Source organism: Falco biarmicus, chromosome 9 (assembly GCF_023638135.1).
Source record: "Falco biarmicus isolate bFalBia1 chromosome 9, bFalBia1.pri, whole genome shotgun sequence".
NCBI lineage: Eukaryota > Metazoa > Chordata > Aves > Falconiformes > Falconidae > Falco > Falco biarmicus.
The window spans coordinates 3,323,873-3,394,981 of NC_079296.1; the positions used below are offsets into that span (position 1 = coordinate 3,323,873).

The 71,109-nt window shown below is 46.5% G+C and overlaps 1 long non-coding RNA gene across 2 annotated transcripts; it reads right to left on the reverse strand.

The window, feature by feature from the left end:
- Positions 1 to 1,902: 1,902 nt before the first annotated feature.
- LOC130155516 (uncharacterized) lies at positions 1,903 to 54,389 on the reverse strand. Of its 2 annotated transcripts, none has more exons than XR_008824102.1 (3): positions 54,105 to 54,389; positions 9,637 to 9,756; positions 1,903 to 3,382 (listed from the first exon to the last, which is right to left on the reverse strand). It is a non-coding gene; the product is annotated as an uncharacterized LOC130155516 (long non-coding RNA). The 2 variants fall into 2 exon arrangements; XR_008824101.1 differs by lacking the exon at positions 1,903 to 3,382 and adding an exon at positions 6,914 to 8,475.
- Between the last annotated feature and the right edge of the window lie 16,720 nt (positions 54,390 to 71,109).

Here is a 71,109-nt window from a genome sequence, read left to right on the forward strand (position 1 = left end):
GACTAATCTTGGTGAGCCTGTTGCTTCACAGAGTCTGTTCAGCAGATGAAATCTCACCAAAGCACTGTGTGGAGTTTACACTGAGCCAGGTGAGTCTTGCAGACTCTCCTGCTCACCTGGCTCAGAGAGACTCAGACCACTCTCCCCACTGTTGTCTTAATAATTAAGAAGTTGTTCTTGCCAGATTAAGGGCACATCTTTCTTTACAGAGCAGCCGGCTCTGTTTACCCCTAATTGCACTCTAGGTAAGAGGTTAAGAGGAGAAAGGATCTTATTATCTGGGTAAGCTGAAAAAAAAATCCCCAACCAGGAGGGCCAGTGCAGCTGTTCCTGCTTCTCCAAGGGCAGGACTCTGCCTCTGGAACCTCCCCAGAGCCCCATCCCTACCCTGGAGAATTAATTATCTGCTCCTTGTGCCTGGGCAGAGAGTGGAGAGAGATGATTCCTTTGTGTTATGAGAGGAATTGTGAGACAGACGAATTAGGTCTCGCTCAGTGTTCAAAGTCAATTACAGCGCAGCCTGGAACAGCTCAGGTCTGCACAACACACCATACCTGGTATACAGAGTCCTGCGTATGTCTACGCACACAGAGCTGTGTTGAAGCAAGGAAGGATTTCTCCTGCAAGGGCCTGAGACTACTCAGACAAATCCTATTGATCAGCTGAGGTCTACAGAATAAAACCCCCGTGACATTAGCCATGCTCTGCAGTCCAGGGGACCAGCAATGTTACTACGAATGCCTGAAGTGCCGGCTGCTGTGAGCCCTGTGGTGAAGGTACTGGTTTGACAACACCGAACAATGACAGACAATGTAAAGTAGGCGGCAGTGTCTTAGCTCTCTGTAGCTCTATCCTAACCAAAAAGGAGCAAAAAGGCTAGCATGCAATAAATGAATCCTGCAGCCTGGCAACTAGGACAAGGTGGAGCTGTGAGTGCACAGCACAGGGATTACGTGGGGCAGCTGCCAGGGCACCCAACTGGGATTGCAGCAGGACTCAGTAAATCAGAATTGAATGAAAGACGCATAGAGGACTTCATACAAACCGTCAGAACAATTGACCTACCTGGCAGAAAGAGGTTTTAAGCACAGAGTATCAGAAAAAGCAGGTTCAGGAATGTTGAATTTTTCCAATTGTATTTAATCTGAAATGAACAGCACAAGACACCCATCTCTCAATAGTAATTTCTATCAAAGGAATGTGGAGCCCATTTGGGACAGCATGTTGTCTGGGTTCATTTCCATTCAGATGTACTCGCATTTCCCATGCAGCTCAGAAAACATGCTTATCTTTTCCAGGTAGGGATGCTTCTTGACATAGCTAAGAGATGCTGGAATACACTCTGTGTGAAGCACAGTGAATTCACGGCAGGAATTGCTTTCCCATCTCCTGAGCACACCAGTCAGCTCTGAAGCGATTTCTTCTTCTCTGTTAACAATGTAAAGCTTTGGCAGATTACCCAACTTAAAAAGTAATTTAAACTGCACTTATAAAATATTTCATGAAACATTTCTAAAAACATTGCCACTTTCACTCCCCAGCCATGACAGTAGCAGTTGAAAGAAGGATAGTGCAGTGAAACCGCTCTCTTAAACTCAGATCTCTTGAAATTTCTGCTACTTCAAGCTGCTATTTCTATTCTGTATTCACTTAAAAGGTGTGGAAAATAGGCATATTCTATATCAGATTTTGTTGTTTTAAAACTGGTGGAAGTAAATACTTTGATCTAATCACATGTAAATTATGTGTCACTGTTAAAATATGGGACTGCATGTAAATCTCAGATACAAAAGAAGTCATCACCGTCTCCATGTAGAATGAAAAGAAATGTAGAATATTAAAATCAGGAGGTTCAACTTTATTAGCATAACAGCTTCAGTTTATATTCATGTGCACCAAAAATGCATTCACAGCAAAATAACTCAGAAAGAAGAAAAGCCCTGATTCAGCACAGTAATTTAACTCATATTTAGCCTAAGCATATGCTTAAGTCCAGCTGGGCTTAAGTCCAGATGGAGAAAAGTCCTCTAATAGTCAAGATAAAGTCAATAAAAGTTGAACAAATGATTGCAGGCTGACCAAAAAATCCAGAATAGTTTTTATCTGAGTTCAGTCTTTGTTTCAATTCAAGTGTGTTCTGTTGTTACAAATCTCTTTGTCCGGGCCTAAGCCAAGTCCTCTGAGGCTAACAAATTCATAATAAGTACTATCCTTGAAGAATGGGGGGCAAAAGCTTCCAGACTGCATCAATCTTCCATTGACAGCAAAAGAAGTGGATGGAGCAGCTACAGGTAACAGCAGCAGAAGCCAAGTGGGGCATACTGGTGTATACAGAGAGCCGAACAGGACACTGTTCGTCCTCCATTTTGTGTGAAAAAATGCAACAGGCCATGAATTCCCACCTGCTCCCTTCTCCCTCCTGAGCTGAGCAGCAGTCCAGAGCTTCAAGGTATTCCCTCCCCGTCCTCCCAGCTGGGGGTAGGCTGTCATTGCTGAAAGGTCTCCAGCTCTCCCATACAAAGGCAGGCCTGGTGTCAGGGCTAGAGAAAGGACTTAAACCGCGGGTGGCAGAGAGCTGTTTTCCTCCCCTACCTGCTCTAGGGGAAGCGCTCGCTTTGCAGGAGGTGATTTTCAGTGACAAGACACTGATGCAGAGGTGGTTGTGGCCACTGCATGCAGAGATCCCTGACCTGGCAGGCTGTTGTGACTCCCTCTGAGAATTGGCAGTGCCTTGTCAGGCTGCTCTCAGATTTCCCAGCTCAGTGATCAGTGACAGCACTGTTACAGACCATCATGGCAATGAAGCCATGGCTCAACCGCATAAGGGGGGAGAAGCGAGAGAGGGCTTCGCTCTCTGCCCGTCCGTCAGCGCTTGTGTGAGTGTCTGAGTCCGCATCCAGTTCAGGCATCAGCCCGAGAAAACAGAGAAGGGTTTTGTGACTTGCCTTGGTGAAAGTGTCACACGTTAGCTGCAGCAAAGAATACAAAGCAGTACTGCTAGGCTTGGGGAAGACATGAGTATGTTAAAAGCAAAATAAGATCAACATAATAGGGAATGGTTTTCAGCCACTATTAAGTGGAAGAAACCCATGCTACCCTTCAAACAATAGCACCTGGCACCCGAACAGAAAAGCAAGGCATCTCAGCTCACACACATGCAAGAGGCTAACAGATGCTAACTGATGCTAACAGACTCTCAGACTTGCTTGAGAGGGTATTCCAGGGCTGCTGGGCTGCAGTGGGCAACAATGGGAGAAGACTGAGGAACTCTGCAGTACCACCGCTCAGACTGACCCTCAGCTGCTCATAAGCAGAACTGCTTGTTAAGACCATGAGCTTTTCAGGGCAACAGCAAAATTCTTACTCAATATGTATATGACACCTAGAGAAGGAAAAGTACATTGTCAGTGAAGCCAAAGTTGTTAGCATAAATACTGCAATGAAAAAAACTTTTTCTCAAATTGAGGAAGAAACACCTGATTAATCTGGACAATGGGCTGTGCCTCCTGTGGGTACAGGCATCAGCAGCAGGGTAAAACATTTTGTCCTGTTCCAAAAGGCTTGATGCCCTAAAAGCTCTAAACCCCCTAAAAACTCTCTGGTGACATGAATTCAACCGTTTCCCAACAATCTTCTTTTCCAGAGCAACAGTGAGACACCCTCTTTCAAGGCAATGCAAAGCGTCACTGGCCCCATGCACACAGGAGGAGATCACTGCTTTCTCTCTCTGCACATTAGGTGACTTCACTCTGTTTGCTGTGAGCTTTTGCAAAAGGTTCCTTTCATCAGCTGCCTTTGAGGTTCTTTGAAAAATGGAAATAATTAGGCATGTGTATTTTCATTGGCACAGAGAGGCTGAAGCCTGATCTGAAAGGCTTTGCCTTTGCAAGAAAATAATAGGTCCAATTAAATGTACTTTATTCTCTGAAGTTCAAACGCCATAGCTTTGGGGGCAAAAATTACGTGCAGAACAGGGATATAGGTATATATAGGACTGGGGTTAAAGATAATCTGGGTTTACAAAACAACAATGCTGATGATTAATAGAGAAGCAAAGGGTGAAAGTGTGACACTCCTGTCCAGAGGGACAACAAAAAAGCCCTGTGTCCACTGGCACTTAGTCCACTGAGAACTGAGTGACTCCATTTGCATGCGTAATCATACACCAGCCTGCTAAAATGATGGATGTAGCTGTGATAAAAACACACTGGCCCTGAAGGGAGCTGGCTCAGACCCCTAATTATCACTCATGATTCCTTGTTCAGTTAATACTTGCAAGAAGTTTCTAAACTTTCAAAGGAATATAAATCTTATCAAAGTATTTCTAATTGCACGTAAATGACAGGTACAGTGTCATTTAGCTTGGGCTGCAGGGAAGGGGCAGCAGAGTTCTCCAGAACCAGTGCAAAGGTCTAGTACTGCATTCAAAACTCAGAGAGAAATCAAACCCTCATATAAATTTTAACTGAAAGCAAAATTGCAGTTAAAAACCAGAGAGGATGCTCTAAAAATAATTAAAATCATGTGAGACAAATCAACATGCTCCTCTGCTTATGGGTCTTGGCTCTCTGGGGGCTAACGCCTGTCTTTGCTGCCTGCAATGGCTTGCTTTCTGTATGCTTGGACAAAAGACACTTTATTACAGTAATTTATCACCCCATAAAAGTGGCTTTCTTGTATTGCTGAATAATTCTGAAAGAAATATGTTTTAAAAATTAAAAATGCAGTCAGTGTATGCACACTCAGGTCTGCTGGGAGACATTTCTGCAACTACTGTAACTGCCTGGGTAGTTTTAATACCTCTACCTTCTATTATTTAAAGTATGATGATATTTTTTTTCCTTCTCTGAGCTTTGTCAGCTATAAATAAAAGATAAGGGTTGAATTGTACAGGGTATCTGTAAGCACTTCCATTATTGATACTTAATGCTACTTGGAGGGGGTGGTAAGACCATGGTGCTTCTCATTTGCACCTAAACCCTGAGGCCCAGCTGAGAAAAGCAGAAGGTGAATGTTTGAGAGGTCATTTTTTCTGTGCATGCTTCCATTTTTTGTCCTCCATGTGGCACCTTTCAGCATGAAAATGAGACCTATCCACAGATATTTAATGAAACATTAAACAAAGATGCTTGGTGTGGCTGTGAAAACTGTTTGATGGGACCCAGGATTAACAGGAAAGGATTCCTAGGATAATCTCGGGACTCAGAAGATTCTCAGACAAGGTGTAGAACTGTGTCCGTGATTGTGAAACAACAAAAACTTGTTTTGCACTTTATTATCCCAGAGGGTCCTTTGTCTGCTGAACTGGAGCTGCTTTCTCCCCAGCTCTGGAACAAAAGGAGCTCCTTTTCTTGGCACTCTTGACTTTTAAAGTGTTGCCCTTGTTTTTAGCGCCACATCAGTCAGTTGTTCCTCAAAAGCAGTAAATTGCAGAATAAGGGAAAAAAAAAAACATGCTAAGATGGGATCAGTAAGAAATATACTTATCAGACTTGTCCCAAAGCAGAAGGGTTGTTTGACCTGGGATCAGTCTGAAGGAAAAGGAATGTGTTAGTAAGGCTACTGTTAAGGCAGACCTGTAATATGGTTTTACAGGTTCCAGGGTCCTTGTTCCTCACTCTGCTGTCTCCACCAGCTCAGCATCCTTAGGCACTGGACTGAAGCAGGACATTTGCCCCAGGGTGAGTGTCCCTACAAATCTTTTATTTATAGCTCACTCATGTCCTTGTTCCTCAGGAAAGTGGCGCCAAAGCAAACCACATGTACATCTTTTTGTCTGCTGCTGTAGCTGTATCAAGAAATTTTTTGCTGTTAAAACAGATAGGCTTTTCAAAAGGGTGAGGACTACCTACTCTATAGGAAGTGTCATCCCTACAGTCTCTTGGATTTGCAAAGTAGCAGGAATTGGGTTGGAACAAACACATGAAAGTAATCCTAAGGGATAAACGGGCATGAATCCTGCCCTCTGTGTCATTTCTCCAATGCTTTTAAAGATCATGTGGCAAATTCTAGCCCATGGAGCCAGGCGAGTGAGTGCAGTGCCAAAGTTGGAGAATAACTGGGTAAGTGGAGTCACTGTCAGACTCAGCCATCCGTGTGTCCACAGGCTCATACAGGGAGACGGGAACCATTCAAAGCGATGCTTCCCTGGGAGTTTTCATAAGAGCTAATGACCGCCTTCGGTTTTATTGTGGCCCAGTGAGATCACAGAGTAACCGGATTGCTAATCAGCCCCGATAACACACCAGCATTTGCCTGATGAGTCAATAAGTACATTGAGCTGAGTTTCCCCTTCATATTCTCTGTCTTCCATATTGCCTCAGAACTGGTAATGACTGTATCAGATATCCTTTACCAGCCGTACACTAATTACAGATCTTCAACCAGTCCTGATGGTTCTTCAAACCACAAGATGACAAAATTAGATCATTACTCACATCACCCTCTTTGCAGACAATTATCAGAGGGATGCAACAGTATCTCTCCCCATTTCATTTTCTAAGAAGTGACTTCAAGACCCAGAGAGTGAGATAGTGAGTCATGCTCAGAGGTTTCTTCACCAGCTTTTATTTAATCAAAGTTAACAATAAGAAAAGCTGCTCTCTGTGCATAGATACCTAAAAACTGTACTCACATGGTAGCACTGCAAGAACAGCCACACAAACCTCAGGCTCTGCGTAAATTCAAATCACTGGTCTACATTTTAAAAGCAAAGGGGTTGCCAGGCAAATCATAGGCACCACTGAAAGCAGAAGGGTGGGAGCCTGCATCCAACCATGAGCATAAGGGAGAGTCCCTAAGTTATCTCACTGACAGATGGACTCCTTCTGTATCGCACATCCTTGAACTGCCATTTCAGTTGGAAATACGCAGCAAGCAGTCACACAGACACTGGGCAGGGCGCTTAGAGGATTGGTGCTGTAGAAATGCCTAGACAGACACTCACTTGTTGAGCTAGCAAGTTTTGGTACAGGTACAGAGCTACACTGAATCAGACCAGAGGCTCATCTAGCCAGTGTCCTGTCTCCATCAGTGCCCAAGGCAGATGCCTAGGGCACAGTTTAAAGTTAGGCCGCTGTTCAGGCTGACCCAGTTTAGCTTTTCATTTATGAAGTCATCTGGGGAAAGACACACCAGGCTGAGCTGGGCATTTCCCACATAAGCGTGGCAGCATTCCAGATTTCCTAAAATGCCACAAAACCCACAGCCCCACTGCTTACACTGCCCTTGCAGTCAGCTGTGTGAGCTCCTGCTAAGCACAGTTATCTTTCCGGGCACTCCCAGCCAGACTTGCAATACCACAGATATTTTGCAGAGCTGCCCTGATTATGCTTCATGTTATGGTACCAGTTCTACGCAGCTTAAAAGGCATTAATAAATAATTAATTGAAGCTGTTGGCTTGCTATATATATATAAGCAGCATGTGTCCAAAATGGTTACCAGCACATCAGTGGAAGTTACCATAGATAATGATAAGCTACAATTAAAAACAATCTATTGCTCTGCTGGACTGTGTAACCGTATGTAATAAAAGACTAATCACTTATTAAAACAGCTACAAATATTTCATTAACCTTTATGCATTATTTCTAATGGGGCTTGTCTACTCTGCAGTCACTGCAGCGACTAAGTGACAGAAGTACTGGGCAGGATTTAAGCAGCCCTGTTCTGGCTCTGCGGGCAATGCAGCTGCTGTGACTAACAGTATTGTTAGTGCTTAGCCCCGAGTATTTACCCAGCCTTTTGGGCTGGGTTTCTGGCCCATGCTGAGTTCTGCGCTGTTGCAGCACTACAGTTAGCAGCACACAAAGAACAGGTTTAAAGCTGAAACTGGAGCTGCAGCTCCTGTGAGAGCACATTGAGAAATGACTCTTCACCATGGAGCCCTGCATGACACATCTCTGGCAGAGTCAGGCTGCTCCCTGTGAAGCGCCGATTCCCAGCACTGGCATCCCAAACTGGATCCCCCTGGCTGACTTCCTGCATGCTGCAAAGACATTTTGCCTACACACAGTGGACATTCCCCATAATTCTCTAGTGACCAGTTGAACTCTTGCCACCTGGTTTCCTTCCCATAATAGAAATCAGATGGGTCTGTTTTCTGGAAAGAAGCTCTCCAGAGAGCTCTGGATGTCTCTGCTCACCTTCATTTTGTGTGAGCATCACCTGTGCTGGGAACACCCATGTTGTATTGTGCCATTTGCACCTGGGGAGCTCATTCCATTTATTGTGTTCATGTTCTGTTATCAGTTGGATCTGGATTTACACAGACATACGGAAACTCAGGCAAAATCTTTCCTCTGAGCACACACTATTAACTCTGCTGATTACTCCCAGCAGTACTTACCACTGGATAAGAGAGGCTTTCAGAACTGAAGTACTTCAAGGACTGTGTTTCCTTCACAGAAGCTTGTCTGCTTCTTCAACACCCTGCTATTTGAAGCTCTCTCTGCCCATGGCAGCCTATCACAAGCCTGCAGAAATTAAATCAACTCAAAAATGGTGTGCGCAACTGAAAAATGGTTTTCAGGAATGCTTTTTAAGCGTGTAAAATAACTCCATGGCTTGTTGAAAGCCATCAAGGAGTATGCTTGAGGAACAGTGTTTGGAGACAGCAGAAAATAGCTCTTCATTCCAAAGGACAGTAAAGTATCTCTAGTTCTCTTTCATTCCTATGCAAATGTTGTCCTTTAATGTGGCTGGTCTTCGAGTGATAAAGGGCGTACCTTCCCCATCAGATGAAACTATGGTCTCTTTTCTGTGTTCCTTATCATGCTTTCTCTATGCAGGAAAGAGTCTAAATTCTTCCTTAACCTCTCAGATTCTGCTGTGTTGAAGCCCCAGTATTACATCCTATTTGGCTTCCCAGCCCTACCAGCTCTCAGACAGAATCATCTGAGACATTGCCTGGGCTGCAGCCCTCCTTTATTCTCATGTTTGTGGGACCTATTCACACATAAGGGACCTCCATTTTGCTTGATCTGAAAGATATGTGACATGTGGAAACAACATACTTTGAAACATTCATGCAGCAGTTCCATAACCTCTGCCAGAGTTCACAAGTTGCACGTAGACAGATTCCCTAAATCACTACACTGAAATACACTGTTCTCCAGCAAAGCCACTTCTGTGCCTAGATGTAGTTTCTGCCTGTTGGTATCTTTTGCTTTTGAAGGTTGGAATTTGTCTGATATATCAAGGCTAGGGGAGGAAGCAGTATTTTGCTGACAAAGGTTTGAAACTCCCGTCAGTTTTCACCTGTGACTTTCAAACCAAACAAAGCTCTAGTATTGCTAGATGTCACAACAACAATGTAAAGTGTCGCTTAAGTGCATGTTTCCCCACTGTTTCCCCAAAGCACCAAACAGCCAGGTCTAAGCAGAGGGTTTGGGAACCTCTCAGTGAACCTGGGATAAGTTTTCAGCTTGTAAAGTAAGTCGATAAGTTTCTTTTTACACAAATCTACCTTAGGTGATACGTAATTTATTAAGAACACGTGCACCTTGTTTCCACTGGGGTATGAGTGTGCTGGAGCTTGTATGGCAGAGGAATCCTTCCCTGATCCTCTAATACTAGGCACATATTCAAAAGCACCAATCACAGAAGCACAAAGTTTGAGCAGCAGCATGACTCACCACAAAAGATAAAATATCAGCCTCCCAGGAACGGGTCCAGGAGCACAGGGACTGCTGTAACTGATGAGCTGAGTGGTCTGTCTGCTCCAGGGTCCTGCCTCCCACACTTGCCAGCAGCAGCTGTTAGAGAGAAAAGTGCAAAATGCACTGCCCGCAGTGCAAGTTCCTCTCTGCTCCCCACCCCCGCCCCCCGCAGCAGGACAGCAATTTGTGCTCTGAAGCAGCAAGGTTTAGCTATCCAGCCCAGAATGATGTGATGTGGTGTTTATAAACTCATTATTACATGTGAGTAATGAGACAATCCAGAGATCCCAAATATATTTTTTGCCCTGTTAAGTTTTTGACCCAGACAATAATTTTGCTGAATTGAAAGTACAATTTGTATGAAAAAGACTCTCTTTTTCTGTTAATCTTCGTATTCCTGCTTTGCCGTACACGGTCTCTCTGCAAGACTTGTCACAGTAGTGGAGATTGCCCTAGTGCATTACAAATGGTGGAAGGTTAAGAACGATGTGGCAGGTTCTGAAAAATTCTAAAGAATCTCAGGCAATGATTCTTTAAAGTTTTTCTTTGGCATATGTCTCCTTTAGCATTGAAAAAGGGGTTATCTACTGTGGACATTATATACAGGGTGGGGAGCACAAGGAAATTTATGAACTGTTTTCTGGAGAGCAAGCGCCTTTCAGTTATGGTATGTACAAACTTAACATCTTATGCTCGATTTGACAAGAAAGAAGAGTTTCACTAAATTGTCCTTGCATTTGCTCCATCCCCCTTGCTGCTTTCAAATGCAGAAAGCATTCATCTCCTTTTCAAAGATCCAAAGAAGACAAGTCTCAGAAGAGAGCATTCCTGCCCAGGGTTGGATCCAGAGTTTCTGCACTTGACTCTGTTAATAATGGGTGTCCCTGAACTCACTGTTTACAGGATGAATGAAACATTTTTCACCTTTTGTTTGCCTCTGTTCTTGGCGCCTCTGCAAACTATGAAAAGCTGAAAAATCTGGAGCTTGCCAAGAACTGTTAATATGAAAACTTAATCTTTCCTCTCTGGTCTGGCAGTCACAGGTGTCAAACAACATCTAATATCTGATCTTGGGCAACACCTGAGCTTCTTCATACAAAATGGCGCAGAGCTGGGGCTCTACATACACGTCATACAGGTCCATTTCTTCTTGTGTTATGTCAGGAGCAGCCAGGCACTGCAGCACAGCTTGGTCTACTGCCTGTTCCCTCTTCCAGAAGCACCATTTTTTAAAAATAAAATCCTTGGCTGTCTTAATCCTTCCAGTCCATTTTCCAGTTCATTTCACCCACTGAAGTAATCATGGTTACTTCTAATGTGTCTCAAAGTATCTGAAATAGCTTTTGTGATTTCCTACTGCTGGCTTTGGAAGCAAGCGAGCAGGGAAGTTGCCCAGGGCTCAAGGTCTTAGGCAGGGCCTGTTAAGCTAATACAGGTAGTAGTTGAAGCCTCACTGATATAAGTGTAAAGGAGTCGTCCATCCCTTGGCCTCTGCTTGAGTCTAACAGCCATTCTACATGCTGCTTTCACTCCTACATAGTTTGTCCTGTGTGCAAAGTGGTCTCTCTTGGCAGTGCAATTTTCTTCCTAATGTTAAATCTTTTGGGTCTCTTCAGCCAAAGCTGAGTGCAGTTTCCCACAGAGCGGGACACCGTACTGTGTATGTTAAGCCTGATAGCAGGCCCAGTTTTCAGAAGTGCTGAGCACTCACAACTTCTGTTGCGGTCAGGAGGTGCTTCGTGTTCCCTGAAACCACAAGCTCTGCAAGTCCAGCTCTCCATGTCCCCATTCCTCAGTACTGAAGTCAAACCCACTGTCTTCCCAAGTACTCCAGTACTCTCAGCTGATGTAAATTAGCTATATTCCACGGAAGGCAGCTGGACCACACAGACTCGCATTGGCACTCTGATCCCACCTTTGCCAAGGACACTGCGGGTTTGTTTACACGGGTAGCCACTGCCTGGCCCATATTAGTGCTTCAAATATATAAAATATTGCATGCAAGTTGAGACGGGATTGCTTGAATGGGATAGGGAGTATCAGGAAGCCAGGCTGGGCAAGCAATTGCGTGATGTGCACGCCTTGTCCCATACCCTGCAACACACCACCAGTCAGTTCACTTCATATTCCTGTTCAACCACCCGAACGGTCTGTCAGTGGTAACGAGCAGAGTGGGGCCGAACAGACCAGCCTTGACAGACTGTAACAGGAGCTGTGGACCCAGCTGCATGTGCTGTAAAACTCTCCTTGACACCACCACAGTCTGCTCTCTTGGAGCCCTGGAATGGTTTCAGCATTTCTCAGACAGTATCATATCAAATTACTGAAAGTATTTTCAAAGGGGTATTTGCTTCCCTAAATTTTGTTTGCGTTAATAAAAACTGACAGAGTTGGAGAGAAAGCAAAGCACATGTGTTCCTGGAAAGAAAAAAAAAAAAAAAAGCCAGTCAACAAAAATGTGACCAACTGGAGAACAGTGCAATCAGGATGGCTTTGAAACATCTGCAGCCAGAGAGTGAGGGAAGAGCACAGGGAAAGAAGGAGCAAGAAGGGGAGAAGACAGCTCTCCGCAAACCTCAGGCTACCTTCAATGTCCTCCACTCACTGCCTTCTCTTACAGATGCTTATTTACATGTGGTTCAGCCAGGTAAGGCCAGAGCTGAATAGACACCTGGTGCACTTCCAGCAGCAGCATTCTCTTCCTTATGAACAGATATGGTCTCCTGTCTAGGAGGAAGAATAAGTCTCCAAGGCTGACATTCTAATAACTTTTAGCAGTGCTAAATAAAAGTTGGTGGCAAGAGGAGGACTATTTTATTTACTTCTAAGTGCCAGAAAACAATTTTTCGTTTCTTTCTCAGGTCAGTCATGTGTTTGTAGCTTAGAGCTAATTAAAATGCTAAATTACCTCCAGCAACTGCAGAGAAAAATCATAAGTTAATTACCTGTGAGAAAAACTTTTAAGTTTCTTAGTTCATTTTGAGATAAACAAATGAAACCCCCAAGATTTGTTGCTTTGGTGGGTTTTCATAACAGGAAATGGTACTACCACATTTCTGTCTGTAGGAACTTCCTCTGGTTCCCCTCTTGGCACTAAGGGAACTTTAGGAAGCTGCCTGAAACAGGCAAAAAACCTTTGCCGTGGCAGGAAGCCAGTTCCCTTCACTTTCTGTCTCCTGCTGAAGTTATTGGGAACCACTGAAAGGCTGCCTGGCACTTGGCTGAAACAGGAAAGTAAAGGTCTGTGTCCTGCAGTTCTGTGCTCTTAACTTAGACACACAAGGGAATTAAAAGAGGAAAAGTAATGTCCTGATTTCCTATGCTAAGCCCTGCTTGCCTTGTGTGAAACAGACAATCTTACTCCAGGACAGTCTGATCCTAGACTGAACCCATCCACACACAGAACAGGTACTGCTCTCTGCATTCATGGGCAGCCTTTTTGCAAACTAACATTAAAAGGCAGACAACACCTGTAGCAACAAAATGAAAGCTGCACTCGTCGGAAAACCTGGCCTTTGGCAGCACACATAAGGTCACATTAAAGTGTCCACATCCCAGCCCTGAACACCCCTGCCTGAAGTTCCAGGCACTCCTGTTACCATCCCGCCAATGGTCTGCGAACGTGGCTCAGCTGCAGGCGTGGAGCAGGGGCTGCTGCATACTGTTTCCCCCATCTTTTAAGCAGCCCATTGCTTACTGCTGCTGAAATGCTGCCTGCGAGTCATCGTACTGCCTCTTATATAGAGAGTTTATAATGCACTATAACTACACTGTACAGGGTCAGAGCTGCTTAAGCACCTGTAATGGGACCTACAAGCAAAGAGTAGGCAAGGATAACACTCTAGATCCCGTGCTCATTGTGCCTGGAGGGGCAGGACCTGGACAACCCCCTGCTGAGACTGTGCCACTCCAAGGAGCTTGCTGTGTGGCAGAGCAATAGAGAGGTCCCTGAATGGTCACTATTAGCAACTGTGAAATACGTATCTCACCCAGACACACCGTTAAAATACATCTTTCTAATTTGGAAAAGCAGATTTTGCCATCCTCCCCCACCCTTTCAAGCTCAGAAATGTTAACAAATGCTACAGTTCAGAGGTATGAACAAGCCTGTCCTAATAATGTGTCTCTCTAGATTCTTGTCATGCTGCCCTGGTGATATTCAGCGTGATAATGAAGGCAGCAGGGAAGGAAGAACAGAGAAAATAGCAAACAACCTGGGAATAATGTGGAGTTGCCATGAAGAGTCACAGATTTGCTTACTGGAATTTAGAGCAGTTTGATTTTTTCACTGATGTCCTGCTTGTTGTAGCAGAAACCAGTACGTAGCAGCAGAACCACTCAATGGGGCTCAACACTGCACGGGCAGCTCAGGTACAAATGAGAAGATTTGTCCTGGGCACTTTGTCAGCTCAAAGATGCTCTTAGCCTACAAGATCCAGATGGAATGAGAGGGTACAAACAGCACCAGGGCTGACATCACCTCACAGCCTCGAGAAGTTCTTACTTGGGCTTATCTTAGCACTGAAAATGCAAGAATGACCTCTCCTTTCCAACCATCCCTGGCCAGCGCCTGGGCTGCCAGTCACAGAAGAGAGCAAGGGTCAAGAGAGCAGGGTGACAAAATAGCTCCCCAGTTTGCTGCAGGACCTCAGGAGGTTACTGCAGTTGGGAGTGAAAGGTGGGAAAGTGAGAGGGGATGGAGCAAAAGAGAGAGGGAGGATCTGCTTGTAGTGGAAGGTGCAGAGATAAAGGAAAAGCCAGGAACTTTCCATCCATCCATATTGGCCTTGCCCTTCATTCTCTCACACCTGCTGCCACATGTGCTCATTCAGCACCCCCAGCACCCGCAGCAGGCTCCCGGCATGACCCCCTGAAAACCCAGCCCTATGATCTTTCCTTTGCTCTTCAGCAAACATACTGTGTGGATTTGTACTGAACAATTCATAGCTGCCATAAAACACATGTGCATGTCATATAACAAGCTATGAAGTGAGGCACATGGAAAAGGCATGTGGTTCCAAACCTGCAGCCAGGGGTACAGGATCCCTAGATATCAGGTGCCCCAGGACAAAGTCGAACTTCAGGAAAGAATCTGGAGGAAAGACCTGAGAAAGGAAGACTGGGTGCTGCCCATTTTGGAAGCAAGTAAAAGATTATTTGCCAGGATAATTAAGAGGGAGTGTAAGATTCAGGAGAGCTGCCTGAGCTGCGCTTTTTTGTGTCCTGTCATAAAACAAAGTGATGGGGTAGGTCAGAGTCTGGTACTGTGGTTTGCGCCTGAGAAGTTCTGAGTAGATTCCTTTTACACCCGGACTGCAGGGAGTAGGGAATATAAGGAGCAGAACAGCAGATACTGCTGCTATTAAACCTACTGGGTTTAATACCCTCTTCAACCTTAGGATGCTGTGACACAAACAGAAGTGGGACGAGCAAGAGATTCAGACTTCTCTGTTCCTCCAAAACTTCAATGCACTGGAATGAAGTTAGCTTTTTATTTTCTGCTGATTTAGCTGATAAACTTTCATGATATGCTCCATCAGGTCAAGGTGGCAAAACTTTATTTTTTAACTGGGCTCAGAGAAGTAAGGTCCTTTTGGTAGTTTCTGTAGAACTCTAGATATAAATTTATTGATTTGTGAGATGATTTTTTTCATCTTGGCATTTGTTTTTAATCTTTCTTAATAGACACAAGGTTTAATTCACTGTAACTAAAGGTACTGGGATTTTAGTGAGTTTTCTGTCAGTTCCCATAACTCATTTTGATGGGAACCCATTGGATTTTAATGGAAACCTATTAGGTGAACATATTGTGATCATTAATGAACTTGATGTGCAATTATACGGGGAACCACCTAAAGGTAATTAAAACCTATCAAGACCACTAGGGAATAAAGAGAAAGGAAGTTAGTCTTGTTTAAGACAATTAGTGTAGACAGTGATCTGAGAACAAAATAAATGATCCCTGATGGAGAAAAGCTGTGTAGGTGGCTACCCTGGAAGATATAGGCCATGCAAACAAGGGCTTCTTTAGAAAATCAACAATTATGGTAGTCTTGTTTTTTTCTATTTTAAGTGGTGCTTTGACAGGGAAGTTCAGCCTTTTCCTTCCTATCACTTAATTCTTCGACATTTTGCTAATCCTCTGGTTTTCTGGGTCTGGGACAGAAGAGCACAGAATGTCCTTCTGACACCTCTGTGCTTGTAGATCCAGGCAGAGGGAAGCAAAGGAGTGTTAATCCCTGTTGTTTTGAAAGGATCTGCTGGATGACATTATGCCTGGATTATGCACACAGACAATTTTCACTCTGTGTTCAGGGTAGCTGGAGAGGTTGCATACGGCTAACAGCACAGAAATGGCAATACCCCAAAGGATGAAGTCTAGGCGTGGCAGAGAGCAGAGCTGTGTTCCACCCTTAGCCAGGGACTCAAATGATACGTAAATTTTCCTTTAGTCTAGTACTGTTCTGCCCTACTGAAATGTTGCTTGGCACCAGGGGCTTATCCTCCTAACCATGAAAGGCCAGCATCTCAAAAAGCAAGCAAGCTGCAGTCTCAGAGTGCCCCCAAATCACCAATATATTCCTCAAAATCACAAGAAATCCTATTGCTTGTTGACCACTAGACAATTAAAAGGTCCCGCGCTCCACTGTTGTTGATCTGCTCACGCCTTTGGTGCAGAAAGGGAATGTAGCATAGTTAGCTGGCGGGTGATGTCCACCAAATGTCATTCCTGAACACATTTGCCTTAGTCCCTATTCACCAGCGTCAACAGCAAGGCTTCTTCCCCATCCACTGGCAAAGGCTTTCGCCAAGATTTTAGAATTCAACAATGAAACAGGCCTGCAACTAAAACATTTATCTGGCAGTTTTCCCTCTTTAAGTCAAAGTGTTATGTTGGCACACTGCACTGTGGGTGGCGATTTGCCAGAGAAAAGCATGTGTTGGAAAACCTTGCTCAATATTATAGCAATCTCGTGCTCGCAAGCCTCGTACAACTCAAGGAGGAGACTGCCAGCAGGGCTCACAGCCGTCCTCCCCTCTTCCCAGGGCAGGCATGGAGCAAAGCTCGACAGTTGCCCAGAGCAATCGAAAAATGAGGTGTTGCTGGACGCAGCCTAGCATGTTACATGTTGGGTTGGGGAGGAATCGGAAAGGTGGGGGGGTTGTACAATGACTGCCATTAATATGTGTCAGCTGGTCAGCAGAAGAAAGGTTTGGGGAGGATAGCATAGAGAGACATTGTTTTATATTTTTGAAACAGTTCCCTGCAGGTCCTTAAGTTTCTTTGCGACCAGCCCAAATGTTGGACAGCTCTGGTGGGCTTTTTATATGGGGCAGATAATCCTCCCTGAAGCAGAAGGAAAGACTACAGGGACTTGCCTGTAGTACAGAAAAACATATTGAGGAGGCAGCGGTAACTTAATATGCAAGAGAGGCCTGGATTCAGAAGTCAGTTGCATCATTCATTTAGCAACACTCAAGCCGTGCAGCAAGAGCTGGGCCGCCAAGTGAGTGCACTGGGCATTGTGCTCCTGCCAAGTTACGTCTTAGGGGAGCCAAGGAATGAGCCAAGATGAAAACAAGAGGATGAAATGGAGTACTACAGAGCCAAATGAAATCAGGACTCTCTTTCCCCTGTGCTCAGCTGACCAGGTACCTGCCCAGTGAATGGGACTGGGAGAACACAGACTGTGGACAGCTCTGACCACCCTTCTTTCCCTGTGCCGTGTGCTGATACGGCTGAGGTGCAGTTGGCAGGGCAGAGCCTGTTGCCCCAGCTGAGCTCAGTGCCGGTGGAGCTGTTCCTCCTGCATACACAGCCAAGGACTTCAACTAAAATGTCCCTCGGACCATCCAGTTGAAGTTCAGCCTTTTGGGGCACTTCTAAGCGAGAGGTCTTTGAGACGCACAAGTCTGCTGCTGAAAGAAGGGCTCTAACTCAGCTGTAACTTCTGAGGCTGGTGCTGGGGGTCACTGGGTGAGGCGAGGGCCCCTGCTTTTTTGGACAGGATGGTCCAAGCAAGCCCTCTTGCTATTGAGCTGGAGGTGTCTCCAGAAACCTTCCAGTCAGAGCACAAGCAGGACAGTACAAAAAACATACCTTCTGTTCTAAAATAGCTATCTACAAAATTGTTATCAGAAATGATAGCTAAGTTAGACATCAAAAAAGCCATGAAACAGGTTAGCATCCCGTCTGCTTTTTCACCATTATGAACACCAAGAGCTCAAGGTCTTCAGACATATCCTTATCCTGCTGTCCCATTTCACTTCCCTCCTGCTCCCTACCCCATTCCTGCAACAGCCTCCAGGCCAGATGTTCAGCAAGTGAGTGGCAGAGTGGCTCCGTGAATCCTACCAGACAATGGTAAACTGCACCTCCTCTGTGTAATCCTATTTTTCTCCCTCAACTGTAGTGAGGTACAAAGAATCTTTTTCACATCAATCTTTTTAATATAAAGTTCTGCAATATCTTCAGGGTTTGTTTGAGACCCTGGTTGCTGTTGAGCTGGGGAAAGAGTTACTGCTGTAATCACTAGAAGTCACAGCCCTGCTTGAAAAGTGCAGCTTCATCTTTTAATTCCTTAGTTTGGATTGTGATTTCTCATTACACTTCAAAAATTAAAGCAACATGCATTCACCCCTCTCCTACGTTCATGTAGCTGCAACACTAGAAGTTGCTTTGAATCACCTGGATACAGAAGATATGGGACAGATGGGAATGGTTCTTGGTGCAGTCTCACAAATAGAGATGCAGCATTACAAATGTTTTAGCTAAGCCAAGCTCCTGGTAGTGGTATAGCTACAGGAAGCGAACAGTCCAACCCGCTACAGCTATCACAAAGTGTGGTTAGAGCAAAAGCAATTTCATTTCTATTTAATGAGGTTTCCAAGTAAAGACATTCTGGGTTTTCTAGGATCTTCATCTTGCTCTATTTAAAACTACCAGCAGGGCAGATGTCACACAGGAAATAACACCGCTGGGCAGCTAACGATCCTGCAACAGCAGAGCTATTGCTCTCCTGAGTTGCACAGAGCAAATACTGGAATCTAGCACACCTCAGTGGAAGTCAGTAGAAGAGCCCCCTTGTCAGGGCTCCCATGCCTGGTGCACTTACTCCTCCAGCTAGCAGGCAGAGCATGAACCTTTCAGATCGAGAGATATTAGAAGGGAACCACCCTGGAAGAAAGGGTCAGAAATAAAACAGCAGTGCAGCAGGTACTCAAAATGGCTGTGTAACCAGAGGTACACCTCACTTCCTCTGGTAAAACAAAAAAGAAAAAGAAAAAAAAATGGAGTGTAGAGCAGGAGGGGAAAAACACGTGGCTGTGATTAATACCTCAACCTTTTATTAATATGCCTTTATAATTCTATCTGTTCCACTTCACTGGTGTCAGGAGCTGCTGTGCTTTCATATGTCTCCCAATGCATAATTTGTTTTTGAAAAAAATATGAAGATAATACATTAACATTATGCACATGCCAGTAATGCAAGCCATCCTTCAAAATGCTCCCCTCCTGACAGAACTGCATGCAACGTACACGCCTGAAAACCTCCTTAGGATTCCTAGCCTGCTTCCTATTTACCCTCCATTTGAACTGAAGCAGGAGACGGGAAAAAATTCCTTTTCTTTTCTGAAGTTTCTTGCCTTTTGTCTCTGTGGTGTGGCTGGCCTTGCCCCTGTTGCAGCTGAGATTCTTTTGCTGCATGTTCCAGTTGGGATCCTTGGCCTTTGGAAGAAAATAGCAGCTCCGCCAGCAGCAGGTTCTCAGTTCACAAATACTTCCATGGGGGACACTACTCCATTCTCCTTTCCTCTTTCCCCATACTACCAGCAAAAGCTTCAATTACCTTTTCTTACCACTCTTGCAAGCCATTTAACCCTCTTCTTACTCCTGGGCAAGCTCAGTAACTAATTTACATTGCTTTGTGCCTGTAGTCTCTTCAGATACCTGAAGTGCCACAGATCAGAAGGGCAGACACAGAGCAATATATTTGAGGTAGGAGATAGGATCTGGAGTGTTTTTACCTTTTTGCTTTTGTTTCATATGTCTCCCTCCAGCCCAGCTGCTACTGATGGAGGCCGTGAGAAGGACTTGAAAATGCCCGCTGAAGTGAGTGGATATTATGGGATCTGGGCTGTAATTTTGTATTAATTGTTCCAGTCTAACATATCTGAACATTAGTATTGTCCTTGGATAGATTTCTGTGATATTTGGTCTTTGCATTCACTAAATTAATAGACCATTTCAAACCTGTCACAGTGACCCTAGGCTGTCACAGACTCTTCCCTCACAGTGGGTATCAAACCCACTATTTCTGCCTGTCTACAGTCACCTAGACTAGTCCCACACCGAGTCCCTGCTTTCCCAAGACACACAACTTTCCTGCACCAATATAATACACGAATCGTACCTGTATATCACATTAGCACTGTGATAGCCTATTTTCATCCCAATCCTTACGCTTACTCCTGGCTCTAAATTGTTCTTTATAAAGAGGTCTGCAGGGACCTTGTTATTTTTATTGCTGTAATAAGGCAGCTCTACAGGAGAGAAGGAAAGTGTTTAGAAAGATAGTAAAGGCCCAGAGGCTGTCTGAATGTCAGGGAAGGCCTGTTGCAGAGGCCAAGCAACTTGGACTCTTGCCTTGGCAAGCACTAATTGCAAAATGTATACCAGGCAATAAAATACAAAGGGTGAAGCTATCCAGCTCAAGGATGAACCTGCACCAGGATCCCTGGCCAAGAAAGGAGGTAGAGCAGAGGTATTACACCTCCTCAGAGGGTGCTTTGGGGTGGTGCTCCTCATTTTGTGCTCAGGGAACAGGCACCTTCAGCAGCAATGACCTGAACCCTAGGGAGATGCTCAGTAAGGGCAAATTACTAACAGCACATGTATGTATTTCAAGTAATTCAAAGCACAGGCTCATCAGGCAGGTAACAGGTGATGAATGGTGCTACCCAAGTCGTGTGCTCAACATGCCCGAGTGCTCTGCGGTCCTGTGAGAGGATGTGTGGAGCCAGCGCTGGCAGCTGCCTGGAGCACCTCCCCTCCCTGTGCCAGGGGCCCTCCCAGGGACCTTTTGGGGCATTTCTAAGAGTTTGCACATCTGTCAGGATGATTCCCCTGCCGCTTGTATGTGACAGATTCATTGTAGCTTTTCCCATGCAAATCCTATCAGAACTGTGCTGTCATGCTTCTTTGTGAGTGAAAGAGTTTGATAGAAAGATTCTGAAAAGAACACAACACACAGGCCTTGCTCTGCACCTGCCGCTTTGGGTGATGTGAAATCTCTATCACCATTACCTGCAGGTTGAGGAGTTTGTTGTGGCAGATATGTTCCCAGGATGAGGATTGACTGGCTAAATCTGTTGATGGTCAAGCAAACAATGATGCATCATCAGATTTGTCTCTCAGGACTTCAACAGAACAGGTTTTCAAAAAAGATAGATAGATCGATAGACAGATAAGTGTCCTGGTGGACCTAGAGGAGATGAAGTAGCACACTGACAGGTGAGAAGTGCCTGCCAGTAAAAGGAATCAGTGCACTGGCTGAAATAGCTATCGATCCCGTGAGTGCTATTGTCTAATCTGAAATCAAGTCCTCCAACACGCATGACAGAAGATCACAGCCTGGATTTAATTTCCAAATCATGCAGTAATAATACAGAGAGAGATAATGTTAAAGGTAGAGCAAGTGTAAGAGACTTCCAGGGTTACAGTTGAAGCAAAAACAAACATTAAATAAATTGGGTGACAAGAGCTGTGCCCATCCTCACTGCAGCCACTCTCGCTGAGCAGAGATGCTCAGAATGCTTTTGACCGAATGTCAAAAATCAGAAAATGCTGTTTCATCAAGAACAGAAGTGCTCCCTGGGAACATGGGCAGTTCAACAAAGCTTGAAATAGGAATATTTCTGAACAATTTGTTCCTACATTCTGAAGTCTATATCGCTATATACTTTATTGTTATATATCATCTCTGACACTTCAAAATTATTGCACAGAAATGCCTCAGTATTAGAGAAAGGTAATGTTTTGATAATGCTGTTTTGCAGGTTTGTTCCCAACTGAAATATTTCAGATGTTTTGTCCAATGTAGCATTTCAACATTTTGGTTTTTATCATAATTTAGGACAAAAATACTCCAAATTCTGAAATATCAGAATTTCTTGGGGGAACAATATTTTGTTTTCCAAAAAGCCTTATTGCTGAGAAACTAAAAAGTTAGTGTCTTGGGAGGTGATTCACTGCTGCAGCAGCATCTCAGATGTGAGAGTACACTATACTAATAGATGAGGCTGTTGTATGATGCTAATATGGAAACTAGAGCTCCAGCAAGCCGTTCATCTCCCTGGTGAACAACTGAGCTCAGTAGCTCACAACTGTTTGCTTTATATGCTCCCTTCTTGTTGCCATGAGTCCAGGCACACATATTCAGTTCCCTCAGCATTCTTGCAAGACTTAATACTCATTCCAGGTTCCCTCTTGGCACAGAAAATTTGCTGGCTTGATCCAAAAGTGAAAGCAGCTTTTCTTGTCTCAATCCCATTGCTTTCAGCACAGTGGCAACTCATTTTTCTGAGTGTGCTGGGATTGAAAGAATGAGCTCTCCACTACATACCTGTGCAAACCACAAAGGCTTGGCCTGGAAGATTTGCTGTGAGAGCCATTCTGCCACCATTATCTCAGAGTTCCTTTAAAGATCTTACAAGGCAGTGATTGATCTGCCCATTGCAGTGGGTTTGACTAACATTTCATTACCTATCCCCACTGAAAATGTTGTTTGATTTAGGTTCAAAGAGCTCATTATGTAGGGCTTTTTTTTTTTTTCCTCAGGAAAAAAAAGTGGAATGCAGAATAAGAAAATATCAAATACTGAACTAATTACAATTTTCCAGGTTTGGTTGGTGTATGAGTGTATCTGAGATTTTGCTCATTACCAGTTGTATAATATAATTTCTACTGCACAGTAATTAGTACCCAAAAAATAACCTAAGGAATTTACACAAGCCTAGTTGGAGGACAAGAAATAAATCACTGAGGAGTAGGTCTAGGGAAAATCCCCAGTGAGGACATTTCACTATTGATGTAAAACACTCAGAGGATTAACTTTCAAAACAGACATTTTGGGAGAAGCTCAGAAACATCTCAAGGAGAGCCTCTGTGCCATATTCAGACAGTTAAACTCCATCTCATTGCACAAGCTAAGTGCTTTTATCTAGTTGATGTCAGCAGATCTCCAAACAGGACCCAGCTCAGGCTTGGGAATCATGCTTTCTGTTGACTTGGCAGAAGCACTGAAGTGATACTCAGCCCATCTGAACACAGCTGCCTTTCATCGCACTACTTTGTTTCCAAGACTCCCCTTCTTTTGACAATTCATTCCAAACACCTGAAGCTGACCTGAAGAGAAATTTCACTTAAGCACTAGCAGATATCTCTTCCTTCTACCACCATGGTATTCATCCTGAGACAATGGAAAATGTCATCAATCCTTTGAAGTCAAGAGAGCTATGATAGACCAGATGACAGATCGGCTCCCTCACAGTCAACCAGGCTCCCTTAGGTTATGTATAGCCATGTGAATTACCTTCCCAGCTGTGCAGTGTGACTGAGAAATAATCATCTCACTCTTAAAAGGCTTCATCTTGGCCAGTGGTGTTCACCACTGCCGGGACAGGACATACTGAAAAGCTGCTGCTTCAATTTTGAGGCAGATGGGTTTTACTACATATGTGGGTTTGGTGAATGTGGTTTGTTCTCCAAGTCAGTTGAGCTATTCTGAACTTTGGCCTGGATCTGAAAGGAACAGCTCTCTGCATATCCCTTCTAAACCAGTTCATTCATTCCTACTTTCTGCCCTTTTTCATTCAGATACTTTTTCCCTTTGAAACATGTCCAGTTGTTCTACCCCCAACCAAAAGAGAAAATAAAATTTACGATGTACATAAGCGTACTCTCTGTGAGGCTCTTCCAGCAGCTCAGCAAGAAATAAAGCCTACTGGGATGTATTAAAACCAATGACCATCCCAGACTGTTTAAAAAGAAGTTAAGATACCAGTAACCAAATACGTTGCCGTAAAATGTATTGCTCTGTCTGTCTGGGTCTGTGTTTGCCATCATATCAAAGCCTAGCAGTGATCCCCAATTTGCCTGTATTGGAATTCTTCATTATTCACCACTCCTCCCAAATCTGATGTGATCTGCAAACTAGGAAATCTTGCTTTCTATGTCCTCAGCCAAGTCTTTCATACACTGTAACTATCAGAAAGACCAGGATCTGCCAGTGCAGTCTCCTACAGTACACGCTCCTTTATTAACTTGTCTTTCATCTTGAAAGGCTTCTATTTATGCCTCCTTTCCCCACTCTGCTCCTGTCCTCTGGCCAATTTTCAATCAGTGAGCCAATTCTTCCCCTTTCCAACTCCCCACCTTTAGACATTAACCTCCGACGTGGGACCCTGTCAAACACTGTCTGAAGATCCAAGCCTCTCCTGACTGCTGCTTAGCCTCTTGTCTATGCCGACAGGAGTGTATGTTCTAAAAAAAGAAATTTCCAAAAGTTAGCGAGGCAGAAAAGGTCCTTTCCGGAAACCATACTGGCTATCTTTGGTCAAGCTGTGCGTTTCTCAACAGGCCACCTTTCATCTATTAAAACATTTTCTAAGACTTGTCTTCACCTGAAGAGAAACGAACTTCCCTGCAAGACCCTGGTGCACATCTAGGTCGTTCCTTAAATAATGGTGGGAGGCTGTCCGCCTTCCACCTTTGAGGAATCTCCTGCAAAACACTTCAGCTCTGTGAAGTGCCTGTGAAAACCTTTCCAATTTAGACCCACAGTTCCTTTAACCTCTTTAATAAGAGAGCCATAGAGTAGGGGGTTTGGTACCAACCATCCACTTCACACCCTCCAGCTCCCTGAAAGCTTCGTTTCCTGTGCTCTCTTTTCCTTTGAGGAATAAAGTCTGGTTTCCACCTTTCTACTTACAACTTTGGTCCAGACAGCTCCTCTCTGACTCAGGTGTATTCTCTCTGCCAGTAGCCAAGCCTGGTGTTTCTACTTGCCTCATCTCTACTCCACAACAAATAGGTTAAAACAAAATTAGCTTCCATCTTTCCAGCTGGTCCTTTTCTTCCTGCTGACACGCAGACTCTGCCAGCTTGTTCTCACCCTGCTCAGTTCCAATGCCAAAATGTCCCCAATTACCAAAGAATCCCATATATCCTGCTCTGTGTGTGATCACTCCTACACCATTATCTTGCCGCTCAATTCATAGCCTCTGCCTAGAAGCAGCAGTAAACCTGTCTCAATGTGCCACTTTACATCCACATTGAGTCTCCTTGGTCTCCAGAGGAGTGTCTCAGTTCACAGTCACCTTTCTGCTATGCCATTTATAGAGATATGTGTGTGCTTTCTTCCTTGCATGCCAGATGAGGAGATGAATATCCTATGTTGCTTACATAGCCACAGAAACAGGCATTTTCCCAGGCCACTATGTTTTGCATGATTAGAAAGAGCTGACTTAAACATATTCAAGTGATTGCATGGGCTAGTTACAGTACATTGTGTGGAGTGGCTGCAATTTTTATCCTCTGTATATTCACATTGCCCTGGACAAAGGTGTTATGTGAAATGGAAAGGAGCAAGATCAAAACTTGTTTGGGGCAGAAGTAGTTCTTGAGTTTGAGTAATTGTTGGGGCTTGGTGGGGAGGGAGGAAAAGATCAGCCCTAAATAATTTGTGTCCAGTTCAAAGACTGAATTTCTCACAGGCTTCCCAGTTCATCCAAAATGTACTGATGTACAGGGAGAAGTAAAAATTATTCTGCTCTGTCTGCCCTACTTCAATGTCCTTCGCACTAGGCAAGGCAAGCCAGCTCTTTGCTTCAGCTTGAGCTGTTTCATTGTCCAGGTTTTAGGTCATCCAAGGCAGTGACAGTCCCTCACCAGAAACCCTTCCAATCTCCTGAATAAATACTGGAAACACAGCAATTCTTCTGGCAGCTGGTGGAGCAGAGGACTGAGAACTAAGCTGATAGCTCTTCATGGCATTGTCCCAGACAGACATACCGGCTGACAGAGCTCTATGCTGCAGACTACTGCGAGCAGTACTGATGTCAAGAGGAAACAGCTGCTCCTTTGGGTTTTCCTGAATTTCTCTGAGTCCAAAGGCTCCCCAGCCCCAGCCGCAGCCACCTGGCCAGGCATGGCCTATGGGAAGGTTCATTCTGTATGCGAAGAAAGTAGGTGAGGCCTCTCACAGGTGCTTGCGTGGCTGCCTCTTACGGCCTTGCTGAGATCTTAACACAGCAGTACAGCAAAAGTGGCAGGTAACACCAGAAAGGCGCCTGGCATGGCCCAGCACTGCGCTGGTGCTGCAGCCAGTGACGCAGCCAGGGACAGGACAACACACCTCGCCTGGTCAGCTGTCCCGGCTCTAAGGTCATTGCCACTTCCAGCTCCAAGCCCTTACTGCAGCAAACTCTCTGCTTGTCCTCTGGACTACACTTCGCTCCCCCTCCACCCCAAAGATAGCCAAGGTCACATTTGCTGAGTTACAGGCTCCAAAGAAGCTTTGTTTGTTTCAGACAAGCCAGGGGGAGCAGACAAGAGAAAGTCAGTCAGTGTTATCACAACTAATGCAGCTCATTAGAATTGTTTTAAACTCTGAAAGCAAATGAATATCTAATGAGATTTCCCCCCAGGTGTAATTAGCAATAAGCTTTACATTGCTCTAAAAATACCCTCCAATTTTTTGAAAAACTAAATGCAGATAACTGGAAGCTCTAGTTACACTTAATGAACTGAACAAAGCACATTGAAAACTAAGAATATTTTAATTGTGTTTATTTAGCCTTCAGCAAAGGATCCAAGACATTTTCATAATCATCAAATTAATTTCAAAATGCTTCTTTGTAAGTTGTCCAGCTAGCAATGTCGATGTTGATCATATCCAGTGGACTATTTCCTGATCGGACAGTCAACTTACTAAACAATCTGTTATTCAAGAAATTGAAGCCATCTTTTCACCAAGCTTTCCCTCCCCTTTCTGCCTCCCATGGGCTGTTTATTGTATAAAAAGAGTTTATCAGCTCAAGAAGAAACACTGCAGTTCTGGTTAGTGAAAATAATTATGATTAGATATCTTCTTTCTCTATATTTGTCCCAAAAAGAATGGTCAGGAAAATACTAATTTTCTTTAAAATTGTCAAGAATTACTAAAAGCAGGTATTGCCTTTCACATTCACTTCAAATTGGTAAGTTGACTTTGTATCACTGAGCACCCCAAATGGCCAATTTATTTTGGCAAATATCAGCCAGAGCTGTCTAAAACACTGACCTTTGAAAGAAAAGAGGCTACAGCTTGGTACATGTATCATCTTTCCCTGTGAGTGTTTAGGACTTGATCCTGGTTTTGATTAAATCAACAAAACATCAGCAAGACAACTGCCTCACAGTTTCTCTGCTTCTGGTGATTGCTGCCATGTTTTTGAGATGTAGCATGAGGTGGCCCCTATTGTGAGTGCCACTATCATTTGGATACCTCCAATGTGCCTTTGTCCATGGGTGATGCTAACATATAATACAAAAAAAAAATCACAGGACAGGAAATAGGGCAACCAGTCCACGCTGCACAGAGCGATGGGGCCCAGTCCTGCAGCCTTTCCCACACGCTGCTCCGAGGGAACATCTCAGCGCAGTGTCCACGGATGGATGCATGTCCTGTGGGTGATGGGAGCTGCACAGCTTCCTGCTTTACCTTCATCAGCTGGGAAGGGCAGTTTGGGAGCACCACATGTCAGTTAACAATCCAAAATCAAGCTGTTAACTGTTTTGTCATATGGATGGATCCTTGCCTCTCAGCCAGGCTGGGGGCGCTTCCTGGGCCTGCTTGCTAGGGCCATCCTGACACAGAGCCTTTCTACGCCACTGTGCCATTGCAAGTCAGAAAAGCAAATGCAGAGTAAGAGCAGGGGTGCCTGTCGCCTTCCCAAACATTCATACTGCTGTGAGATATTTTTTTTTAATTCAATACTGATCACTAGAAGGCGGAGCAAGCAGAGTAATGAAAACAGAGCTTGAGTCAAAGAAACGAATTCATAGAATAGGAGCTGTGATGAGACCTTTCCTGTGAATTGTCAGTGTCATTCCACTAGAAAATTCAAAGTCTAAACAATAACTCAGTCCCTTAGACTCCCCCACACTTCCGTCACAGGTAACGGAGCTGCTGCTTCTCCACAGACAGCGTGTTCACAGCTTCATCCACACATCCCTGAATAAGCATGAAAGAGCAGGACACAAGAAGGGACCATGGCAACTCTCCCTCCTGCTTCTGCTGATCATCCTCCATGAGTAGCCCCTGGAGCCCAGGCTTGGCCCAGAGCACAGCCTTGCTGCACTGCTTCACACAGCCCAGGTAGTCAAATCCCATTGATGTCCTTTGTGTCTCCATGCCTAGCTTGCCAGCTTCCTCTGAAGCATTGCAAAGGAGAGTTAATTAATTCTGATCAGTTCTAATAGTCTTCTAGGTCACAAATTGGTGATTCAGCTTCATTAATTTGATTTCTAACATTTCATCCTTTGCACTCTGCCCGATTAGCTTCTTGAAATTTAGTTTCAGTAAATGGGATGAGCAAGGCAGAAACTTCCAAAGAGATTTTCCTCATTGGCATTTGGAGGACAAGCCACAGCACAGAACTCCTGGATTGGCAGCCAGGGTGAGGTCACCTCAATTCTGCAAACTTCTTGGTGACAGGGATAGTGTGGCCAGGCTGCAGTCTGAGTCACTGTGCAAAGGAAGCATTGATTTTCCTTTCACTCAGACAGGCCTGTATCAAGAAAAGCACCAGAGCAAATTGCAGTAGAGTATGACTAGCACAGGAGGAAAATCAGGCCATAGAAGATCTGAAAATAACAAAGAATTAATTTTTCTGGTAGTATTTTTAAATAAAAGCTGACATTGATTTGTAGGCATATGTAAGCAGAGATTATATATACTGAAAAGTTCTCTATTCTTTCAGGCATCTATACATGCAACATCAGGGAAACAAAGCAAATCATGTCAGCTGCACTCTAGGGGAGTGAGAATACTGCAAGTCACCAAATGCTGTTCCTTTGTCTTATGTGATTTTTAGACAGGCCATTGCTATAAGACCCCCTGAAAAGTGAACATTTCAGGTGGAGGAAATGAATATATTATTCTGTATTTGAGACCTGGGTGGGGTTTAAAAACAAAAAGACATTTTTCAAAGTGACCCAAGGATCATTATGGCTACATTTCTAGTTTTCAGATGAGAAGTCTGTAACATGACATGTTCATATTTGTCTCTCTGTGGTAAGAGTCTTTATTGTATTCCACTGTGCAGCATCCTTTTTTCCAATGGGAGACCAAAACCACTTCTTCCTTAGTAGGACCTAGTCCTTCTTCCCAATGAGTAAAAGCTTCAGTATACTTACACATGCCTGCAAGTCAATGCTGTACTCACAAAAATCATTATATCAGCTGGGGAGGGAAGAGGGCAGGAACAGTATCAGTCAAAAAGCAGCATTTAATTCTGTGATGCTGAAAGTTTCACGAGAAGGTCAGAGAAAGACATGAAAATGTTCTGTGATCCCTGGTGGTCCAGGCAGAAAATTGTACCTTTTGTCTCCATACAGATGACTGAGAAACATCTTCTTCTAGCTGAATTAACCCCAGAGTTCATTGTGAATCTCAGCCCAAGCCATGGCTTTTCAGCCAGGTTTGAATCAGCAAGGTGCATGTGGTTTTGCCACAAAACCACAAGACAATATAAGTTTGGGGATATTCCATCAAACCTAAGCCAAAGCTTATCACAGCAGAGAAATGTGAAAGCAGGCTGGTCCCACCTGGCTTGTGGGTTTCACTGCAAACACATCACAGAGCTTGAGCTGCGAAAGGAAACAGATTTCTGAGGCCAAAGGAAATCTTGGGGTAAAAATATTTTCTAGAAAATTAGTTGAAACATGCAGATGTACAGCCAGAGCAGCGCAACCTGAGAGAGAAAACAAACCCACAGCTGTGGCTGGAAAATAAACCTGCTCTGTCGGCAGCACAGCTTTTCACATCACAGGAGCCAATGAAAAAGTGCTCGAGTGTTCTCACTGCTCAGACATGTGCAACCTGGACCCTTTGCTGGGCTTATTGTTCCCTTGCAAAAGGCCCATTTATAGCAAGCCCAGCAAGCCTGAGAGGGGAAGGAGGACAATGGCAATCTCTCCCATTCAGCAGCAGAGGCCTAGGAAATATTTGCTACTCCAGGAGAGCAGCAGAGGAGCCTTTTCAAAGCTGCCTTTGCTGGGAGCTGAGTGACAGCTGAATCACAGTGCTGCTTTCCAAGAGCCAGACCTCAGTAGCACTGCCAAGAGTGGCCCGTTGTATTCAGAGCCCCGACACAGCTGCAGTTACTGGGAGGTCCTGCCATTGTCCTCCCCCAGCAGAAAGATGTTTCTGTCCCCCCTTTATAGACCTCCATCGCTGCCCAGTACAGGCAGGCTGAATGAAAATGTCAGCAACAAGCACCGAGCAGATGTGAAGGGACCATGCTCTCTGACCTGGATTCACCCATCACGTGGGCTAATGCTGCTAGATGGAGAATAGCTTTATAAGACAACTTCAGGGGGATGGGATGCTGCCATTTGAAACAGCGTGAATGTGGGGCACAGATATGACTAACTCAGGAACTGTGCTTCAAGGGAGGCTGAGAGAAATTCTTCCAGGGAGACATCCAGGAACAGATCAGCACTGTAAGAGTTCAACAGGATTTGTACACTCAGGAGTATGCTGAAAACTCTCCCCATCTAATCCCACTCTTAATTTCCACATAGTGCACATTGGTGCACAATTAATACCCCACTTTTGAACAGTGGCTGTAGGCTTAAGTCCAAGCTTTTGCAGTAACAAAACCAATAAAAAGTAGAAGTTTTAGAAAGCATTAATAATGTAATGTTTCCAGAAAGTAAACAGTATGTGGTATCATTCTGTCTGTGGTATCATTGTCTCTGCAGAATAATAACATGAATTTTATTCAAAACAAACAAAAAAAAGAGTGAAAACAACTAGTGTAGTTTCACAGTCCTAAGTAAATAAGATGCAGGAAAAAATAAAACTGAGTAAGAGAAAAATACCACACATGTTCAGAATAAATTTTAAGCACATTTTGTCCCCACTATGTTTGTGACACTTCCTCAGTGGATGCTAGAACTGCAATTCATCAGCCCAGCGCTCACATAGAGATCTTAAACATTCACCTGAAGTGCATCCAACTGTCTGATTATACAAAGATTCAGAATCTGCCCTGTCTCCATGCATGCACTGCTCCACCAGCCAGCACCCACTGCCATGTGACTTACGTGACTACCCACGACTGCAGCTAGCATATGGGCACAGATTTGCAGCATCTGAAGAAAGTACCAAGCAACACGATTGAGAGTTGGGTAAGAAAAGGAGAGGAAGGGGAAAAGAACTGGGAGGTCTGTCAACAGGGCAAGCAGTGTGGTCCAGGGGGGATTTTACTTCATTTGGGAAACAACGGGACATTTACGGAAGGGACTGTGCTCCTGGGGATAGTACAGGAGAGCAGCTGCTTTACACTGTCAGCCAGATCAGAGACAATGCTGCATCCAAGGGCTGGATGTGAGCCAGGTGTACTAAATGACTACAGAGATACCTAAGATACAGGGATGGTAATCTCTCACCAGGTTTGAAATGCAGATGAGGGTCTGCAGAAAGGGCAGCAACACAAATATCTTGGAGCTGAGAAAAGCCAACTTTGAAGGGAAATGAGACAAAGCTGAAGGAAATTGGCTGGGATTCAATAAAGCCTGAGAAAAGCACAATGGAAAGGGTTTAATGCAGTCAGAAAGTAATTACGTTAGAATAATTCTACTTTACAGCATTTTTTTCATCATCAGAATTTTTGTCGTGTTCTCTCTCAGTGAGTGGCAGAAGCCAAAATTTCACAAGGGAAAAGTCCTGAAAGAAATCTCGTGTGCCAAAGTACTGAAGACACAGGATCCACGATTCTTCTCAGCCAAGAAAGAAGCACTAGAGGAAGGCAAAGCAGGCACAGCGGTGCAAGAGCAGGTGTTGGCAGGCCTGCCGGAAAGCTTCGTGGCAGTTTGTACCTGCCACTTCGAGTGCTGTCAGGTGTGCAGGCAGGAGAAATAGCCGCTCCATTCAAAGAGCTCCTGGGTAGAAGGTCAGTGCTGTGAGTGACAGAATAAAACTAGAGGGACGGAGCAACTTCTTACCCACACTTCAAAGCAAACAAAGTGCCAGTACAGACAGCACAATGAGGCCATTGAAACCAGAGAGTGATAATGGGAGAGGAGGCGGCACCATACAGCTTAAAACCAAACAGATTCTTCCCAGAACTCAATCCCAGAGGCATTACAAACTGAAGGGAAAAACAAGAGGGTAAAAATAGATTCAACTCTGATCCACAGTAATTGCACAACAGGGATAACAGAGATCTCAGAGGTGGAGATCATAAAGCGGCAGAGTTTTAAAAGTTAAAACTGTGAGCACCAAGAATCAAAGCAGAAGTTGATGAATCTGGAAACTACAACCTAAAATGTTGTTTCGGCTCTGGGCTGGCTGGGACATTTCTCTCAGTCCAAGAAAGGGTCCTCCTGCCACTTTGACAAACAGGGGCCCTTGCTAGGAAAGTGGGGTATGTGCAGCTTATACAGCCACTAAATCCCAAGGAGAGGGAAAAAACATCCTGCTCCTGACCCTGGCTGTAAACAGAGCAGATACGAAGCCTCCAGCTCTGTCTTACTACCATCTGCGTAGTAATCCTGATGAACTACAGCATTTTCCAGCCCAGCAGGATTTTTCCATCTCTCAGTTCTAAGGGGAGATTATACTGAACAAATGATTTGCACTTTAACTTTAAAAACTTGCTTTTCCCATGTGTCTTTGTTCTGATTTTATCTGCCTTAGAAGGCAAGGCAATTTTGACTAACACAGAGTAATTAAAGTTTGAGACCGGAGTCTTAAACTACTACCATTAAAATTTCTTCCAAGTTACTGACTCCTAAATAGGTTAGACACATGGAGAAGGAGCCTTGAAAAATGAGCACGAGCAGCCCATAGGGTTCATCGTGTGCGCATACAGGCACATGGAGGGGACGCAGAGTGATTAGCATCGTTCCACAGATGGGGAGTGTCCATCTAGCTCCAGCCCCAGGGACAAGCACCACAGCCACTGCAGTTCCTGGTCATGCTCTCTTCTCCCTCCCTCACCAAAAAATTGCCAGTGCCTTCAGCCTCTGAGTGGATCAGTGCCACAGAGCCTGGGCCAGTGCCAAGCATAGCTCGTTTTATCTGCACAAGTATATAAGCAGGCTTAGAACAGGAGTAATCACAGCATGCATTGCCAATTTCATGTGCTAAAAAATAATGACTCATTCTTCCTCCCCAAACTGATCATGTGATAAAGAGGAAAGCTAGACTTTGGTTTCTCTTTCTTTGCTTTCTGGTTTCTGATCCATTAGGCTGCGTTCATTTCGTGTTTTAAAATGTTCTTGCATAACCACAAGGATTAGAAATATGTTTTCTAAAATGAGAGTTCAAATTGCACAAAAATCCATTTCTTTAAGCATCTGGAAGAAAAAAATCCCACCAAATACTGCAGGACTTAGTCACACTACCAACAGGACACCAGTGAGTCCTCTTCCAGCAATCCCAGCCTGATTCAAGTGCCCTGTTCCCAAAAAGAGTTCTGCCTCAGGAGTAAACAGACAAAGCCAGAGAACAAGCCCTCCTGCTACTCTCACTGCTGCCTCTACCCAAAACCCTGAAGAACAGAAGCATGTCTTTTCAAGACTGACAGTTCTCTCACACCTATAAGAAAATATTTCAAATATTACATGTAGTTGTACCAACTCGTGATGCCTTCTATACCAAACAGTCCCTGGTTCGTGACCATACCATGCTTCAGGTACAGTTTAGAAAACTTCTTTCCAACATCACCCTTCTTCTTGCCAGGGGAAAAAAAAAAAGTTAAGCTTTCCCTCCTAACAGAAGTATTAACTATTGTTTTCATGTAGCAAAGCCAAGTAAAAGAAATGTAACAACCACTAATGCAACAGCTATAGGGCTACAAAACGATGCTAGCCATTGCTGGGGGTTATTACCAGAGTCCTCGTAATTCAAGAGAATCTCGTATCTCCCTGCATTTACAGCAGGAACACAGGCCTTCTGCTGAAGAACGGAGCATTGGGTCTCTCTCAATGTCACACTGAATTTATATGTACCTCAGAGTAGAGGCATATGTCATTTTTCTGTGATTAACACATTTCTAATGAGATCCAGACAAATCTGACGGGGTGATAGGGTTTGGAGGGAAATTAGGTGGTTTTGATTCAAACCCTGGCTTCCATCAAAATGCTGTGGTCTGTTAGAATGTCTGCGGACATCATTTTACAACACACACTCACACACACAAAAAATTCCCTGGGGGTTCTAAACCCTGATTTGCAGCAGGACCCAAACTAGAAACTTGTGTAACCAGACTGCCAGGGACTAGCAGGAGCCTCTGCAAGGAGAACTGTAGTGGCTGGACAAGACAAGACAGAGGGGTGCCACTGGAATGGGGTGCAGATTCCACCACCTCTCACAGTTACAGCTTTTGAGGGCCTTTGTCCTTGCTGTCCTGGGAAGCTGCACACAGCAGAAATGGCCAAGCCACTTCCTGAGTCACCCATCACTACTGTCTGCAGGAGCGGAATGTGTCTTGGAAGCCTCCCACTTTAGCACTAACTGTGATCAGTCATCAACTCTGCCTTGCTGCCATCCGATGGGCTCCCAGCACTAGGTGGTCTGGCTGTAGGCACAAACACAACCTAAAAAGATAGTAAATTGTGTGCACAGACACATGGTTTTTTTCATGTCCACCAGATTATAACTGAAAATATTTCAACAGCTGTTTCTTTTTGCTGCAGGGGAAGGCAGGGAAAGGGAAGCACATGGCCCAAGTTATTATCTCAAGGATACTTAATGCTGCTACTAAAAGGAGCAGACATTAACTATGCTGTCACAAATCTATGTCCTGCTGTGGACCGAAGACTGGCAAGTTCCTCCTCTCACCTACAAGTAATTCTCAAGCAGCCATCGCATGATGAAGAGTTTGAGGGCACCTGAACGGTCATTCCGCTGTCCAGCGTAATGGGTCAATTAGTACTTCATGGCAGGTTCTTTTCTCATCCTCCAAAGCACAACTGCTACTGGAAAGGCACAACCAGGAGGGAAGGTCCAGAGTTTTAGACTGGGCCTGGAAAAGCACCTGCCTCCACCACCCAGAAGATACTGAGATGAAGTGCCCCCTCACATTGCATTTGCTGTACCACACTGCGTAGGTTCCTGGCAAGAGCAGGCACTGACATCTCTGTGCCCAGAGGTGCCCTTTGGGCCTCTCTACTCACTCCACAAAACCCATGCTGCCTCAGATCAGATATGGGTATTTGTTCTCTCAGGACATATTACAAGTGCTTTAGGGCTCGTCTCCCGAAAGCAAACCCTCAGCCTTGCTGCTCACTTTATGCTCCTCTGTAGCTACCCAGGAGGAAATGTTTCCTTCATGCTGATTCCTAGTGTGATGCCTAATACAACCAGGCAACATGCCCTGTATTTTAACTGTCTAGTAAATATTTCAAATGCTTCTGGATCACAGTTCAAGCATTAGAAACAGCCTGGTCCCAGGATAACAAGCTACCCCCTGCCTATAAAGAGCAATGGTTTATGCCTTTCTACCTGAGCATGCGAGAGAACAGCAGCAGAGTGTCACCATTCTTAGCTAATTTGGCACTTCAAGCAAGAATGGGGCTTTCATCTCTTCCTTTTCATTATAACATGGTGAGACACACATTAGATATCAATAAGTAACTAAGCTGGCTACAGAGGACAAACAAATAATTGCAGACGCTTGCTTGGTAAGTGATAAGCCTTTTTGGGCTCGATCACCACCTGTAGGCAAGCTTTGATTCATACATGAGATCATGGAAGAGGAAGTCAGGCACAAAACAAACACGCACAAGAGAGTAGCACTTAATTTCTTCTGGTACCTAAGACAGCAAACACAAGCAAGTGTAACTCTTGTAAAACTCCAGTGGGGAAGAGGCAGAAGAGATTACTCCGATGCTTTCATTTTTTCTAATCAAATTATTCTTTGCACGTGTGCCTCCCTGTTCCCACCCAAGTATACACCCTGCACTGTGTGATGGTATCTCCAGCGCCAACGGTTGCTTCAAATAAAGAATCTCATGTTACCTCCCCCTTAAGAGGGGACTAGACGCAGGGTCTCTCTCACTTGTGTGTATGCACCAGCACACAACAACGAACCAGCCTGAGAAGCATTTCCTTGGGGCAGGAAACTCAGGTAGCAGCAGCAATAAAACACCTTTACTCTCATTCACAAAGCCAGGTCAAACCAGAGAAAAATAGGTTGCGCCATCACCTGCTGAACATGTACAATGTGGAGAAATGGGTTCGGCTTCAGGAAAGGGCAGCCAGGCTGCAAAGGCCAGGAAGAAAACCTGAGTGCTTCAGCCCTTGCTCAGCAGGGCTGTGTATGGAGCTGGCTCCTGTTTCTCGAGGCCTGAACCTGACACAAATGCTTCCAAACTCCAGACTTCAGCCTGGGACCTCCTTGGCCTGACAGCATGCTTCACCTTTAAGCAAAGTTTAAATGTCAGATGGCTGCTAAGCCAAAGGACAGCGGAGCTGTGAGCTGCACCCGGCGCAGCAGAAGATGAAGTCAGGGAGATGTCTGTCAACTTTTACTGCCGCTCTCTCCTGTGCAGCGTGAGGAACAGGAGAACCTAAAACACAGCCCGTTCTAACAAGGGGCTTATTTGAACTTTAACCAACACAGTAGCCACTAGATGGCAAACTCACAGCCAAAACTGAATACTGACCGTAACAGACTCCTCAACTGCTGTAAAATCAATGGTGCAAAAAGCAAGCGGGGGGACAGGGGAACGGGGCAGGGGCAACAACACACACCAAACACAGCAAGTTCCTTCACCAGGTTCAGTTTCTTTGTGTATTTCTGTCCCATCACTATACTGCACAAAGATGAGCCATAACCAGTGTGCTGTCAACTGTGTAAATCTTCTCCTGCTATTAATGTGCAGTTCCAAACATCACAGGCACAGTCATGGCAGAAGAGACAAAACAAAATTCCAACACATCCACTAAAAAACATATTGCTGAAGCCAGAAAAAAACGGCAGCCTGCAAATAACATGGCTAAAGGAGACCAGATTGCAGATTATGTATTATTCATTGCTATCATCATCGTAAGCCTCCAGCCAATCTAGTTTTTTCAGCATGGGCTGCAGGAAAGGTGGGGCCACTATGTAAATCAGAAATATCTTGCAAATGACTCTTACATATTAGCTGCATGTCTGTGAAAAGAAATGAATTGCATGGTAGCCAAAGCTCTACACAAGCAATCATCTTTGTCTTGCAAAGTGGCCATTTGTATTTTATGTCAGCCTGTTATTATCCTGAATCAGTTCTTGAGCAAAGATCAAAGCTAGTGTGGGTAAAGCAGTCCTCACTCATTACATGTTGATAATTTTTCTAAGTAGGAGTCCTTTCCAGGAGCTGGAGTCACAGCAATGGGCACTGTTACGTGCACAGATTCTGCAAAAAAGCTGGGCCACACTGAGCCAAATTTCAGCAAAGATGCTGAGAGCAGCTGCCTGCCGCCACATCCAGAGAGACTGAATGTCAAAATTTCTGTGCATCTGTAAAAATACAAGGGCAGCAATGTGATGGTAATTTTACAGAAAGCACTAAACTTCTCATTTAGCTACAAGGGGAAACATCCCTTCAAGAATAATAGGAAGTAGATCCATTTTTATTTAGTGTCCAAATGTACAAACCACCAGTGATTTTACCATGCTACTGTACAGGGAAAGACCAACTCTCAGGCAGTTAACATCCCTTGTATGACTATAACAAAGAGTTGATCAAAACAATTTTCTTTTTTACACCAATTTCAGAAGTTCATTTTCCCCAATAGAAGAGTTGTCTGCTGCACTCAAAGTAGCAGCAGTGCTATGTACCCAGACTCAAATACTCCTTTCATCCACAATTACTTTAGGAGTGTCAGGAAAGAATAAACTCACAATCCTGCAAGCATTACTGAAAATATTTGCCTCACCCAATGATACTGTTTCACGCCCCTCAGCAAATTCAGCCTAAATAAATAAATATAGTGGATCCTACTGATCCCTGGTTTTGTAAGCGTGGAGCCATTCAGCAGAACTCATTTCCCAGGTTACTCTTTCATACAACTTATCAATAAATTTTACACCATTAGTTCTGAATTACAGTAACTCCATAGATCTGTGGATCACCAAAGTCAGGGTGTATCTTGCTCATAATACTCACAATAACCATCTGCTCCTTGCCAGCTGTGAACCTCAGCTCCAGAAAAAGATATGCCCATTGACCCACTTTCCAAGAATCCCAACTGAAGTACTCTGGAGTCCATTCATGTGGCTCATCCATATATACCCTCTCTGCTCTGCTTTTTTCAATTCCACAGATTTATACAAGCCAGAAAAATTTCTCCTGAAAGGGTACTGTGCAGCCTTAAGCAACAACACATTGCTTCCTTTTGCTATTCTGGTTCTGCTGTTTCCCTGCTCTTGCACCCACTCCTTTAAATTGTTGACACATCTCATAAGTGTGTCTGTTATGACCAACATATTTGATCAGTGTGTTTCAAACCTGAGCACTGCACTTGCCCATTTAATGAGCAATATTTTAGACATTCTCCAAACTTCCTGTCACCAGCATTAGCTAACACACGAGCGATCCAGACAGACTCTTTTGTTCTGAGCAGCTGTGCCGTAAAACAGGCTGAGTTATCTTTGTGGCCACAAACTGCTCTCCAAGGTCTCCCCATCCCCAGTCTGCCATATGTTGCCCCGATAGTTTGTACAAACTCTTTCATTTCCTCTCTATCCTGTTGCATTTCATCAGGTTAAACTAAAAGCACACACCGGTATCCCAAAGCCTGGCTGTCTGTAGTGCTCTGTGTGCTCCGCTCTGTTTTGCAAAGGGCACACAGCCTTTCAGTGAAGTTCCTTACATGGTCTCTCACTAAGCTCTCTGATTGTCAGGTTTCTCAGCCTTGCAGCTCTTCTACTTTCAAGGAACACTTGTGAGCACTGGAGCACTGTGAGCACTGGAGGTGTCACACTCAAAGCAGTCCGTAGCAAAGACAGTGCTAGGTGGTCATGCTGCAGTGTGGCTATCTCAGGTCAAGATCGAGAAGTCAAATTGATTTAGATAAGGAAAACCGTCAAAGAATTTTGAAGCCATCCACTGAGGTTGGAGAGAGACAGGGCCACTCATTGGCCAAAGCGCTGGGAGCAAGGTGTAGCTTCCTATCTATTTTTGTTCCCTCTCCATCCCACTATGGAATGTTCCCAATACTGGGGACAACTAATCAAATGAACATTGGTGCCACTAAGATAAAAAGAAAATATGAGATGAAGTGCTGATCAAAATTAAATGCTGGTTAAAATACAATCCTTTGATCCCCAGTTGGGACTCCAGGTTTCAAGAATTGACAGCCCAGTCTAACACCCCCATGTGATGAACAGCCAAAACTGGCACTGGATGTGGCTCCACAGTGAGTTCTGTGACGGAGACCTCTTCCACATTCCCATGGGGGGGCCATGTGGCAGAGGCATGCATCACAGACAGGTCCATGATGTGAGCTTCTGCCAGGCACAGAGCCATTAAATGGCTTTCCTCTGCACCCAACAACTATCATCTGTGCCACTCTGTCTAGTACCAACAAGGCTGTGTTCCCTCCACAGTGCTGTCCCTCCTCCCCAGCAGCCTGCTACATAAAGAGTGTGCACAGAAAACTGTGTCCTGGTTTGGAGAGGAAAGTCACTTCAGATGATCCAGCCACAGTAGAGGAGCTATCTCATACCACCCTGTCAGGCTGCCAAACAAACACAGAATATCTAGCTCATTCATAACTACTGAGATAAAGGCTTGCATCAACAGCAGATTTTGAGAAAAGCAGAGCAAACTATAGCTAAGAAGCAACCACTTGGAAAGGCAGAGGCTGTGCTGTACAGACATCACGTGCTTCACAGGAGGAGAGTTTGTGTCCTTGATGCTTTACTGGAGAACCCTGTGGAGCCTCACTGACATGACAAGCAGCAATGGTGAGAGTGAAGGAACATTCACAATCTCTTGAGCTCTGATTATGAAGAGGAGCCTTTTCAGTTCTTCTCAGTTCCAACTTTGGAGGCCAATGAGACATGAATACGTGTCAAGCTCAGTGTCAGAAGGATGCTAATGTGTGTATATAACCCAGTCTGACAGGCAGCCTCACTATCTGCAGATTTTCTCAACTCTGAGCAAGCTGTTGCCATCCAGAAATCCTGCACCAAAAGTCACCGTAGTAAGCTCACTGCAGAGGCCCAGCACATTTGATGGGCAACACTGCACTTTCTGCACCTGCATTGTGTGGCACATGCATATATATTTCTGTCTGGATAGGGCCATATGAGAGCCATACCCCTGGCCATGACCCAGCCGGCTGCACTAACTGGAGTTTAGGAAATACTGTCCCTGCTCCAGGAGACACTACTACAGTGAAGTCAGTGGAGCTCAATCAAAATGCCACTTCTGCTGTGAATCCAGGGACTCACATCCCCTCCCACTGGGGGACAGCACATTTTCCATTTCTCTGAACAATCTTACCAAGCTGCAAGCATCAGCAGCACTAAATTCTGCTCTCTTTTGGGAAGGAGCCAAGACTGCAAATGTAAAGCACAGGATGTGATTTCCTGCCCCTCCTGGAAAAGGAAGCTACAGTCCAAAAGGTACAGAAAGAACTATTAATCCTAGAACAACCATTTTAATGTTGATGAACACATGATGCAGCTGCAGAAATACCAATTCAATTTAGACAGAACTTGTAATGTGCTAACCATGCAGGACTCATGATACTGAAAAGGGGATACCAGATCTGGGTGCTAAGAAGAGGAATTATTATTCACAGGCCCCTAAGGAGAGATGCCTCTAGGACCATTGCTCTTCTGACAGAATTCTTTAATCAAGAAAATACTAGAAAACCATAAAAAACTAATGGTAGATTCGTTACAGAATCTCCTACAGGTCTACTTTATACTGTATGTATGAGCCAATCAGCAGCAAGGTACTGGCTTCTTGGGAAGGGAACAGCTTATGGAGTGAAAAGAAAACTAATGTACAACCCCAGCAGGTTTACTTTTGCACAGGCTTTAAAAAGAGATGGAGAAATAAGCAGCGCTATTGAGTTAGTGCAGAGATGGGCTGTACAATTCCAGTAGCTGTTGCCTGCTTAAGCACAATGAAATAGGATGAATAGAAGCCCTAATGTGGCTGACTCACCCTCATTACCCAACAGCTTAAAATGGGGGGTGGGTAGGGGGGGTGTCTTCTGAGGAGATCAGAAAATATATTTTTAGATGACTTAAGGTGTGAGTCTGTACAGTTTACGCAGCCCAAGCCACAAGTGCCCATTATTTTCCATCTGTATGATTGTAAGAACTCTCCCATGTGCAGAGCTCAACAACTACTTTTGTTTTCAGAGTGTCTGCAACCATTTGCAAAAGACTGACAGACATGCATGCGCAGACACACACACCGTGCTGTCATGGGGACTTGCCTTCTGTTCTTTCTCACTACAGTTTCCCTCAACCTAAAATAAAAGCATGTTATGCTGTGCCCTTTGTGCAAGAAAATATAACACAAGAGTGTTTATTTGCCTATGAACACTATAATCTTCATAGATCGATATTAAACCCCTTCACACTTATTTTCACTGCCTAGTTCAATTGAACTTAGAAATTCCAATGTATCTTGAGAGAGTGCTGAACAGCTGCAAACTAGCCAAGGGATCACATTCCCACAGATGGTATTAGAGTCCAAAGCCCTTCATGTTTGACTGTGGGATATGTACAGGTCAAATGAGAAGTTACACTGTCTGGGAACAAAGTTTAACAAACCTTGCAGACAGTGCTATTTGTTTTTACAGTTCTTTGACTTAATACCATTTACTTGGAAACGGCTATTTTATAGAGGTTTTTTTTCTGTAGAGGTAATTCAAGGCCAATTAGCTTTCACCGGAGGCCATCTTCTATGTAAATTCTAGTATGTCCAAACTTTGTAGCTTCTCCACTGATTGATTAAATGTAAGGTTTGAAGTACTGTTTTCAGCGGTAATCTGACAGGTGTCCAGAGAAATGCATTAGGCTATACAGTGGTCGAAGGAGGGGATTAGGAGCTAGGACCCTTAAACTCTAGATCTGCTCAGTATTGTTAATTATCCTTGCCAAATTTCCTACCCTCATTTATAATCTGTCGGAGACATGCAGTAAATTTACTGGATGGGGAAGGAGGAAGATGTCCATGATTGTTTGGCACTCGCAGGCATTATCTGCTATGGCCTGTGCTCAATGTCATGCAGCTAAGGTGAGACTGTCAGCCCTGCCACCATCACTCCCTGCAGCTGCCTCCAGCTCACAGCTCAGCACTGGTGTGAGCAGCCAGTCCAAGAACAGCCAGTGACAACAGTTTGCTCACAAAAAGGCAAATGGGTGATGATGAACATAGCAACTTGTTCTTGCTTGTGATCAGTAGCACCAGAAAGGATGCTATTCAGTCCAGAAAGACCAAAAAGCATAGACCCACATCATCTGTCTGACCAGAAACTGCTTTCATGTACTTGCTGCTATGCTCAGTAACGATCCAGAGCTCCAGAGTTTTGGAACATGCATTTCAGGGGCAGTGACTTTCCAAATACTGCAGTCACAAGAAGTATGAAACTTAGAAAAAGCAAATCTTTTTACTATGGCTGTTTCAGAAAGCAGGTGTACAAGAAGACCCCAGGTGCCCAGATGCTGGACAATGCAGGCACAATTGTATGTTCAGAAGCAGTAGCAGCTTGTTCAAAACCTCTGCCTGAAGAGCTGAACTCTGGAGTCATCTTTCATTATTTTTAACCAAAGCTCAAGAGCTGCTTGGCAGACACGAGCTCTGGATTGCTAGGCAAGCACAAAGTTTTATTGTCCCTGTGTGATTGAGAGGCTAACCCACAGGATCTTTGTTTCCTGACCTCATGTATTCAGCGAACACTGTAAAGTGCACAATGGTCAATGTGGCAGCCTATTTGCAACAGCCAGGGCAATAGGCAATTATGCTCTGGAGACAAAATGATTGTATGCATGTCTATATGAGAGTAGGAGAGAACAAGAGAAACAAAGAGGAGAAGAACTGGTGAGAGTATCAGCCAATTTCTCAAATGCCCTGCCTTCCACAGACAGGCCAGTGGGCCACCCCCCTCCTCAAACTGCCCAAAGCAGTCATGGCCTCCAATGAAAGTGTCACCTTTGAAACTGAAGAGGTGAGCACAGATGTAAAACAAGATCTGCTTCCAATTGAGTTCCACAGCCTTCCTTCAACATCTCCAGTTCACACATCTTATGTTAGCGTGTCCTGGACACCTACAGCCAGAGCACAGCTGAGTGGATTCTCACTCAAGGCTGTCCCCAGGATGCAGAAATATAAATTATCTAATCACATCGAGATAGAATATATCTGCATTGCAGCAGAATGGGCAATCTCAGAGCTTTCCAGTGGTATTCACAGTGCCTTTCTTCATGTAAGCTTCCAGAATTAATCACCAGTGTATGAATTTGGCTTCCCATCCCTTTCCCCAGCTGACAGGAATTGATGGCACCAACTGCCGTCACCACTAGAAATAAGTGATTCCTTCACTAGCATGGCAGACATATGCCAGCTAAGAAGAGAAGATCTGATTATCAGACTTGCTTGTTTTGGCTTTTCAATGCACAAAAGGCTGTTTTTCTCAGAATTAGGGTGACTGCAACAATCTGTTTTTAGACAGAGTTAGAACCGCAAGATAAAAGAGGCAGAAATCTTCTCATCTGCATATTTATCATCAAAATGCAGCAACTGCATAATTTAAGCTTAGTGTTAAAAATATTGTATGTATATTTTAAGGTTTTCCTACTCAGGTGAAAAGGAGACATGCTTTCACTAAGGAGGTTAATTATTTCCTAATGGTGTGAAAACAACAGAAAAAAAGGAATCAAAAGGAATTCTCTTACCCTTCCCCCTACCTTGAGGCACAGCAAAGAGACATCTCCATCCATACCCTTCACAGACACATGCAGTAAAATGACTCAGAACAATAGAGCAGAGGCATGCACTAGTAACTGGGGTCCCACTGAGCCCCACGAGGGTCTGGACACTTGCACAAAGGTACAAGTTACAAGACATGTGTGGAGAGAGCAGGAGCTTATTCTCAGCTCATTAAACTGTTCACCTGAGAAGGGAAGCACCCCCACACCCAGGGAATGGGCACAGGCCCTAACCACCTAGTGGGTCTGCCAGAGGAGAGGTTCTCCAATACCACGGGCAATGGTGCCACCCAGCTGGGCAACCACTGCCCCCAGCCTTCTCCAGCATCAGCATGCCAGCAGCTGCCTCCTCTGCAGTCCTGAGCAGAACATAGCTGGGCTCTGGCTGCCCTGTGTCATCCTCCCCACCCCACACACCCTCGGAGAGGTGCTCTTCACTAGGCCAAGCTCCACAGGGAAGAATGAACTAAATACAGGCTGCCTCTGTGGTATTCAGTCACGACTGAGCTCCGTCAGTGGCACCACAGGAGTTTCCTCACTCTCTCTGCTATACATATGTAGCCTTTATACTCTGTAGAGCTGAAGTCACCAGCTAGCTGTACATGAAATCTGACTTAGTAAGAGGACTTCTTCACCCAGGGGTGTCCTGGTTTATTGTTGTCTTTCCCACTGGCCGCTTCCTTAATAGAGACATTTTTATGTGACCTCTGCTGCTGTCCATACAGACATGTGATGTTCCAGACAGGACCTTGCTTTCATTCTAGGAAGCATCCTTTCCTCTCCAGCACTGCCCAGGAACCCTGCAGCACGATCAGTCACTGCTCAGAAATGTCTCTGCGAGCTTGGCATGCCCCATGAGGGCTGCAGAGCAGGCTGGCCTGCTGGACACAGCCAGCTGGTACTCCCTTCGCTGACACAGCTTTCCCATGCTCTCTGCCGGCTGCCTTTGCAGCCTCACACGGCCACACAATCCACTCTGCTTTGACAGCCTCATCCCTCAGACCCTAGTACCTATAAGTACCTGATATGCACATGGGCTTCTGTTTAAAAAGACAAGTTAGAAGGGCAATGCATGACAATAGACCGCAATCTGAAGACAGCCAATCAAACCAATAAATCCCTACTCACTCCCCAACAGCTGTAGCCCAATTAAACTCAACAGTTCACAGGTGTTCATGTAATGACTTTAACACAAAAAAGCACCGTTCCCTTTAGGGGCCTTTAAAAAAATTTAGAGCTCTTTAAATTTTATATACCAACAACATCAAACCAAACTAGGAAATAATAAAGAAGGAAAGGAGATAGAGCAAAGAAAATACACAGAGTGTCAGCGTCAGCATCAGCAACAGCCTAATTAAACAATAGCCAACAGGAAAATGCACATTCTGCTCACCCAGCCACGGCCCTTCTTGAGACCTGTGTGCTGGATGCAAGAGCAGTTATTCATACAGCCTTTTCAGCATTGTTGCACCAGACACACTTTCATTCATGAAGTCCCTCTGCCTCCTCAGAACAAAGCTGTGAATGAACTCATGCTAGCAAACCAAAGGCCTGCATCTATCATTTCTCTCCAACTCTTTGGCTCCCTCCCTACCATGAGGTCAAAACTGGGCTGGTCTCCATGGCGTGCTGGGAGGCAGAGCTGTACACCTCTGGAAGTGACTAATGACCCCACTATTTTCTGTGGCCCTGCAGCACATGTTAGCTGATCCAGGGAGCCCTGCTGAAGCTGACACCCTTGCTGTTCGGGTTGTCTGCACCATCTGTTTGCTGTGTGCCAGCAGCAGGCTCTTGCTAGGTGCCTCCTTATTCTTGGATTTTGTTACACCTTGCTATCAGTTCTGGCCACAACCTCATTATTTTCTTTTGTAGTTTTCCCATTGATTGCAGGTGTTCCCTCTACTTCTAACTCACCTTCATCCCCTTCATTCTCACAGACCTACGTGAGCCCCTAGCACTGTTAGGATCACAGCTAGGAGCTGCCACATCTATTCATTACAGGAGGGATGAAGAGACAGGAAACACGATTCTCATAAACCAAGAGAAGGAAGCACCAGGCTGGAGAAGAATGGATACTTTTGGGACCCTACAGGGTCCTGAAGATGCAAAGAATTTGCAGTACCTCAACCTTGGGGGAAACTCAGTCCAAGGATTCTTTCTTACTGCCCTTGCTTTGATTATGTGTTTGTAGCTTCCAACTTTCCCATGGTGACCCACTAAAGCCCAAGTGGATCTGAAGCTTTTGCCTTGAAGCAATCCTGGCTTCAGCTTTTCATTCTTATGAAGAAACGTGAAGTGTTCTTATGAAGAAACATTTTTGTCCAAAAGATTTTTTAAGAGTATCAGTGAAAAGATGCTGCTCTGTTGAGAATTAGAAGGTTCTGGGAGAGGAACTCAGTTTCTCTCCATCTTACTAAAAAACAAGAGCCTAAGAAACCGAAATATTTTGAGGCTTCAAAAATCAAGTTACAGTGCCAAAACAGTGCAAAAGAAGGCTTTTCCAGAGTTCCTAGAAAAGGAGAAGACTGTCTTGCTGGGCCTTTGAAGCCAGGAATTAGCACAGGAGCAAACCAGGCAGCTCTGAATCCTGAAGTCCATTTTTGCATTAGCACAGCACAGACAGCAGCAGTAAACTCCCTGGCCCCAGTCTGCCTTTCCCAGAATATGAAATCTTAAATACTTTCTAGAAGCAAAAAGATGCGGGGTTGCAGACTTCATCCATTCCCTGTCCTCTGCTTAGAGGGAGGACTGTAAAATGTAATCCCCCTACAAAAGGCAGATTCATAGAGCAGTATGGAGATCTTCACAGTTATGTATCTTATTCATGCACTGACAACACCTAGCACACTGGGCCGCAACCTGGAGACTCCTTTAGGAATTACTGTAATATAAATAGTAAATGAATATGAATAATTATCTGAAGATGATAACTAGTGATTTAGATATGAAAAGGCCCCAGGATGCAAGTGCTAATCTCCTGAGATACTTAGCCATCCTTTCAAGATGCATGAAGACATATAAGTAGGCTAATTACAAAGGAAAATGTCTCTTGTATATAGATCTCATCTAAATTCAGAAGTGAGGCAAAAAACAAATTGAGAAGATACCCAGGAAAAGTTCAATAATATTGCTGGGAAAGGTTAATTTTCAGAGATTTCTTTAAGATAACCCAGAAAAACCCTTAAATACAAAACCAGTTAAACCTTAAATAGCAACTGCAAATGTCACACCAGAAAGGCACTCTAAAATGAATAGGACTATTGAACTGTGGAAGCATCATGGCAAAAACCACAACAATTTCATTTTCTTAGTTTAGTTTCAATTTCTAATTCACACAAGTAGCTTAAACACGTTGATTTGAGATCAAAACAGAACTGCAGGTTACATAGCATCTGTTCTATAGGAGGGTGCTGTGTGCACTGAGATAATTTTAGATGAATGTGTTATAAACAAGATCTGTGGAACATTGCAGAGTAGCAAGTTTTGAGAGAGAAAAACATACAGTTTAAATGCATAAATTGTTTAGAATGTTTAGCATGTGGTTGTAAAGCAATCAACCAAGTAATCTGTTTTCCAGAGTAGGACAGCTCACACAGATGAAACAGTAGCTTCCTCTGTAATTAATGTAAGTCTCATTCAACACTCAGAGAAACATCTTCTTACTCTGTGCAAACTTGGTGCAAAGCCACAGCTTTTAGCCACTGCTTTTGTTATTTTCCAACAAGAAAGTTGCCTAGGCTGCTGCTGCAGTTATCAGGCCTGCATGCGTGACATATTCTGGCTGGAAAAGGTCCACTGATGACCAGACTAGACCTCCCCTGGGACATACTGGTCAGTGTAGACTGCCACTTTGATACTGTTATTTTGGGATATGGTCATTTTTGCTGTGAATTTCTGAGGTTATAGAGAAATAAATACATGTTTATTCCTTCTTGGGGAGGACAGTTTTGGAGAGACCCAGGAACCAAGCTACACCGCTGAGGTGCCTTTCCAGATTCGTTTACCAACATACTCTAAGGACATCAGGTTGCCTGTTCTGCCTACAGCAAGGCGAACACTATACTGTGTCCTGCACTCACAGGACTGGTTTCTAACAGGTCTTCCTATTCTAGTCCTAGACTCAACATTCCTCCAGTATTCCTGGGTCATCTCTCAACATACCTTATTAATCCCACAAGTCCTAGATAAACTCAGATGATAATCAAAAACTTGAGTGTAGAAATGTAAACTAGATTAACATTTTATTTCTTCATAGTTTTTCCACCGTGTGAAAAAGGTTTGTGTGTAACACAGGGATTTCTGACATACTCTGCCTTGATTTATCGATACAAAAATTTTCTGCATTTCAACTCCTCTTTTAGTCAAACCTAAAAGTGAGTTCATGAGAATGGTGTAGGTTCAGGTCAGAAAAAAGGCATTTCATATGTGAATGTAAATGAAGATGCATGAAAAGGGTTTTCCTTTTAGATAAAAAATCTGATATTTAAAAAAGTGTGAAACTACCTACAGAATATAAGACAAATATCATTTCAGTTGGTTCATAATCCTATCCAGGCTGCAGTGGAACATTTCCCTGAAATGTTTCCTGCCTTGCTCAGTTATTTATGATTTGCTTTCTAGCCTAACTGCAGCAACTGACACCCTGCAAAGAATCAGAATAAGAAGAGAAAGCAGCTAGCACCAGCTTTCTCTGAGATGCTCTAACCTTCTGACTCCAAAGCAGATTCATCTCTTATCGAGCCATCACCACAACTCACCACAGGAGCAGTGCGCTGCCGTAGTGCTCATGACCAACTCCACAGTCACTTGTTGCTGAACACAGAGCACCCAGGTACTCAGACTGCAGGGAGGAGCTTGCAGGGTAGGCTAGTTCAGCTCAGTGTCAATGTTTAGGCGATAACACTCTGGAGATCTACTGAGGTCTGCAGCACTGTATGAGTTCTCACCTTAGTGAAACCTGTGATGAACTGTAACATTTTCCATCATCTGGAGCAAGGGCTAAGTGTAACCTGCTGCCCTAGTAGCAGCCCACTCCCGCTGAAGCACAGTAACACAGTAGCTGCCAAGCCCTTCCTTCTTCTACATGAGCTTTTCCTGCCTTCCCTGAGCCTGCTGAACTGATGCGAGACACAACCACACCAGGCACACTCCATTCAGTGAATGAAGCTGGCTCTGTTTTGCTGCTACGAAGACCAGCAAGAAATTGCAGCAGCTCTATTCTGCCCTAGGGAATGGAGACAAATGGGTCTGGCTCTCTCTATAGCAGAGTCACCCTCTCATTGTGACCTCCAAAAATTCTCTGTGGCAACTACACATGAGAGCATAGTGAGCCTGAGCAGTATTAACAGGGACACATATTCCCTCCTCAGCTGCGTAAAACTACCCAACAGTAGCACCTCTCAGTGGAAGCTGCAGCAGCCTTGCTTCAGCAGAGCCCTTCTGCAGAGACCAGAGGTGGGAGGGAGATAGGTCACTGGGTGTGATGTGAAAATACCCTCCTTGCAGTCAGCACTGGTCTCCTGCAGCACTCTGCAAAGGGAAAAATCACACTTGTGCTCCAAACCAGCACAAAATTGCCACTAGACTGCCAGAACTGGTTGCCCATGAGGACAGGCTCTGGGTACTGGATTGAGCAGGGCAGTGACATCTCTTGGCTAGACATACTCTCCACTCTCTGCTCACATGTTTGTGGCTACCCAGTGGCACAGAGACTAGGCTGTGATGAGGATAAGGTGCCCATCTGCTGTTTGCACTGGTTGCTCACAGGGCATGCTGTGACCTCCTCCCACCCTTCTCCAGGCACCAGCCGCTTCCATACATTCATCTTCTTGCATATTGAGCCACTGTGCCGTCACTCACAAAGCTTATATTTAAATACGTCCTTCTGTTGAACTCAAATTAAATATAGCCTAGTTGAATCTGATACCATGAGAGAACCAAGGCTGGAGGCGAGACCGAGAATGAGGAGGAGATCACAACTGAACAAATACATTTAAAGTTGTGAAGTTAACACCAGGCTGCACATCTGACTCAGGTACACACTGGGTTTGCTTCTTTTCAGCTCAGCTATAGTATTAGTTGCAGTGAGGTCATCCTTGCATGTCCTTCTGCTTTATGTCTCTTACTAGATAGACACACACAAATCTTCAAATTTTACAGACAGAATGAAAATTCACACAAACATTTGTCTTCCTGACCTGTCAGCACTTACGGCAGCGCCTGACTGACAGATGCACGACAGGGGAAATGAGAACCTCTGAAAAGGCAGGTATCTCAGGACTGATTTTGGAGTCTACTGACAACAATAACAATCAGCTCTTAGCTAATGTCACAGTGCAACAACAAAGCCTGCGGCAGCTTGTGCTGCAATTCAGGCCAAGGACTCATTTTGGGCCCTCTCCTGATGTGGTTTGCCCTGCCAGCCATTTTTCAAGCAGTGCTTAAAATCTGTTTGGGGAGAGTGGCCTGGGTGACTGGATCTGAAAAAGGACCAGAGCTGAATGTATGGATATTAGCAAAGACATAATTAAGGAGCCCAGATGTAAAAAACCAAAAGACCAGAAAGTGTGACCATTGAAGTAAGGAAGAAAAGTTGTAACGTTGTGGTAAGAGCGTTCACAAGAAGTAATACAGTAAAGTTAAAAACCAGATCTTCAGGCCTGCAAGACTCAAGTGTCCAGATCCACTAAGCTGTCTGCTTAATACCTTGAAACTCTTCATTAGGCTTCAGGTTGAACAGCTTCTAGCAGCAGAACAGATTTCATCTAGGTCAGTCAGCCATGAAAAGCCTCATCAGTCATCACATGATAACCTTGATTGAACCATCCACATATATTTAAGAAACCAGTCCCATTAGTTGCATTGTGAGGAACCAAGCCAAGTTGTTCCTATTTCCGTCCCAGTATCCTAAAAGCTAGTCCAGATCTACTTTGCTCCAACCAGCTGACTTACTTTATGGCTACCTGTTGTCTTTGACAGCTACGAATCCACTATGTTTAGTTACAAACTGAGCCAGGGCAAGGAGAAGCAGAGGAGGAGAGGGAAAAGCATGCTGAGTGAACTTGTCGGGCTTGCAAGAGTTAAAGGTGCTGTGTGTCCCAGTGCCTGTAGACTGTCTCCAGTACTGATAAAACAGTGTGCTTCGAAACATATGGTAGGCAAGCCCTGGTTTGTCCTGCTGCAATCTCTTCAATTATTTTTTCTGTTGTATATTTTACAAAGGATAAATCAGGGAACATTTCAAGAAATGTTTTCTCATTCTAAAACTTATCAAAATATTGCTGACACTGATCCATGGCTGGGAATGTCATTCCTGAATAAACATGATGTCATTCTCATTCCATTCATACTTCTCCTGGACAGCTGCTGTCAGCCTCAGTGAAGAAAAATGCCACCTCGCTGGTGACAGCTGCCACTTGAGGTACTTTGTATATCAGCCTCCATAGGAAAAAAAAAGGAGCCAGTCACGCAGATGCTATTTAAAGTATGTTGCATCTTGATGAGAAATGCAAAAGTTAATATGGAGCAGGTTGCTCTGTGTCAGAAGTCTGGACAATGAAGAATAAGGAACTTTTCTGGTCTCACCTTCCTAAGAAGCAAGACTCAGAGAAGGCCCTCACTCCTGCACTGCATTTGCTTTAAAAACAAAGGAAGTGCTAGCTAAGATGTGCTTTGGTTTCTTTACTTTTCTTTATTTTAATCAAGACCTGGAAAGTCTTCTGGAACTTACAACTTAAGGGGGACAAAGAAGTGCATGACCAAACCTATTTATGTATGCTTGCCATGACTTTATACCTTCTATGTCCCAGAAAATACCCTAGAGGTGATACTTCCAACTTGGTGTCATCTGCAAACTTGCTGAGGGTGCATTCCGGTAAGAACCTGTAACTTGACAAAGCAGGTAACTGCCAGGGAGCAGACAAGCCCTCTGCACCTGTTCATGTTTAGAGGGGACTGTTCAGATCAAGGGCTTCAGTCAGACTCCAAAGTGCAAGCACCAGCACGCTAGCGAAGCTGTGGTCCAGTCTGCAACAGACAGGCACATGCATTACTTTGCAACCACACTTAGAATGCTCTGGGAGAGTTCAGAAGGACACAGGTAAATGAGAAATCAGGACAGAAGAATGAATATTTTGACTTCTGATGATGGTTTTTATTAATTTCCTAGGCCACAAAGAAAACTAAACCTAATCCTTTAAGTTTCCTCCACCACCAGTAGAGTCCACAAGAATTGATTACTACAAATCCCTGATATGTGTTGATGGAAACTGTTTTGAGGCAGTTGAACCCTTGCATTGACTCACTTTTCCTCATTCAGTGTCAAAGGGGCAGATGTGTAATCTGGCAAGCTTTCCAGATGCATCTTGAGCAAAGGAGAGCACTGCAAATCATTAGTACTAGGCAGGATCTTTCAGTCTGTCACAGTACCACTGGCAGCACTCAATATGTACTCACAGCACACCCAGGATGACAAGCACCTCATGGAGGGGACACCAGTATTCACCAGAGCCAGTTTCTCAAAGAACAAATAAGTAAATTATCTTCCTTGCATGCTGTGGTGTTTCATCACACACACTCTGCCCCCAGTAGAATGGCAACAAGCCCATGCTAGGCATGAGCTCCTTTGTAGCCATAAATGTTGCATTAATAGGTTTCTTGCTAGTACTGGGCTATCAGTTTAACTTTATTACTTCTCCTGTCCCATAAATGCTCTCAGGTTCTCTTCCAAGGAGTCTGTGCAGATTGCCAAACAGAGAAGAATGACAATGACATGGCCTCTGGCTCTCCCCTGAAACAGCAGCTTTTCTGTCATCCCCTGGAAGTGCTCCAGTTTCTTTACAGCTCTGGAAACGTGACCTAAGCAAGGTTGCCAACACATGTTCGTCCATGTCAGACATTACTCTGATTCTGGAGCCTGCGAGGAGCCTGTCAGCTATCATTCTGCCAAGAATACCCCAGCCCTAGCTCCTCTGCTTTCAAATTCAGTCCGTGTTAGGCTGAGTAAGAGGAGCTGTCAGGTATGTGGAAAAACAATAGCAGCTCTTGCTTTAATTTGCATGCCCAGTATTGAAATCCTTTGTCACTAACTCAAGTAGGCAGTGGATAAAAACTAAGTGAAATATAATGATGCAATTCACATAAATGCATGAAGAGAGGATCTCTGCGCCTAACCTCATGCTTGCCAATGTTCTGGTGCAGATTTGTTGTGTCAAAGCATCAGAAAACAAGCATGCTGGAGTCCCCTGATCAAAATGTTCACAGTCTCACAGACTGTCCACTTCTGATTTCAGCACAGTGGCAAGTCACCAGTTCTTTCTTTAACCTGCTTTCCTCTGACACCTAAACACCGCCTGACCCTCTGCTGGGACTGCCCTCCAGGTGTGTCCCATACCAGGTTGCTCTATAGTTCTAGCATTTGGAAGAGAGAAAGAAAACCTCCGTGCAGATTTTTTATGTGTGTTGGTCTTGCCTGGCCCTTTTGACACAGAGATCCTCTGCTTCTTCACCGTTTCTTCCTGCTGGCCTGTGTGCGCAGCCTTATTCCCTTCTCAGGCTGCCGTTGCAGCCTGCACGGCTGGTAAGCACCCACATCTCAGGCAGCTGAAACACCGAGCACCTCCCAGCGCTATCGGCTCCTCACACTGCAAGACAGGTGGAGAATAAGGGAGCTCCAGCACCTCAGCTTTAAAAAAGAAAGCCAAAGTGCAGAGCAGTCACCTATACAAGACTTTCACAAAACTCTGCCTTAAATTGGCACTAACAGAAGTAAAGCTAAACTTTTCTCCACGTGAAAGCCCTCCCCTGTCTCACAGCCCGGCTCTTTGTCTCACCAGCAGCCACAGATCTCCCCAGTGCTCAGATGTGACACACCCTAAAGCCCCAACCTCACTTTTAATTAAGGACTGTGCCCCTGCCAGTCCGTTTTCCAGGAGACCGTGCTCTCCTCATGGAGAGCCCCCTGTGGCACCCAGGCCTCCATGGCCTCAGCCTGCTCTGCGCAGGGATGCAGCCCTCAGGCCAGCACCGCCGCCACCGCAGGCACTGCACATCGTTCATGAGAGAGGATACGACAGAGGGAACTGAGCCCCATGCTCAGTGTAGTGCACTACATCATTCAGTTGCTGTGATCCTGCTGCAAACATCTCCTGAGGGGGAACATGAGCAGCTCCACACGCTCCAGGCCCCAAACACCCCAGACTTCCAGCCTGTCTTCTCTCCAGCCTCACCTGGTGCTGTCTTCTGGGCGATGTTTCCTCACATGGCGCCCACAGGAGATCACCTGCTCCACAGAGGCCTCCACTGACACCGCTGGCCCTTCCCTTCATGGGGAAGGGGCGTCCACGTCGGAGGGCACCGGCAGCAGAAGGCAGGTCCCTCAGACAGGTTCCCGCCATGCCCAGGCCGCGGGAGGGTCACTGTGCTGAAGTGAATTCTGGGATTTCCTCCACTTTTGAGGATAAAACACTCGCTTTACAGAGGCCATCACCTCACTGAAAGCACCTTGCACCTGAGGAAAGCCCCACCTTCCTCCCAGCAGCCACCGAAACACCGCAGTTCTGTGAAACGTCCTTTCTCGGAACGTGGCCGCCTCAGGAAAACCCAGCATTTGATTCGAAACCAGCCCCGACAGCCACCTGCCTGCTGCAGCGCGCTGCGGCCAGTCTGTGGCGGGAGGGCAGCTGCCAGCCGGGGCTGCCACTCCTCCGAGCAGGAACCTGCCCACACCACTCCAGAACCTTCTGGCACCTTCCCTCAGGGAGACATGGCCACAGCGGGGCCCAGCTGGGCCATGCCAGGGCAGGGTGGCAGCGGCCATGAAGGATCCCCCGCCCTCACGAGGCCTGCGGGCGCTTTGTGAAGGAGGGGGCATCGCCGGCTGCAGAGCAGGGCCAACCCTTTGTAACGGAGTGTGACAGTTTGCAGGGACACTGCGGGAGGCAGAGGAGGGGACAGGAGCTGCCGCCACAGCTGAGTGGGCATTGCCACAGCACTGTGCAGCCCCCGAGCCCCCCAGGGCATGCCCAAAGGCCCGCCAGCACCAGGTCCTGGGGCAGGGACAGGACTTCCTCCATCAACCAAGACAGAGCCTGCAAGCCTCAACAAAGAAAAGCTCTAGCAAAGAGTTAATTAAAGAGTTCCATTTCCCTTCGACACAGACCCTGGTCCTTTGTGAGCACAAAACTAAGCCTGAGCATTCCCACAGCTAATTATGAATATGTTGAGGAGCTTTTTGATATTACCGCTGTGGTTCATGCTGTTGCTGCACAGTGCAGACAACACCCACCAAAACCACTGGTGTGCTGGCTGCAGCCTCTCCCCTCCCTTGTTTTGTTCATTTATGTTGCTTGCAAGCTTTAGCGGCAGTCTGGTGTATCCCTGGAACTAAAGCTGTAACTGCTTTCTCCAGGAAATTCTCAAAATTGCACCATGTGAATCTAACCCTGTAATAGTGATGGGGAAATTACAAAGATTTTTTTTTTCTATAAAAGGCTCCTGTATTTTTCTCCTAAACAGGCGGGTCCACAGGTAGAAATACAGAGCAGGCACATACATGTAAAGCCATGGTTGCAGCAACCTTTCGCCAAGGTTCGTCAGAAGCTCTCACAGCTCCTGGCTGTTTCAGAGCAGAGTTGAGTTTTGTGAGTAGATACGTGGTGATGTACGCCCACAAGGAAAGTGGCTGCAAAGCTCAGAACACAGACAGTACTTCCAGAGACTGCCTCTGCTGGAGGGCTTGCTGAGTCACATGCTGACTGCTGAAATACGTGGTCACCTGCTAGCTCAGCTACTGCAAAAATGGTGGGAAGGTGATAGCAGTTCACACTCTAATGCTTCCTCTCACTGCTCAGTGCCAGGTCATCCAGCATTGTTTGCTAATGCCAAGTCCATGTGGGATGTTGAATTAGGACATGGTGTCGGTGCCCTGAGCTCACAGCACAGTTTTCTCCTGGAGGTGCAGCTCAGTACATGGTTAGCATCACACCAACAAAAAGAATTCTGGACTTTAGTTGGACTAAATGTTGCAAACACATGATAAAGACCAACTTCTCCGCAGACTACGTGGAACAGCGCACAATAAAGCAAACCATGTCACAAACGTGAAAACCTAGAGCTGCTTTCTCATGTACCATCAAACTCCAGGACTCTCTCTGCCAACAAGACTACTTGCCAGTTTCTTACAGTAAGAGAATTCTTTACACCATTTGGGCTGGTTAAGTATGGGTACCAGCACGTGCTCATGTTCAGCATTGATTCTCCCCAGAAATCCCCCATGGGAACACTGAGAGCAGCTGTAAAACACTCCGTCAGGTCTGCTCCAGGGAGGTGATACTGTCTATCTGCCCGGTCCAACTGATGATACTGGGCTTGGCCTTCCAAGCTCAGCTAATCATGGCCAGCTGACAAGAGACCCTAATAGGAGGATCTCACTGGAGCATTAACAGGAAGCAGAGAGCGTTATCTGTGCAAGGGAATGACTGCTTCAAACAAGGACAAAATCAGAAAGCAGAAAATTAGAGCTTCAACCATAAAGTTCAAAGAACATGGGGGAAAAAGCATGAAAAATAATTTTGACACTTTGAAGTAGAACTCAATTGTTCCATTAAACTGTATTTTTAATAAAAAATAACAATAACAGCATTCCAAATATCTATTTTATAAGCTTTACTTATGTATATTTTTTTAATACATGTCAGAAATTCTTACTTGAGGCAAATGCAATATTTATAGAAAGCAAGAGACTTCAAAACAGCTCCAGAGACTTTAAGCTCTCGATTTATTCACAGATTTAGAATAACTCAGGAATACAAAATGACAAAATGTACATTTTTTATATTGTTTACTAATGTATTGTCTCTTGTCCCTGATCCGTCATTTTCCTGACTGGAGGAAACACATTCAGCTTCTTCACTCTCTTTAATGCTACACACTTCTGGAGGAAAATATTCCCATTTGGTGAAAATCTATCACAATTCTGTCTTGCAGAATATCATTCCCAGAGAATTATGTGAAGATCACTAATAAATACATTTTTGCAATGACAGTCATTTCTTCTTTGGTCATGATTTGTACCTATTATTTGCCTCGGCCTCTCCAGTTCCCAGAGAAACTGCTGGTGAGGGTGAAGAAGAGAAGAGGCAGTGCAGCTTCACACCAACATCCAAATGGAGGTTTGCCAGTGGCTATAAAGGCTAGCAAGGTGTTGGTAGTGAGTTAACCCCTAGTTAGACTGGGTGTGGAAAGATGCCCTGCATGGTGTGTTGGATCTGCTTGGAAGCAAGGAGCAGGCTTTCAGGAGGATGGCGCTGGGAGGTCCATGTCTCCCCCCCCCCACCTCAGACACTGCCTGTCTGTGTGGGCTTGTGCAGGTCACAGAACCTCATCCTCAGCAGAAGAAAGGGCCCTCCCTCGGCCAGGGCCCGCTCGCAGCCCCTGGGCCCAAGCTGTTCTGGTGAGAGATGCCATGAACAGCCAGCAGAAAATGGGTAAGAAGATAGGAAGCAGTCAAAATACTCTTTCTGTTAGCATAGTAAATGCTTAGTTTTCAAAAACAATGACTCTAGACTCACAGAAAAGAGTTGCTTAAAAATGCCAAATATTGGCTCCTTTTGTGTATTAAGTCTGTGTGAATGTGTGACATTCTTCAGTTTGGAGACAGTTCTGAAACTGCAGAATTTCCACTGTTCCTTTCTGCCTCCTCAATCAGCAGGTGAACGTGTTTCCCTCTTGCTGGCAGTTGTACCCTGGCAGCTGCACTTTCTGTTCTCATGTGGGTTTTTTCATTATATTACAGTGCACCTGTATTTTTACATACATTGGCCATACCTAAACGCTGCGATAACTGAACACTGAAAAATTTAGGAGCAGCCAGTCTGTAACACTCCACCTATGGCACAGGCACAACATTGCTCTAAAAAGGAGGAAGGGGAAACAGTCAAAAGCCTAAGAGAGCCTTGCAGCATGAGCTGAAGTCTGCTGTCCTGTGCTCTGCTGGAACAAAGTTGGGATATTCAGCTGCAAATAGCTCCACAGTGAAATTTCCAAATCAATACCATGTTTTACTAAGAAACCATAAACTAGTACTGGCTTCTCCTTTTTATTTCAGCACCATGTAAGCTTTAGAATGAAAACTGATGTTCTAAAAAGTAATCTAGCCTCTGATTTTGGGGTGTAAATTTATTCCACATACTTCACTATGTGCCTAGCAGAGGACACTGGGAAACAAAGGAATTTGTGACCCACATACACAAATAACTATATGTGCAGCATGATACAGATCTGGGCAGACACAGGGTTATTTTTCTTTTCCAAGAAAATCCTGGATCAGAATTAGTCAAAAGACATGTTAACCTGGCAAAAGATAAGTCCAGAGCTCTCCCAAGTGTACTGCTGATGAATCAACAGCTAGAGCACTCAGCCAGCTCAGTGTTGTGCTAGTTACACAGCAATAAATGACGTACTTTTGCTACACAAATTGCAGCAGTGAAGATATGCCGTGAAATGCATAACTGTTGAAAGATGATGAGCACACAGTTCACTGTACTACTACAGCGTGTCTTTTTTCATTAGACTTAGCCTGACGTTTCCAACTTCTACCAAAGTCCTGCTCAACCAGAAGGTTCCAGCACCAGATAAAAGACCACAAATTTCACCTACTCAGTTTCCTGAGAGAGAAGAAACAAATTTAAGGTTATGCTTCCCCTTGGACCCACGTGGGCCCTGCAAAGGCACAGTGTCTGCCCAAGATCTGCACAGGAACTACAGATCTCAACTTAGTTTGTTGAACCACAGGTGTCATTGGGGCTACATTTCCTGTAGAAGCAACCTCCACCCATACTCATGGCTACCAATGTTCAGAAAAACAATTCTGATGCTTTGGCAAAAATAATTTTGCAAACTGCAGCAAACCAACACTGTTCGGCTCAGTCTTAATTCACAGGAGTGTCCAAAGGTAGATGGCAATTTGAACTTCCTTCTTCCAAGCCAGCAGCTGCACTGGTCACAAGCTGTAAGTGAACTGTGTTCTGCAGCTGCACATTCTCTCTAATAAGTTGGTGAACTTACCGTAGGTGTAGTGCTACCTATGCTCTTCTTCAGACCATCTCTGAGATTTTTTTACTACTTTAAATAAGTGCTTTTAAAACTGATGCAGTTGCAGTCATTTCTGTCACTAGCATCCAAAAGTGTAACTCAGGGCACAAAACATCAACAATTTAAAAGTGAGAATAAGCGCTGGGATCTTTTTTCCTTCCATGGTATCTCAAGTTCAAAGTATGATTCCTCACATAGTGCCTTGATTCCAGCAGCTGGTCTTTAAGAAAAAACAGTAATTGTCTAAAGGCATGTGACAAAATCATGCAAGTTGGTAAAAGCAGAGCCAGAGGGGTGGAAGAAACTGGTGAGTCAGCTCGTCACAGAAACATATTTAGAGCTTAACTGTCTGTAAAACTCAATAGGGGCTATGTGTTCTAGGGCACTGGGCCAAAATATGCCCAAGAGCCTCCAGCTCCATATGACAGAAGTAGCTCTATCATGCAAACAAACACTTTTCTGAGCAAAGGATTTTAACTGAGTGAGCAAACAGGTCTTTGTGAGCCTTTCAGCACAAATGGCTTTGTGCTACCAAAATCTGGACCCTTCAGACAGAGACGATTTTCCTCCCTGACATTTCCCCTTCCCCTAAAGGACGTGGGAACAGTTCCCAAAGCACCGTGCACTTGGGGAACAGAGGTTGCATAGCTCACTCACCAAGTGGCCACACACTCGCACTCCCGACAGGTCCAGCCCTGTACTTCTGCACCTCCTGTGCCCTCTGCACCTGCACCAGTCATTCCTCCAAAGAGAAAACAGTACATTAATGGCCAGTTTTCTGCCTCCATGCAGACACTAGCAAGTACCCAGTTGTACCAGACCCATGCAGCAGACTCCCTGGCAGGTGTCACTCTTGAAAAGAAACACCATCAGGAGGGATGGCCCCAGGCCAGTCACCCAACCTGCCATGAGCCAGTTGCTGCAGACACTGGTCCCACCGTACCTGTTGCTGCCTGCCTCAGCTACTGGCTAGTTTCTGCTCTGATCATAAAAAACTATCTTAGAGCATGAAAACAATCAGTGAAACTTCTAGGACATAAAGCAAGGGTGCAGTCCAGAAAGAAACGGTGTCACAGGGCAAGCCCAGCCCAGAAGGATTTTTACGGGCATACAGAAATACAGGGAGCTGCTGTGCAAGGGCACACGTGGCTGCCTTGGGAGACACGGCTGCTGCCACAGGCAGGGCCTGGCCGGGCTCCGCGCTGGCGGGAGCGATCAGCACGCACAGACTGGGCTTAACAGCGGGTTTTACAAACAGTTTTTACCAGCTGAAGTGATCCTGCAGCTGCCTTTGGAGACTGCTATTAATAGTTAATTTTGGACCATTTGGTTGGTGCTGACAGAAAATCCCCCGAAGTGCTCACCAATGAAAGCTTTCCCTGGCTACCTTTAAAAGGGGTGGCTGATTAACCAAGAGGTTTAATTGTTATTTTTGATGTTCTGGGTGTTTCCATGAGACTCTGGCACAAAGCTGTGGAGATATTTTAATGTAAGCTTTGACAAATTCACTGGAGCTAAAGCAGAGCGCTAACACTGGAAGCTCTGAGGAAGTGCCAAAACAGGAGTTTTTAGTGTATTGCACAGCTCAGGTTTGTGCTACACAGGCTGCCATGGCCAGTGGCATTTCTTTGCGGGACAATTTCGCTACTAGCACCCCGTACCCTCCTTGACCAGAGTTGTCCCAATACACACAAAACTACTGTTTTTTCACAAAATCAAAGAACAAAGCCTTGCTGACACCAAAAATGCCCCACATCACCCTGATAACAACTATTATGCAATTATCTGCAGAGACATGGTGATAACTCTGCTTCAAAGGCATGGGAGATACGGTTTCAAATTAGGACCACAGAACAAATTCTTTGGTTTGATGACACCAAAGAGCTCATACAACTCTGCTGTAACGAGTAGGCATAACACACTGACCCTCATGGGCCCTGCTTCAAGCCCACGGTGGGCTCTTAAATCAGCAATGTCCAGTTTGGGTTATTTTTCTTCTATGTAAATAAGGAAATTCATGCTATTAAGAATTGTGGTTAAACTGCACAATAAAAACCATGGGCATTTGTCTGTATGGAAACCATCTGTGGTCATAAGGTCTAGGGCAAAATCACAACTGCCCTGGGTACCTAGAGAAGTGGTTACTGGCATCACCAGGCCCAGCTGCTGCCTGTGCAGACCAGCAACTGGTGCCATTCCAGCAAACCCTGCAGAATCACAAAGAGCAATTTCCAAAGCATTTGAGCTGGTGCTTTTCACCGGCACTAACTAAACTCATTCAGCTCCTGTGCAAGGACAGGGTGGCGGAGCAGGTTTCAGATCCTGGGGAGACCTGTGCATAACCCCACCTGTGCCCATCCCCTCTGCGACCTGGCCTCACTGCCGGTTGCTGCACCTTGGCATACTGCAGGGCCTTGGGCTAAGTCAGTCCTTTCCGTATCGTATCGGTTATTGACATTTCCCTGTTCGCAGCTGCTGCAGGAGCAATGCTGTCACCAGGGCTCAGTGCAACGACTGGATCGGGGATGTGGGGGAAGGCTGCTCATGCTCTGAACACGCTGGATGAGCAGGACCCACAAGCTCCTGTGCCAAGGGAGCCCTCTTCTCTCTGATACTTTGTCTTAGCAGGACCTCACATTTTTGCATCTTGCTCCAGTGCTCGTTCACAAGCCTGACACGTATGACTGTATCCTGTGTGGCCCCTGCTAATTCATGACAACACTAGTGACGGACAAGAGCTGGCATCTTCCCCATCAACACACACTCTGGGCCAGCATGAGCAGCAAATCTACAGTTGAGGAATCTCTTAAGTTAAATGCTGGAGTGAGTGCTTGTGGCTGTATCTTGCAAGCACTGTTCAAAAGACTTGGCTCCTGGGGTTGGAGTATATCATCTTCAGTGTGAGCCTCGCTGAAGTTAATATTAATGCGACAAATATTAATGCTACAGCTAAGCCAGCCAGCTGCTGCACAAGGCAAAGAGGAGAGTTTATAGCTGAAAAGTCCCTGCAGCCTATTAGTTCTCTGCAAGACAGCAGTCTCATCCTTCCAGATGTGCGCTCTGGCATTCAGCTCCAAAGCGTCTGAGAGCTGTAGAGCTGGCAAGCTCTACACATGCCAAATGTGTCAAAAACATTTCTGAGGAGCGTCTGCTCTTGCTACCCATCCCATGCTGTCCCGTGCTGTTCCTGACATGACCGCAAACGGTAGTGTCACACACCAGGGTTCTCGCTATCAGGAATGACATTTTGAAGCCACACTCCCGATGTCAGCCCCAGCTCTGCCGCCGAGCCCTTGTGCCAGCACGGGCTGGTGATTCAGGCTGCGCTGAGACCGAGCAGGGGGTGCTGGCCGCAGGGCGCTCCACCTCCTGTCACCAGGCAGGGACGCGGTGGAGGGGTCCCGGCTCCCCTCTGCTGCCGTCCCTGGTTTCCTCGCCGTGAGCGAAGGCTGAAGCACGCTGCTGGGCACCGGGGTGTTGCAGAGATGTGGCTCTGGGCACAGCCTGGGTACCTGCCCAAACTGGGAGCCTGCGTTGTTGGGCTGGGTTTGTGGATTCTCACCTCCCTGGTTCGTAGGTGCGTATCAGCCTGTGCATGTGCCACTAGCTGGAGGTGTATTTCTATCACACACCGGCTTAGCAGGACCCATGCCAGAACCTTTGTACACGTTACTAAGTTTCAATAAAGAAAACGTTGCTTTGTTGAAGGGTACAACAATAAAACTGAAACCTTTTCCACTGCATGTTTAACCAGAAGTTACAACATCGGTGGATGCTGCGTTTAATTCTCATTCACACAGAAGCAAATGGCTTGCAAAGATGCACATTTTCATGTCCTGAATAGCAGTACTTTTTGGAAAAAAAAAAAGGCCTTTGAGAGAGCAGTGATCGCTGCGTTCCAGCCCAGAGGTGTGGCTGCCACCTTCCCTCCATAGTAACGTGAACAAGTGCGCTCCTTGGGGGAATTAGAGAGCTGAATTAGCAACCACTGGCCCTATCGTGGACACATGTCACAATGCAAACCAACACTGTAGGAGAGGTTTGCTTTTATTTGGGGGTGAATTGTATTTCCATGAAAGAGAGACAGTAAGGCTAATGGTGCAGGCACAGAAATTAGCCAGGATGTGACAGAGGCATAGTGAGTAATGCACTGGAAGTACTAGTGGGGGGGAAAGACTGAGCAAGAAGTATTTTTCTTCTTTTTTACATTTGTATGTGGACAGATAATACACACTTACATCTCTTGGTGTGTTCTATATTAGTCTCTCCAGTGTCACTGTCTGCCCCTAAAAGACCAACATTTCCCACTCTTCCTCTGCTTCCACAGAAAGTTTTACATGACCTCTGCACAGGTGGAGAACAAATTTTGTTCCGCCAAGTTCTGGCACATTAAACCTAACAAATATACAAGAGATGCAAGAGTAGCTAATGCTGTGTGCTCATTGCCTTTGTGATACATCACTACTAAGGGGAGTGTAGAGGGGGCCAGTCCAGAGCAAAACTATTGTTTGCAATTGCCTTTTCCTTTTGACATTTTCATCGTATGTTCTTTTAGGATTGTAAATCTCCTGCAATGCCTTTACAACACAGCTGAGAAGAGGCAATATCTAAAAGGCTGAGGAAGAAAATGTCCTGCCACCTGGGAGCAGCACTCTTTATCTCCCCAGTAACATTCAGGTGTCTTGGGCCAGTCTGGCTCTCTTCTTTTCCACTATATTTTTCAGTCAATGCATGCCTGATTCTTTTTTTGTTCTTTCCTGAATTGCAGGTAGCTTTGAAAAAATACGCATGAACCAGCCCTGCCAGGTGAAAAATAAAGGCTCCTGATTGCTATCATTATTATTATACCACTAGACATTTTATTAACACTAAAGTGTGACATTTCCCTCCAAAGAAAGGCCTTCTTCTGCCCTTCTGCATGGCTACTTTATTGAATCCAAACTCCGTTTCCGACGATCTTCACCTGTTTAAATGCTGCTGTGTTTCTAAAAGCAATTTAACCTTTCATCTTTTATAGATGGATCCTTTTTTAACAAAAATCCTATAGGGCCATTTTTCTCCTCATCTCCTTGTGATCTCAGTGATATTACGTGATGTAGCTTTTGAAGAAGAAATGCCGAAACAGCAGCTTCACCACCTGCAGCTAATGCAGCAGGAAAACGGAAAAGGCAACCTGGAAAAATCCCTTTTCAACATTTCTCTCACAAGCTCCTGGTAAGAAACCCCCAAACTGACAATGTCTCTTGCATAGAAATGATGGGCAAGCGCCCAGGAAGGAGGGAAGGGCCTGGAGATTTTGCCAATGTAAAACCCTTCAGCTTGTTTTCCAGCCTTACATCCTCTCATTGCATCAATGACTCAAGCGCCACCCAGCTTTAATTATCTATATTTGGCAATGGCTGTGTGTTGTCCAAGGTAACACAGCCTCCTGGGATGAAGAAAGTTATTCCGAACACAACCAGTGCCAGAGAGGTGCAGTCTTTAGAGACAGAACTGTTTTCAAGGCATTGTTGCATGATTTTACTGCTTACTTACTGCATGGCTCACACGGGATTTTTGGTTCAATAAAAACCAGACAAACTACAGACACTAGTATGTATTTTCCTCTACTAAACCCTCTAATCCCAATTCAGTCCAGAGTACTCAGAGAAATTCAGCCTCTCTCCATGCCAGTACATGCTTCTCCTTCTCCCTCCTCAGCCCGGGCATCTCTCCGGGGGAGGCAGATCCGTCCTCACAGCAAGGCCAGTGCTCCCTGCGCCCACACACGCCACCCCAGGCAGGGATTTACCACCAGGGACCAGAGCACCACAGGGCTTCACTGGCACCAGCTGCAGCAGGTCCCTTTCTCCTCCTCCCATCTGCTTTGGCACCAAAGCTGAGTGATGGCCAGAGCCCACAGGGTCTTTGGAAAGACCTACCACAAATGCAGAGCCCTCCACAGCGCCGCTTGGTCCAGCTCTGCCACATGCCCGTGGAGAGGCACCTGCCTCCGCTGCCCAGCTGGGATCACCCCGTGCCAGCTGGGGGGAGCACAGAGAGCCTGGGCGCTGTGGGAAACTCAAGGTGCCTCCAGACAGGGCCGGGCACCCTCTCCCCGTACAGCCACGCTCGGCTCCTTCCTGAGCCCCTGGCCAGGGAGAGCAGGGCGGCAGCTGGCTGCCTTACTCACGTGGGGAGGGACTGTGTGTCCACAGAGGAGCCCTGATGACCCTTAGGCTCTGCTCACCCTACGTTTGCACAGCATTAGTCCTATGTTTTCTCATCTAATGGCTCTTGTGGGCTGCACCACTTCCACAAGGGAACTCACCGCTCCAGGTCCCCCAGGAGGCCCAAGCACTGCGGCAGGAGACTGAGCTGGCTGAGCAACACAAACAGCGGCTGCCACAGCCCCAAGGTCTACCAGTGCCGAGGGGGACAGTCAGAGGTCCCTGTGAGCAAGCCCTGCCATGAAGAAAACCAAACATGCCCTGGTCTTCCTGTCACCGAGAGGTTCTCAGGAGTTTTTCAGGGAATTTTGAGCAGTAACAAGTAGAGAACTTGGACCTTTTCTTTATAAAGTCTCTGGATCTCTAGTTTGAGCATTGTCTGGTGACTATGGAGAGGAACTGCTGAGTGCTGCAAATGGAAGTTCCTTCCTTGGTGCGGGCAGCTGTCCCTGAGCAGGAGCAGCGCTCGCTGACCCTGAGTACAAGCTGTTTTGCAGATCTCCTGCTCCCTTCTCTCTCCCCTTCCCTGTCCCTCTGCATATCAGGTGTCAGGTTTTAGTTTTGGAGCTTTTGCTTCAGAGAAGCTTCTTCCGGCTACACCTGTGAACATCCTCTTGCTCTGGAAGATGTTATAGTGCATTTCACCCACAAATGAAAGACTGTGGACTCTCACAGGTGTGCCATCTCTAAGCTGTAGTTAAAATCTACATTTAACTATAATTTACTTTATAAAACACATTAATAAAAATAATTAAGGCCACATAGCCAGAGCATCCACCAGCCAGAGACATCATTAACATTCCCTGTACCTGAATAACAAGCAAGGAAAAACAACACAGGGATTTAGAGTTCAACTTGCAAAAGATAACACCATGCATTAGAAGCGAATGAGCCTCCCAATGGGAGAAGCACTAGAGAATGGAAAGAAAATAAAGTAGGGCAGTGTGCCAAATTCAGGAGGTTTAAAAAAAATAAGCAGCACAGCCATCACAAAAGAATCCCCGTTTCAGCCCAGCATGGGAGGAAGTATGAACTGAAACCCAACGAGGATTTCCATGTTACTGTCTTAATTTGTAAAGGCTTTGAAAAATAACACAATGCTGAGCTGGTCTTTCTTTTTGGGGAAGAGGGGAGAGGGTCAAAGGGAACTGTATTGGTTATCAAATAATGACAGAAAAAGCTATTCTCTCTGGCTCTCCTAAACTCCCAAGTGACTTGAAGGGACACAAAACACATCCAAAGAAACCCTTGCACAGGAAGGCAAAGCAAAGCCTGCACCTTTCTCCAGCACGCTGCTCTTGTGTAGCTGCTCCCTGCCTCCTTGCTGTGCGCTGACACACAGCTGCTGTCCCCCCGAGGGACGGGAACTGCACCTTGAAACGGAGACCGATGCTTGGCCTCACGCAGGAAGACACGCTTTGGCGACTGAAAAGCATCTGGCAATAATGGCAGGATCAGATCTTGGGCATTCAGTGAGAGTTCTGGACACACGCCACCATGAAGGGCTCGTACCTTGTAATTACTGGTCCAAGCTGGAGGGAGTTTATGCTAATGACACCCACAGGTACAGGGCACAGAGCCTTTTTGTCCATATTGCTGAGGGATGCCACATTCACATCTAACTTTGCCTCCTGTTCAGGATTTTTGATTTTCCCATTCTTATTCTGACAATTTTAATTGTATAAACCCCAGCTTTTCACCTTTTGTTACTCAATGGATATAGGAGAAGGTGAAATGCAGGTAGAGCACCACAAAAGCAAAAGGCAGGTGAGCTTTGAAGGAAAAGGGATCTAGGAAAGGGACAAAAAGGAGCATAGAAATGGAGGGTTGATCTCTGTTGTACTCACAGCATGTAGTAAGCCAAGCAACAGCTACTGTACCTTAACTAGGCAACCGGTAGAAAATCAAACCTTCCCTGTGATCAATAGGATAACGGTGAGAGTTTGATTAGCCTTCGAAAAATTACAATAAGGAGAGAAATTTTTCTCTCCATGGGCTGGGTGATTTCCCTGTGAAAGTTTTTACAAGAATGAGGCTGCATATAATGCGTCTTGTTAACCCAAATTACATGCACTCGAGTTCCCTCTCTTTCCCCAAAGAAATCAGAGGAGAAATCAGGCGTGAAATGGCATGTGGGTGGGGCTGCGCAGAGCAAGCACCACACTTGTAATTAAATGAGACTCGCTGAGCCCCCCCTTCTCACAGCCTTTCAGTTTTTCTGCTGGGCTTCGCTCGCTACCCAGAAACTGGGGAAGTACTGCTTGTGCACGGATTTTACACACTGTGCCAGAGAAAGCATGCTGCAAGGAACAGGGGTGCCTCTTGCCTTTCTCTAGGTCAGGAAACCTTCAGGCCTGAACTTCGTGCTGCAGCCCCAGAGCAGAGCTGACTGCTAGAAATGCGTCATCTGCTAATTTGTCGAGTCCACTTTTTAATATCTGACACAGAAGGGCTTCTATCCTGTTCACTAGAGGCAACCGGACAGTGTGATGCATTGCAATGTAATTTTTCTAATCACGTTCATCATTTCTGCTACCAGATAATGTCACCAGCTTCACCAGATGTGCCAGGAGCCCCTTCTGCCCTGTCACCCCCGAGCGTGTGCCCACACCCCCATGTGCCGCTGTTTGCACCGATGGGGTGAAACTCCCTGTGCTGGTCCCCGCCAGCGGGCAGCACGTGTGGCACAGCTGTACAGCACAGGGCAGCACATGTGACACAGCTGTACAGCACGGGGCAGCGCGTGCAGCACGGGGCAGCACGTGTGGCACAGCTGTACAGCACAGGGCAGCACATGTGACACAGCTGTACAGCACAGGGCAGCACATGCAGCACGGGGGCAGCACGTGTGGCACAGCTGTACAGCACAGGGCAGCACATGTGACACAGCTGTACAGCACAGGGCAGCACGTGCAGCACGGGGCAGCACGTGTGGCACAGCTGTACAGCACAGGGCAGCACATGTGACACAGCTGTACAGCACAGGGCAGCACGTGCAGCACGGGGCAGCACGTGTGGCACAGCTGTACAGCACAGGGCAGCACATGTGACACAGCTGTACAGCACAGGGCAGCACGTGCAGCACGGGGCAGCACGTGTGGCACAGCTGTACAGCACAGGGCAGCACATGTGACACAGCTGTACAGCACGGGGCAGCACGTGCAGCACGGGGCAGCACGTGTGACACAGCTGTACAGCACGGGGCAGCACATGCAGCACGGGGCAGCACGTGGGGCACAGCTTTACCGCATCTCACGTTCACAAGCTACGTTTCATTGACCTGGAGGCTTGAGAGCCTTTTGAGCCTTTACATGGCTACACGTTGCGGTGGGTTTACAGTCCGCTCCCAGGAAGTGCTGCAGGAGACCCTGCAGGCTGCGGCCGAGCACCCAGGGGTGCTGCTGAGCTGTGGGGCGCGTTGGTGTGACACCGGTGCCCGGCCAAGTGCCCCCCAAGAGCCTCCCTATTGCCCTGGCCACGTTCAGGACTGTGGGTTTTCTCTCGCAGCCCTGTGCAGGGAGGCAGCACGCTGGTGCGGAAAGAGGCAAACCCCAGCCTGGCTGTTCCTATGGGAGTAGGTGCCTCCAGCTGCGGGGGGGTCCGGCCAGGCACAGGGGGGCTGCGGCCCCTTCCCCCACCCGGCCCAAGGGCGCCGGGACCCTTCCCTAGACCTTCCCTCTGCCGAGCTCCCGCGGCTCTCGAAGGCAGCGGGGCTGGGGGGACGAGGAGGGGCTGGGGGGCTGGGCTGGGCTGGGCTGGGGGGATTGGGCTGGGCTGGGCTGGGCTGGGCTGGTGGGATTGGGCTGGGCTGGGCTGGGGGGATTGGGCTGGGCTGGGCTGGGCTGGGGGGATTGGGCTGGGCTGGGCTGGGCTGAGCTGGGCTGGGCTGGGCTGGGCTGGGCTGGGCTGGGCTGGGCTGGACTGGTGGGATTGGGCTGAGCTGGGCTGGGCTGGGCTGAGCTGGGCTGAGCTGGGCTGAGCTGGGCTGGGCTGGGCTGAGCTGGGCTGAGCTGGGCTGGGCTGGGCTGAGCTGGGCTGAGCTGGGCTGGGCTGGGCTGGGCTGGGCTGGGCTGGGCTGAGCTGGGCTGGGCTGGGCTGGGCTGGTGGGATTGGGCTGGGCTGGGCTGGGCTGGGCTGGTGGGATTGGGCTGGGCTGGGCTGGGCTGGGCTGGGCTGGGCTGGTGGGATTGGGCTGGGCTGGGCTGGGCTGGGCTGGGCTGGTGGGATTGGGCTGGGCTGGGCTGGGCTGGGCTGAGCTGGGCTGAGCTGGGCTGGGCTGGGCTGGGCTGGTGGGATTGGGCTGGGCTGGGCTGAGCTGGGCTGGGCTGGTGGGATTGGGCTGGGCTGGGCTGGGCTGGGCTGGGCTGGGCTGGGCTGAGCTGGGCTGGGCTGGGCTGGACTGGTGGGATTGGGCTGGGCTGGGCTGGGCTGGGCTGAGCTGGGCTGGGCTGAGCTGGGCTGGGCTGGGCTGGTGGGATTGGGCTGGGCTGGGCTGGGCTGGGCTGGGCTGGGCTGGTGGGATTGGGCTGGGCTGGGCTGGGCTGGGCTGGGCTGGGCTGGGCTGGGCTGGGCTGAGCTGGGCTGAGCTGGGCTGGGCTGGGCTGAGCTGGGCTGGGCTGGGCTGGGCTGGGCTGGGCTGGGCTGGGCTGGGCTGGGCTGAGCTGGGCTGGGCTGGGCTGGGCTGGGCTGGGCTGGGCTGGGCTGAGCTGGGCTGAGCTGGGCTGGGCTGGGCTGAGCTGGGCTGGGCTGGGCTGGGCTGGGCTGGGCTGGGCTGGGCTGGGCTGGGCTGAGCTGGGCTGGGCTGGTGGGATTGGGCTGGGCTGGGCTGGGCTGGGCTGGTGGGATTGGGCTGGGCTGGGCTGGGCTGGGCTGGGCTGGGCTGGGCTGAGCTGGGCTGGGCTGGGCTGGTGGGATTGGGCTGGGCTGGGCTGGGCTGGTGGGATTGGGCTGGGCTGGGCTGGGCTGGGCTGGGCTGGGCTGGTGGGATTGGGCTGGGCTGGTGGGATTGGGCTGGGCTGGGCTGAGCTGGGCTGGGCTGGGCTGGGCTGGGCTGGTGGGATTGGGCTGGGCTGGGCTGGGCTGGGCTGGGCTGGGCTGGGCTGAGCTGGGCTGGGCTGGGCTGGACTGGTGGGATTGGGCTGGGCTGGGCTGGGCTGGGCTGAGCTGGGCTGGGCTGAGCTGGGCTGGGCTGGGCTGGTGGGATTGGGCTGGGCTGGGCTGGGCTGGGCTGGGCTGGGCTGGGCTGGTGGGATTGGGCTGGGCTGGGCTGGGCTGGGCTGGGCTGGTGGGATTGGGCTGGGCTGGGCTGGGCTGGGCTGGGCTGGGCTGGGCTGAGCTGGGCTGAGCTGGGCTGGGCTGGGCTGAGCTGGGCTGGGCTGGGCTGGGCTGGGCTGGGCTGGGCTGGGCTGGGCTGGGCTGAGCTGGGCTGGGCTGGGCTGGGCTGGGCTGGGCTGGGCTGAGCTGGGCTGAGCTGGGCTGGGCTGGGCTGAGCTGGGCTGGGCTGGGCTGGGCTGGGCTGGGCTGGGCTGGGCTGAGCTGGGCTGGGCTGGTGGGATTGGGCTGGGCTGGGCTGGGCTGGGCTGGTGGGATTGGGCTGGGCTGGGCTGGGCTGGGCTGGGCTGGGCTGGGCTGAGCTGGGCTGGGCTGGGCTGGTGGGATTGGGCTGGGCTGGGCTGGGCTGGGCTGGGCTGGGCTGGTGGGATTGGGCTGGGCTGGGCTGGGCTGGGCTGGGCTGGGCTGGTGGGATTGGGCTGGGCTGGTGGGATTGGGCTGGGCTGGGCTGAGCTGGGCTGGGCTGGGCTGGGCTGGGCTGGTGGGATTGGGCTGGGCTGGGCTGGGCTGGGCTGAGCTGGGCTGGGCTGAGCTGGGCTGGGCTGGGCTGGTGGGATTGGGCTGGGCTGGGCTGGGCTGGGCTGGGCTGGGCTGGTGGGAT